We start from the raw sequence: 72,089 nt of genomic DNA, 5'->3' as shown, positions 1-72,089 counted from the left end.
ATTTATTTATATGTGTCTCCACAAATAGAAAGCTCCTGGTGAGTCAAGACCATACCGTATTAATCTTTATATCTATGACACTTAGCACTGGCATGAAGTCAGTTTTTAATAAATGTGTCTCAGACTGGAATGCTCTTCCCCTGGAGATGCACTCCTTCACTTCCTTCATGTTTCTGCTTTAAATATCATCAGAGAAGGCTTTCCTGTAAGTGGCATCACCTGCTTTACCACCTCAACATTATGCCGTACGTCATTTGATTTTTCTTCATAGCACTTCTCATGATCTGACATCTTTTTATTTTTTTATTTTGTATCTTTCTGGACTTAAACCTTGGTCTGTTTTTTTCATGTCCGCATTCCTAATGCCTAGGATAGTACCAGGTATATAACATAATAAATATTGGCCGAATAAATGAATTGCTGAAGCAGTGAAGGAATGGATGAATAAGTTTCTTTTTCCGTCATTGCCTCTTTTGGCAAATGGGAGTGATGCAGCTGTCCTCATCTGCTGATAGGACTAAATAAGAATGTGCATGGGTGGCACTTAATATAGTGCTGTGAGCTTGGTGATATTTGATCAATGTTTCTTTGATAAACCTGAATCTAACTGAATGTGAAAAGAAAATGGAAATTCATATGAGGGTACTGGGGGGCTAATGATAACTTTTGTGCCAGAGTTTTCCAGTACCACAAAGAGAATGCTAGGTATCATGATGCCATTTATTGAGTAGTAATTTTATAAACAGAATACTAATGAAACAAGAGTCACACGCCTTCTCTGAAATAGAGTGTATGTTTAATCAGAGACTGAGATAATGGTTTTTTATCCTACAGTTCATCCTCTTATAGGACAGTTTCATGAGACGACCTTAGGTATTTAGACACTAGCATCCGAGCTTGAATTCTGGCTCTGCCATTTAGTGAAAGTAGGTGATTTCAGAGAAGTCACTTACCCTCTTTTTGAGCCTTAGCTTCTTCATCGGTAGGAGAGCGTTGTTATAAATAGCCGTGTCTCAGATTTGATGTAAGAATTGCGTGTGCTCATTTTATACAACAGTGAGTGTTGCTGCTGCTCTTACTACTGCTATTACCATGATCGCCACCGCCACTGCTACCAACGCTACCATGACTACTGAGCAGCATCCACCAGGAATTTCCAAGCCGAGCTGTAAGGGAAAAATGTTACCCACTATTTATATCTCTCATAAACTTTTATCAGGTCTCAAAGTCCAAAGGGAAGCTGGAACCAAGACCAGTTGCAGTCACTGATCGTATATACTGACCGAACCTGGAGGCTGCTATTGCCAGCAGTAAGCCGCCCTTCAGGGCCTGTAACTCTGATCTCCATGCCCCCTTAGGACTCTGCTGCTTTCTCAGGGAGGTCCCAGCACAGTCTGACTGTCTTTTGGACCATGCCCCTTAGCGAGCAAGAAGGTTGTTGGCTTGCACATGTAGATCTACAGGTGTTGCTGGTTTATTAATGCTCCATTTCTGTTTCCCATGTATGTGTGTGTTTTTCAGAAGGTAAGCAAGCAACTTTGCGTAAATCAGTCTTTCCTATTGAGCCAAGACCATTTCAAGAAAAAGTTTGGAGGAGTGACCTCTGCACCACTTGGAAGGGGTCAGTAAGATGGTGGGACCCTGAACAGAAAGCAGAGTCCAAGGAACTATTCTTGAAAGTGGGTCATGGATTTTTAAGTGTATGTAAAGATTCCACAGCTAAGAACGTGTGTTTGTTTAATGCTCTGTGTTCCTGAGGACTTGAAAAGAGCTAACAGCTTCTCTTGGGAGCTTTCTCTTGCCCACCTCTGCTCCCTTTCTTTCACTCTTTCTTCACTTCTTTTTGGAGAGATCACAGCAAACGTGTGTGTGTGTGTGTGTGTGTGTGTGTGTGTGTGTGTGTGTGTTCTCAGTAAGCAATGGAAAGAAAAGATAGCCCCCTTAAAATATAATTACTGGGAACATATCTCCTTAAAAGAAGCTGAGATAACAGATTTCATTAAAACTGCACTTTAATGAAATTAAAGGGAACTCTGTCATTAAGATATGTTTGCAGAAGGTAAGTAGAAAGTGATTTTAATTATTGAATGTTTCTAAATATATCCACCCACTCCTCTCCAGCCAAGTCATACAGATATGGGATTCTAGGAGAAAGGATACAATATCGTTGAAGGGTGACATTCAAACTGACCATGGTTTGGTAAGGTCTCTGGTTCATTCACCAAAACAGAAGCAAAACTAGAATTTTCAACCTGCAGAATAAAGTGATATTTTGAAATATGATAACTGTGCTTATTTTCTGCTGAATTGGTCATGTTCCTTTTCGGGCACTAGTGAAGTTTCCATGTTTCCTCTCCTAGGATAAATTTGTTATAGCCTATATGCAGAAGTATAGGCTAGACAGTGTTCACATTTCAGGATTCATAATTGAATGCTGCAGTTGCAAGGCACAGATACACCTCCTTACAGTTCTGGAGATTTTGTTTTTTTTTGAGTATCCTGTTTTCCAGGAATTCAAGCCCTAGGGGGTAAGGAAATCTCATGGTGAAACCGCAGTGGCCAGAGTCATGGGCTAGTAGGTTAGAATGGCTGCAGGAGGTGCCCAGGCAGATGTGGGCAGGTTCAGAGAGTTCCCATGCCTTCGTGGTCTGGAGTGCAGAGCAGCATGTTGTTTGCAGTGGCGTGTAGCCTGCGGTGGTGCGATGCGATCCGAGAGCTTGGAGCTGCAACAGGATGATGGTCATGAGCACCAGATGGGAGCGTGTGTGTCTTAGCAGATGGGTGACCTGAGAGCATAATCTTGGCTTAAGAAACATCCCTTCAGAAAAGAGGTCCTCATCTCATGAGTGTGTGACAGTTGTAAGTGCTGTTTGGGAAATGATGGATAATGATTCAGTAAGTTGATTTAGGTAAGTTGAATACAGTAGAACCTGGAATGCTTGGCATGAGATTTTGACTTGGTACATTTGGCAACTAGGAATGATTGCAGTTTTCCTGGAAGAGGATTAGCATGGGAAAAAAAAATGCTTACATTGGAAGAATGCAAAAAATATCGTGCTCAGTTGTATCTGGCTCTTTGTGACCCCATGGACTATATAGCCCACCAGGCTTCTCTGTCCGTGGAATTCTCCAGGCAAGAATACTGGAGTGGGTTGCCATTCCCTCCTCCAGGGGATCTTCCTGACCCAGGGATCAAACTTTGGTCTCCTGTATTGTAGGCAGAGTCTCCAGGGAAGCCCACAGACATTTAGATTTTTAAGGAAAGGACTGGATCTTACACATTTTGAAACCCCTGGTGCCTAAAGTCTGGCACACAATTGCTGCTCAGTAGTAGATGCTTGTTGATGAGAAAAAGAGCAATGCTATCTCACGGATATCCATATGGATTCCTGAAGTTTAGGGTGATATGAGAAAGGGTTTTTTTTTTTTTTTCTGGTGAGAAATTATTACCCCATAAAATACAAACTGAGGGGAAATGTGCAACATCTCTATGGCTTCAACTTGTTCTAGCCTGAATGTCAGAGGTAATTTTGCTGACTTTTCAACTCTAAGATGTATGTGACTTACTTAACTCTATTATTCAGAGGAAGAGTGTTAAAAAATCCCTATAACTAGCCATGAACAGACACAGAGGAACATTAAATGCCTATTGCTAAGTGAGAGGAGCCAGTCTAATTATACTGTGTAGTTCCAACTATCTGACATTATGGAAAAGGCAAATCTATAGCAACAGTGGAAAATAAAAATCAAAGGTTGGGCTGGGAGAGCAGGAAGGTAATATATGTGGAGCACGGAGACTTTTTAGGACAACATTCTGTATGATACTGCAGCGGTGGATTCACGGTGGGTTCATGGTAGTGTACATTTGTCAAAACCCGGACAACTGTATAAACCCAAAGAATGAACTAATGTAAGCTGTGGACTTCATTTAATCATAACACATTCATTCATCAGTTGTAAATAATATGTTGCACTAATGCAAGGTAATAATAGGGGAAGATAATGGAGGAGAATATCTGTATTTTCTGATCATTTTTTTCCGTAAACCTGAAACTGCTCAAAAAATTCTTAACAGTTATTTTTTTTAAACTGTAAATCATCAAGACATAGAGGAATGAGGTATCTCTTAACTTGAGGGCCCTGTTTTCTTTCTAAAATGTTAGAACTGATGCATTGCTCTTTCTTTAGCTAATTAGAAAGGAACTAGGAGGAATTGAGAAGAGAACCATTATTCTCCTCTATCAGACAGAAATAAAAGTGAATTGTAACCATCAGTTCCTTTCTGCACACTCCAGGCTGGGAGATACAGGAGAAAAAAGATCCTTCTTTGACTTTTCTCCCGGGTAATTGATGGCTTATGTTCTTGGCAGTTAAAAGCAACAGACATGTGAGTGGGCATATGGAAATCAAAGGGCAGAATGTAGTTGAGTCCAGGCCTCATTCAACATTTTACAAAAGCAGGAAGTCCAGCATTCAGAGGAAATGGCAAATCCTGTTCCCGTTTTTGATCATGCCCCCTTCTCCCGCATTTCCCGGGGTTTGTCCTGGGGATGTGTGCCCCCTCATTTGGGGGCACACGTTGGTTCTTTTGGTGCCACCCTGGCCTGCTTTATAATGCCAAGTGATATTTCTAGTTTGTATTTCATTCTTATCCAGCTATTAGAGCGGACCTAGCCTTCTGTTGAATTTTTCTTGTAACTTTGTCGCAAATTGAGCAGATGGATTTGAATTCCTAATTTTCCTCAAAGATGTGCCAAGTACTTCTTCCTTTGTTCCTCATTTTCCCCTTGACCAGTTCCTTGTGGCTTGCATTTTTCCTCTTTAAAAGCATCTCACTGATGAGTCTTGTCTCTCTGTGTCCTTAGGCATCTCGTCGGTAGCGAAGTTCTCTAGAATCCACTCCCCTTTTGTTTTCATACATTATCCTGGTTTCACACACCTAGGATATGTAGGTGTACACACAGATATTACCACTGAAATAATTAAAAGTCACATTAAAATGATAAAATATTTATACTTCTTGAGATTGCTTATGAGAAAGAAAGACATATTTGTCTAGTGTTTTATTGAATACTATGACCAGTTAATTTGCAGAGTGTTTAAGATAAATTATCTCAGTTTAACCTCATTGAATCTGCTAATGGGAGAATCTAATAGTTCCATTTTACGGAATAAGGTAGTGCGACTACAGAACAGACTTGCTCAAGGTCAGTCACCCAGTAAGCAATAGAGCTGGAAGCAAATTCAAATTTATTTTATCCTGTAGTCTTCTTTTCTTATAATTGAAAGAGCATTGGCTTTGTCATATGAAGGCTTTAGGTTTCAATTTTTCCTTTTGGGGAACAGGGATGTTCTTTAAGTTGCTTACCTAAACCATTGTGTTTTTGTCTTATAAAATGAGTATGATGTTAATTTACTTTCAGTAGTGCTCTGAGAATTAGATAATGAAGGCAGGTTCCTTGCAAGAGGCCTGGTATGCAGTAATTTTTGGACTTCAAATTTTTTTATATTCAGGTTATTCTTTTTAATGATAATACTGTAATTTATCTTGGGGCAGAAAAGCAAACTGTACTAAGTTAAGGCATATAAATTACCATACGTTGCTAGATCTGTGTCCTTAAATTTTTGCCCATGTAGATCTCTCCTGACATCTACCATTCCAATGTCCAGCCCTGTGGCAGGAAGTTTATTTGGAGACCTGATGGTTTTGTTCCCTTTTCTTGGAGGCCATGTTTTTCTGGTCAGCAGCTTCCTATACAATTTAGTGCCAGCCTTTCTCCTTCCATTGGCACAACTGTCTGAAACCTTCCTGTCAGACTGATCTATTTTCCGTCCTCAGTGAGACTGTCTTTTGGATTAAAGGTCAGCCATCCACACCTGCACCCGCCTGTGCAAATAGCACTGTTACATTGACTCGTTGTGCCATCTCCCTTCTGCTTCTCCTACTACCAGTCAGATATTAAAGCCTTTCCTGGGCGGGCTGCTTCCCTGCCTCTGCCATCAGTTTAGGAGTTGAAGTGCAGACCCAAAATTATCAAAATAAAGAAAAGTAATAACGAACAACACAAGCAAGCAACCTGTGACCTTTCACTCTATAACATGGCATAGATGATATTTTTAATTCAACACATGTTAAAATTCCTTTTTTTGTTGTAGAGTTGCTTTTCTTTTTTATTTTCTTTAAAGAAAATCCATTTTCAACCTTGGAAAGTCTTTCTTGTTTCCAGGAAACAGAATCTAGATCAATCAGTAACAACTTAATGGTGTGTATGTGGAGGGGCTTGAAGCTGGTAGGTAGTTTCCTATATTTTGGTACTTTATTTGTATCAATTCAATATACATGGAACAAGTATCTGAATGTCTGTGATGTGCGGAGTGAAACTTGCATGGCACTGGGTATGAATTAGCCACATGGAAAAGCAACAGGGAGCTGTGGATGGGTGGGCATGAGAAAGGAAACATAAGGACGCTACACTTCAGCCCAGTGGGAGGCCAGCTTCTAGTCCTAATACAACCAGGACGTTTTAGTTCCCACTAAAGAGCCAGCAAGTGACAATCACCCCACTCCCAGCAACCTCTGTGCCCCAAGGAACACAGGGTAGCCTGGTAGAGAGTGCTTAGAGAGGGAGATGACACAGAAAGACATCTAGCAAATAGTATTGCTGGAGAGCAGTCTCCTTAGAGGTATTATGGGCTTGGGTTGCCGATTTAAAACCTGAACTTTGATCACTTGCAGAGATGGATTTGCAATGAGAACTCTGATACAATGAGGCAGTGTCCTCCTGCCCTCTGATAGGATGAGACCAGAGAAGGAGTGCAAAAGCCCATCAAGCATCCAGACTGGACCAGCCACATGTCTTTCTCAGGTTTGCTTGGCTCGGGGTTCACCAATGGACTTAGATGTATAGAAATTGAATGTTGTTGTATATTAACTATGTTTAAACATCATGAACAAATGAAAGCACTCCTCTGGGTTTTGTGATCGATGGCCGTTTAGGCAAAGATGTGGTCCAGCCTGCGCATTGCAGTCAAGGGCCCACAAAGGGCGAAACCAGACTCCAGCCACTGTTTATGGATTGCGCTTTATCCGGGCGGGCTTCTGTTTCCTGCACCATCTGACACAACAGCCCAGTAAAGAATATGAAAGACCAAATCCCTGCCGTGGAAGAGCTCACAGTGTAGGGGGAGCCATGATACATTAAAATGAAACAAATACACGGAATTATTTATATTTGATTATCAAAGTAATGCATGTTCATGGTAAAAGCAAGAACAATATTAAAATAGCAAAGCAGATTCTGATTTCAAATTACAGTCCACTATCCTGCCACTCGACACTCCCCACTTCAGCCTCACTACCAGAGACAGCCTCTCCTAACTGCTTCAGTTTTTAGATCTTCTGGTAGTTAGGATCACAGCACTAAAACCCATATATTGATAAACAATCCTATATTATCTATTCTTCCCCATGGCAATAGGATTTAGCACACCTCCTCCCTTCCTCTTTTCCTAATTCATAATTGTATTACTGTGTTTGTATTTTATACAGATTATTTTTATAGCTCTTATTTTTCTATTCCATCATTTTTTGATGGAATCATCTTTTGTTTCATTCTTTCAAGCCTCCTTCATCCGTTGCCTAACCCCATTGTCAGAGCCTGAACTTTTACAGTGTAAAGGCTGATAAATTTTACTTTGTGTTCCGTAAGGAGACTTGAGTCCCCGAGCTTTGTATGTAAGTTATTTAAATAACAAGGTAAAATTCTTCATAGTGAAGTGCAATGGCATAGTCTCTTATTATTCTAGTTACTTGACCAATTCTGAGACCTGAGAAATCAGTCAAGGTAAAATAGTGGAGAACGATTCGTGAAGGCATTCGGACATATTCTGAGTCTTGAAAAAATGTGGAAGATAGGCAGAGAGAGGTGGAAGGTGTGGAGAGGAAAGAGAACAGGACCTGCACAGAGTCAGCATACTCAGGTGATGGGCAAGTGACAGGGCTATATGGAGAAGATGATTTCTTTTGGTGGATAAAGTTGGAAAGGTAATTTAGAACCAGATGGTTGGCGATGAGCCTCAGGCTGTCTGCTTCCCCAAAGTTGTAGCCTACACTTTCCCTGCCTCCACTTCCTGCTCACTCTCTCTCTGCAACCTCTTTCAATCTGGTGCAAGCCCACACAGCTCTGTTAAAATTGCTCTCAAAGACCACCAGAAACTCATCTAATAGTTCAGTCTTAACCCACATCCTCCTTTATGTCTTTGTGGGATTTGATGCAATTGGCTGGTCCTTCTCAGCCCCTCCGTCCTGTGACGCTGCATTCTTCATGTTTTTCTCCTGCGCCTCTTCCTGTTCTTCTGTGGTCTCTTTCAGTGTGTGTTCTTTGCGGGTCTGCTGGGTTTCTGCACTTGACCCTGTCTCTCTCCATCGGCTGTTCTGTTCACTTTTATCTTCCGTGTGCTTTGGTTCCCTGGTCTCCAGCTTTGATTTGCTTCCCATGTTCCAGATTACTTCAGGTCACCACTAGTCTACTGAGCGTCTCAATCTGAATGATCGTTCAGCACGTGCATTACACTGTTCCCTTCTACACCAGTGCCTCTTCCTGGTTGGTTGTTTTTTTCCCCCTTTTATCTTCCTTATTTCTGTCATTATCCTTTAAGTTAGCTGGATTCAAACCCTCACGAGAGCTCTAGATTTCAGCCCCTGACCAACTGGTCAGTGACTGGGTTCTGTCAGTGCTTGACCTCTGCGTTTCCCTAGCATTTCACCCCATCTTTGTATTCCCTGTGATATAACCCTAGCAGGGCCCCTGCTGGGTCACAGCTGTGTTGAGGCAAATGTCTCCTCAGTGGTTTCTGGTCCATCGCCGTTTCAGTCAGCCCTTCACAATAAACCCAGCTAGGATAGGTTAGATCGTTTTATCCCTTGCTCAGAACTTTCAGTGTTTCCACTAATCAGCAGAATAAAGGTCTCATGCTTTTTTTTTTTTTTTTAATCTAGATTGGCCATTTAAGATCATCCATGTCAACCTTTCCATCACTGTCTTCCACTCTTTGCTGTCATGAAACCAACCCATGCTCGAGCAATATTAGGTTCCTCAGTTTTCCCGCAACCTACCTTTCTTCACTCCACTGCCTGAATTCCTGATCTGAATGCTTGACATCTTTCACACAAAACTCAATTCAGTTGCTGCCTATGTCACAAGCCTTTCCTGTGTATCACCACTCTCCCTGCCATCCCACCTCCCTTCCATTGGGATGAAATGATTGCTTCTATTTCTTTCATAGGAGATAGAGCATTTTTCTTTTTTACTACTCAAGTCTTATCCAGAATAAGACAGTATCTTTATATGGACTGTAGCCCTCCAGGCTGCTCTGTCCATGGGATTCTCCAGGCAAGAATACTGGAGTGGGTTTCCATTTCTTTCTCCAGGGGATCTTCCCGATCCAGGGATCAAACCCATGTCTCTTGCATCTCCTGCATTGGCAGGCAGGTTCTTTACCGCCAGTGCCACCTGGGAAGCCCACTTTTATATCACCTCCACCCTTTTCTTGTTTCTGATAGGAGTTTGTTATCTGAGATAATTAGAAAATGAGTGTTTTAATGAGAAAGACATGCCTTTTGAGGATCGAATATCTAGTCAGAGCATGGTTCATGTTGACCATTTTATCTTAAGTAAGTCACTAAACTTCTTACAGTTCTGTACAATGGAGGTAATATTTGTTTCTTCAATTCCTCTGGGAACCAATGAGTTAACATCTATGGAAAGTCTACCATTCTATATTTCTTTTCCCTTTAAAAGAGTTAATAGTTACAATTTTTCCTGAAATACTTTCCACCAGCCTGTAAGATGGTGGTCCATTTTACTATAAGATGGACATTACTCACCAATTCTGTTCTACAGAGAGGAGAACTATGAGAAAAGGACAACAGACAACTATCGATTATCTAAATAGATATTCTCTCTCTTAAAAGGATTAATATCCCCAAAGAAGGATTTGTCCTGAAATTTTTGTCAAGCACACTGTAGTACTTAGAATCATTGAGCCAGGCCCAGAAATTCTCCAATTGCCTCAGAGTCTCTTTCAAACCAGGTGGATTCTTGACAACCAGGAAGCTGAGACAGGGCTTTTCAGGCCTCTCCCCATGGACAGAGGAGCCTGGTGGGCCACAGTCCTTGGCGTTGCAAAGAATCAGACATGACTGACTGAGCACTTAGACTGTAGCCCTCCAGGCTCTTCTGTCCATGGGGACTCTCCAGGCAAGAATACACCCTCCTCCAGAGGATCTTTCTAACCCAGGGATCAAACTGAGGTCTCCCTCATTGCAGGCAGATTTTTTTTACCATCTGAGCCACCATAGGGTCACACAGAGTCAGACATCACTGTGACTGGCAAGGTGTGCCTCTAATCACCAGAGGACACTCTACAGAGGCAGTGAACCATAGCAATGGAAAGACATGGAGGAGACAATGGAGCCCTGGGTTTGAATCTCTAATTTTTTACTTTAACCAAGTTGTCCATCATTTTAGAACATGAAACACGGATAATACCCGCTTTGCATAATTGTTAGGCTGAAATGAGGTCAGTGAAGGAGAGACCAAGTTCTAGGACAGACATAATGTTGTTTCTCTGTGAGGTCTCTCTTTCTATTCTGCTCCACCTACCCTTCCCCCTCAACACTGAGTCTGCTCTCTTGATCTGGGTCATGAGAGGCTTCCTGCAAGGTGACTGTTGATCAGAGCAGGACGGTATCCCTTGACCTGTTTCAGGGTCCCCCAGATCTCTAGGGGTTGTCACTCTAAATATAGCTTTTGGATGAACAAGGAAATGCAGCCAGTCAGCAGCAGCTCCTGGTGGCTTCACAAAAGCAGTTGTTGGCAGGGAGCCCACAGTAGGAGAGCATGGAGACAGGAATAGTACTCAAGGCTAGTTCAGGGCTCTTTCCGCCAGTTTCTGCTGCCGCTGCACATGTGGGCAAAATTGGGGAATAACTCTCCTTTTTTCTGCAGCATAGTCACAGTCTCTAAGCAGGAGCTGAATTTCGGGTCCTCTTAGAAAAATCGTTTTCCTTTGCTCAATAAAGTGGCACATTAAACCCATCTTATGTACAATTCCTTTGTTTACCATTCCCGAATTAGAAATATCGATTGCAGGCTTTTCAACTTGATTACCAGGTTGACCTCCTGTATCCAGTCAAGTGGATTTTGTATAAATCACCACCACTGAACTGAGACTTTAGACCTCTTGAAAAAGCACAGATTCTGCTTTAGCAGACACTTGCTCAGTTATTCTTCTGGTTACTTTTAGGCATGGTTACTGCCTTGCCATGCTTTCCCCAACTACTTAGCTCTATTGTAACTGATTGCATAGATGTAAGGTATCATGTTAGGTATCATCTTAGACCTAAAGTATCTTCCCTGAGTTGGGAAGATCCCCTGGAGAAGGGAATGGGAGCCCACTCCAGTATTCTTGCCTGGAGAATCCCATGGACAGAGGATCCTGGTGGGCTACGATCCATAGGGTCTCAAAAAAGTCAGACGGGACTGAACAACTAACATCAAGATACCATATTCCATTGCATCTGTTTCAGTTCTTAATTCACTAGTCTCCCCTAAACAGAAAAGGGGAAGTATCTGTTCCCTCGCCGACTGGCTGGTGGCAGTTGATGTAGGTCGTTGACTTTCTGTGTCCAGGTTATCCTCCAAATAGCCTTGTAAGGCAGGCGTTATAACTCTGTTTCACAGAAGAGGAAACTGAAGTTTAGAGAGACTGTTTTACTTGACCAAGGTCATCCAGCAATAAATCAAAGGCTTCTTTATCGCACAGTATCAGTCATTTTACCAATTAAAAATATAAAATATATTTTACCTAATTGTCAAAGCACTTCCCTTGTGACTCAGCTGGTAAAAAAATCTGCCTGCAATGAGGGAGACCTGGGTTTGATCCCTGGGTTGAGAAGATCCCCTGGAGAAGGGAAAGGCTACCCACTCCAGTGTTCTGGCCTGGAGGATTCCATAGACTGTATAGTCCATGGGGTCGCAAAGAGTTGGACACAACTGAGCGGCCTTCACTTTCATACTGTACTTAATTGTTACTTCTTAGTAGGATCAGTCAATCACATTGATTCAGTGCCTGCTACTCCAAAGGGTGCTATAGTCCCTGACCAGGCTCAGTCCTGAATTTACTTCAAGAAAGGCTTTTATTACCCCATTTAGGCTAATGTACTGACACTTCCCTCCACCCTGTAATTTCCCCCCTCACCACCTGTACTTTAGCATCTCCACACTGCACTGTAATTGTCTGTTGGTCAGACCAGCCCCTTAGATTGTGAGCGACCTAATGGAGGAGTGGAAATGAGTCCTGTTCATCTGTCTGTCCTAACAGAGGGCACAAGACCTATGATACAGTAGCTGCTCAGCAAAAGTTTATTGGAGGAAAACCAAGTGCTCAGAGAGCCAGTCAGGTTTTAGGGTGAATAAATTTCAGATTATTTAAGTACAGTTGGGCCAACAGGAATTTAGCCCAAAGTATGAGGAAAGAGAAATGTCTCCTTGAATTTTTTGAAACTATAATGAAACCACAGATGCCCATATGGAAAAGCTTGTTTAATTTTTTTTTAAGTAGAGTTTTATGGAAATATGTGAATGCAAAGTTCACATTACATCATTCTCTATCTGACACCTTCTCCAAGGGAATGTTGGTATGTTCTACCAATCAGTAAGCATTGAATGCTAGACAATCTCTGGGAGATACTGGGGAGTGTGGGATTGCCCATCCTCCTCAAGATGTGTGCTAGGATGTTGTCTTAGTCTGTTTAGTCTGTAACAAAATACTGTAGACCAGTTGGTTTACAAACAACAGGAAGTTCTTGCTCACAGATGTGGAGGCTGAAAGTCCAAGATCAGGATGCCAGCATGACAGGTGCAGAGCCACTTCTGGGTTGCAGATTCCACCTTCTCTGTATGCCCCCATGTGGTGGAAGGGGCTCAGGATTTCTCTGGGCCTCTTTTATAAAGGCACTAATCCCATTAATGGGGGCCTCACCCCTTATGACCTAATCACCTCCCAAAGGACCCACTTCCTGATTCTATCACCATGGGGGTTAGGATTTCAATATGTGAATTTGAGAAGGAAACATTCAGACCACAGTTGATGTATTTTTCCAAGCACTATCTCAAAATGACTGAAACTGTTACCATCGGTCAGAAAGGGACCACAACAAAAGATGGCAGCTGCTGTGGGATTGGGTTTGAAGTACCAACATAAATCTGGCCAGATCCTGAAAAGAAACTCATACCAAGGTTTAGCTCAGCCGTTTGTCATTTGAGTGTCTGCATCCTGACTGTCACCTTGGATTAAGAAATACACATGGAAGCCTCAGGAAATTGAATATCAAGAAGGCATTTGTGATGCTGGACTGTGATTTCATTCTCCTTATCATTTTTGCCAGGTGCCTACTATAGTACTGTGGAAGCAGAAATAAACACATCCATTGTTTGGCATAGGATCTTGACATATATCTATTTGCAGAGGCTTGGGCTTAGAATGCTCTGTTATCACTGGGGGTTTCAGGGTTTGCAGTGGGTGTCCTGTTAGAGTTTCAGGGTTTGCAGTGGGTGTCCTGTTAGGGTTTCAGGGTTTTCAGTGTGCGATCTATTAGGGTAAAGTGTTTAGGATCAAGGTCAGCTGCTTGCCAGTAGGTCACAGGAAGAGCCTCTCATTTTTAATAAAGCCCTTAAAGTAGAGTCTACCATGGTTTGTGCATAGAAAATGTGCTCCTTGGACCTTCAGTATTTATTGCCGTCAGAGTCATGTTCTGTCTCTTTGTTCTCCATACAGATACAGATTGATTAGAGGGGAAGACTGATTTAGGAAGGAGTCTGACCACCTTATGTACTTCTACTTTCTGGCTTCATAGCTGGGGTGAGAGTGAAGACCCACACAGTGTCAATCTGACCTTTATTCTACAGTGAAGAACAGTCAGAAATTGAGCTGTTGTTTCTCCGCATGTGCTGGTTTATGGTAGTCGTTTTGCCGTGCCTTCTTTTCTCGTTGCTCTCTATTCTTTCCCTTCCTCTTCTTTTCCCTGTCTTTCCTTGGTTTCCCTTCTTCCTACTCTCCCCTTTCCTTTTCAAGAGAATATATTTGAATTGGTCCAGAAAGCTTCCCTAAGGAAATGAGCATTGAGAATTTAGAATAGCAAGATGCAGGAAGAAGACACAGGTTCTATGTTGCTTGCCTCTCAACTTTTGAGTTTCAATTTTTATTACTTGTAAAATGGGGATATGATAACTTTTGTGAACTCAGTTACAAAAGTTAGAGATCTGGAAAGTGCCTGCCATTATTAATAATTAGCATCAAGGAGCTCAAATAAATTGTTGATGAAAAACTTGGAAATTTACAAGGTTTTTTTTTTTACTAAACACTACTAAAATACTGCTAGTCATTTTACCAAACTCTTAAGGCAGTTGAGTACCACACAAGGCCTCCAATTCCATCTCAAGAATGTCTTCCGTATACTTTTGTAGCTGACAGGAACAGACCTTGCAAAGAGCATACTGTGTTCTGTGGTATGCAGGTAACGCAGACTGTAATCATCTATTTTCTCATATTATTCATTAAGTGTTTTAGATTTCTTGAATGTGATAAACCAGTCTTTTTGCTTTTAAATGAGTGTTTGGAAAGCACAATATTTAAATCCCCAATATTTGTGCATATGTGGGTGAATCTCTGCGTGAATGACAAATGTGAAAGTTACTGTGAAATATTAGCTGAATCTTAACCTGCAGTTAGTAACAAGCAATTGAGGGAGAACAAAGCCTTACCTGTTTGACAGGCTTTAGCCTTTGAAGGGTAAACATGCAATGAAAGTGCTGAGCATGATTATTCAGAATAAGAAAAACAAATTTCTCAAGCCTCATTTTCTTGATTACCAGCTTTCAGATGATGTGACTTTGACACAGGATATTTCTACTCGGTGCACATCTCAAAATATCTCGTACTAATATAGCCTTTCATTCAAACTTTTAAAAGATTTGATTCATCAGAAGGAAGTTTATTAGAAGAATATGGAGTTCAGAGACAGACAGACCTGAGTTTGAAATACAGCTACACCATCACTAACAATGTGATCTTATGGTGTAATAAAAAATAAATCTGTGGTCTTTGTCCACTTTTCCTAAGATAGCTACAGAACCCTTGGAATTTACTGTTTTGTATGCTACTGAGATGACCTGTAGGAGAAGGGAGGCCCTAGATGGTCATTAGTGGTTTAAAACTTTTATCCTCAACCCCTCAACTTCCTGGGAATGGAAAGGAGCTAGAGATTGGGTTAGGTTACCAATGGCCAGTCATTTAATTGATCAGTTTGACAAAAGTAATGAAACAGCCATGGGTGTATGCCAAGTCCCTTCACTTGTGTCTGACTCTTTGTGACCCAGTGGACTGTAGCTCACCAGGCTCCTCTGTCCATGGGATTCTCCATGCAGGAATACTTGAGTGGGTTGCCATCTCCTCCTTCAGGGGATCTTCTCCACCCAGGGATCGAACCCACATCTCTTGTATCTCCTGCATCGACAAGGGGGTTCTTTACCAATTGCACCACCTGGGAATCCGCCCAATGAAACCTCCATAAAAACCCCTAAGCAGTAGGGTTCAGGGAGCTTCCAGGTTGGTGAGCACTCTGATGTACTAGGAAGGCGGCCAGCCTGCAGACTGCATAGAAGTTCCTCACCACCGTCCCACCTCCTCGTACCTTGTCCAAGCATCTCTTCCATGTGTCTGTCCCTGAGTGGTATCCTTTAAGTATAGCATTTTCCTGAATTCTGTGAGTCCTTCTAGGGAATAATCAGACTTGACAGTGAGGTAATGGGAACCCTAACCTGTCACTGACCAGCCAGAAGTGTGGGTAGCCTCAGGGCCCCATTTATAGGTGGCATCTGAAGTGGAGGCAGTCTTGTAGAACTGAGCACTTAACCTGTGGGGTCTGCACTAACTCTGAGCATTTTTTATTGGAATTGAATTGATTGTTGGGTACCTAGCTGGTATTGGAGAACTGATGTGGAAAAATGCCTTGTGTTTGGTATCAGAAAAAGCAACACAGATCTTAAGGATTTTTTTTTTTAAACTACAATGACTTTGTTTTGGAATCTCTGAAAAGGAGAAAAGGCATTATAAAACCTCTAAGTGTGGCTAGGAGAAATGAAGGGGATGATGTATATAAATCTCATAGCACTGTGTTTGTTATTTAGTAATTGTACATAAATGTTAACACCCTTCCTTCATTTTTCCACCTCCTGGTTGTTGCGAGAGTGTTGGACATGTTGAGAGAGTGTTTAGAATGTGGTGGAGAACATGGCAAATAATGGCTTATGATGGCTCTAAATTACTGAGTGGAGATATGTAAAGGAAAATTGTGAGAACTTTACATGAAATGGAGAAAGAGGTCAACAGCAGATTGACCCAAATATTAATGGCTTGATAACCTAAATGGAAAGTTCTCATTGCATATTATTCCAATCTTTTGAGCTTTTTTTTTTCTTCTAGTGACTTGGATGCAATTATGAAGGGCTTGCTTGGAAAGTATATCACGAGAGAGAACATGTGTGTGTGTGATAAGTGAGGATATCAAATAATTCTTCTTAGGCCCAGAGCTGTGGACCAAAATCAAAAGGGCAGAGTTTTGCTGCTAAAAGGTTGTTGTAGATTCCTACTTGGGGTGGTCAGATCCCACCCACAGTATTGTCTCGTTGCAGGAGCTGAACCCAGGACAGTGTGCCCAGAAAAGGGCAGTGAGGTTGAAGAAGGGGTGGAGATGGGGGGCTGTGGAAGCTATGCCAGCTAAAGAAGAATCCTAGAGCCTGAATTGTTTGACTAAGAGAACAGGTATCTTGTTGATTTATATAAAGGGCTGTCATGTGCTTGGAAATACTGAAGGCAGGAGGAGAAGGGGATGACAGAGGACAAGATGGTTAGATGGCATCACCAGCTCAATGGACATGGGTTTGAGCAAGCTCCGGGATGGTGAGGGACAGGGAAGCCTGGCGTGCTGCAGTCCATGGGGTCACAAAGAGTCAGACATGACTGAGTGACTAAACAACAAGTGTGCAAGGAGTGTGTGTTAATTGCTCAGTCATGTCCAACTCTTGGATATCCAGTGGAATGTAGCCTGCCAGGCTCCTCTGTCCATGGAATTCTTCAGGCATGAATACTGAAGTGCGTAGCCAATCCCTTCTCCAGGGGATCGTCCCTACCCAGGGATTGAACTAAGTCTCTCACTTTGCAGGCAGATTCTTTACCATCTGAGCCACCACGGAAGCCCTTGTGCAAGGAAAACCAAGCTAATTCTGACCACTCTAGAAAACAGTGTTAAAGCAGTGTTAAATGAGTTTATAATATTCAGAGGTAAAACCCAGTTTTAACTAGGAAAGACTTTTCTGATAATTCAAGGAATTCGAAAGTTGAATGGGCCACCTCACAGACTAGAAAGCTCCTCATTGCTGAAAATTTCCAGCAGAAGCTGCATGATGCAATGAAAAGGAGGCTGGAAAGGGTCTCCTCCAAATCCCACTCTGAATCCTCCGGATTTTTTAAAATATTAAACTATGTTAAGAACAAACAAGACAAGACATTCATAATTCAGCTAACTTTGGCAAATCCAACTTGTTGGAGTTCTGTCCTGTATTAGACCCACTCCCAAAGAGAGAATTCCATGGACAGAGGAGCCTGGTGGGCTGCAGTTCACGGAGTCACAAAGAGTTGGATACAACTGAGCACAAGTACAGACAATATACATAAATATATGGAGATACATATACACTGCTAAGTCGCTCGAGTTGTATCTGACTCTGTGTGACCCCATAGGCGGCACCCCACCAGGCTCCTCCATCCATGGGATTTTCCAGGCAGGAGTACTGGAGTGGGTTGCCATTGCCTTCTCCGAGATACATATATACATAATCTTTTCTTGGATTCTTTTCCCTTATAGGTTATTACAAAATATTGAGTGTAGATTCCTGTGCTATACAATAGGTTCTTGTTGGTTGTCTAGTTCATGTACTAGTGTAGATACTAGTTGGTTATCTAGTTCATATATACTAGTGTATACTGAGCGACCAACACCAAGAGAGGATGTCCTGACACATGATTGCTTAAGTTCATCACTCAAGGCATGTACATTCTCCTTTGAACTATTCATACCACCAGTTCACCAAATCACTGTCATTGAAAGCACTTGTCAACACGTGATCACCCCCTCCACAAAGAACTTTGCAGTGAAATGAATATGCTTTTATTATCTTACACTGTTTTCAGTGGGTGTTTATTTAGACTTTAAACATTTGGGAAGGATATTTGTTGAGGCAGACACTGCTAGTTGTCTCTCCGGTGTTCATTTCTTCCTTCTTCCTTGTTAACAGAATCCATAGTTGTTTTTTTTCCCCCAGCTCCAGGAAAGAGAATCACTTTCACAGGCCTTCTTGCAACTAGGGGCATCAGGTGATATCTGATAATGAGACTTAACTGGAAGTCACCTTAGGGACTTTTCAAGGTTCATTCTTGCTTTCAACATGGCTTCATGATTGGAATTAATACAGCTATCTTGAAGGCTAAGAGAATTTTAGAGACATCAAACTTGACATTGCTTTGCCACTGAACAAACTCCAACAACTGCATTGCTCTGGACTTCTTGCTATATAAAAATAAAAAACACCTATTTGTTTGTTTAAATCATCACTTCTGTGTTTTCTGCTACTTGCAATGAAAGTTGTCTTAATTGATCATTTGACCATGGCCTTTATGCAACTAAGACAGCTTTGACCAAGTGCTCTGTGAAGTGCTAGTCACTGGAGACAAAGGTGTATGACATGTGGGCCCTTGACGGATCTCAGCCTCAGTCTTTAGGTCTTAAGAACCTTGGACAGCAGTCTAATGGGGAAAGTTCATGCCCTGTGTCTTATTCCATTGTCCTGTGGGCTAGAACTGTGAGATGGATCCACTCATCTGTGGGTTTGGGTTTAGAGGGCAGATGGGTTTGGAGGGCAGTTAGGTCTGGAAGAGTGGCCTGGGAGAGCTTACCACATGAACTCTGCTCTTCCTGTACTGCTCTGAGGTTGTGGGGCTGAGATTTTGGTGGCATCTGTACTTGGTGATTTAGCTGTAGAGAGAGAAGAGGTGTTGGTAGTGTTAACATCAATTTAATGAGATAAATAGCATTAATTTTCTGAGTACTTTATTTTGCTTTATTTATTTAAAAGGTACATTACCACTGTAAGCTGTGAATAAAATATTTAAAGATTTCTATTTAAAAACCACGTGAATATATTTTGTAAAATATGTTTTTGAAGCAACAATTTAATCCCAAATACCTTTCTGATTGTATATTAATATTTTCAGGGAAGATGATACATTCTTTACAAAAATTATATATAACCTATATGCTTAGATAACCTCTGTAAAAAAATAGCAATTTTAAGAGAAATCCAAAAACGAAATACACCAAGGAATCATCTAATACCCCTGAATTTTGAAATTTTGTGTGATCAAGAGCTACTTTCTACTTTTCTGACTTTATTCTAATTTTATTGTAATTAGTGTTATTTTTATACTCTAAAAAGAATGAGTGTAAGGAATTATGTACCGAGTCATGACAAATGAATTGACATAGAAACAGCAGAAGCATTTTAATGTGTTTATATAAATAGTTCTGTATAATTATCATTAAGCCTCATAAGCAGATACTGCTAAAAAGAACAGTTCTGTTTACTCAAATCAAAGTTGAATTTTATTACAATATATACCACAATAAATTAAATCACATTCCAAAGAGAATGAGATAATGGTGACAGGAAAGCCATTACTTTAGTCCATCTATGTATTAGGTATCTGTGCATTAGTACCTATCTATTTATTAAGCAAGGAGTGTTACATGTCCGCAGCTTTGCTATCAGTAATCTGAAAGTGCTGACAGTCTGTTTCTGGGACCTTGAAAAGGAAGAGGAGACTATATTCTCACTTATCCTTTTTATGTAACCGACTTCAGAATCTTCTGTTACTGAATGAGTCTTTTCCCTAAATTTGATTCCCAAATTAAATTCTTGACTCCTTAAAGCCACTATAAGATGATCATGCAATTAAGTGTTTTAGAGTTTGAAGTCCAAACTTTTAATTGGAAGAGATTTAAAAAAAAATAGAGGTTTAGTGATTTTAAAAAGTATTTCAGTTTTTGAACACTATTTAGACGCTTACCTGAGGTACTCAGATGATTGAGGGATGGGTCCCATGTTAGCAGAATTTAGTGCTGGGGAGTGGCTCTAGTGGAGGAGAAACAAGCAAATTTGGTTCATGGGCAACCAAGAGAGGAAAAGGGTCTCATGTTAAGACTAAAAATACCCACAGATGGCAACTGTGGCAAGGAGTCATTGGTGACCTTCACTTGAGTGAGTAAGTAGATTTGATTGAGTAGATTTGTTAGAAGGGCAGAAGCAAAAATCAGCTTTGGAGAAGCAGAGAGGTGAGAAGGGACCAGCATTAAATTTGGGAATCTTCTCCTTCAAGGGTGAACGAGGTGCTGGGACCAGAAATCAAGTCTCCTGACTCCCAGGTTATTACTTATTCTCCTAAAGCATGTTGAAAGTTTATTGAATGCAGAATCCCATCAAGGTTAGAATTTAGTAATATGATTTTGTATTCCTCAGAAAGAGTAGTATGTTCAGTCTTTATAACCCCTTGCGAGAGTTCACGGACCCATTCCCTAATGGTGCCGAGCTCCACTGCAGCAGCGTGGGGGCTCAGCAGAAACAGGGAGTCGAGTTTTATGTACTCTTTAGGAGTTATGTGCATGGTCCTCTCCTTCCACTCCAAGTACTGTTTCGTTTTCTCTAAAAATAAACCACAGACCTCTTCTCTGCCCCCGCCAGCGCATACACTTGTCATTGCATGGCAGTTGCCACTCTCTCTCTTGAACTTTGAAAAGTTTAGCTTATTGGTCAGAGTTAGGCCAGTGAAGCTAATCACTTCCAACAAGCCGTGACCTTCTATTTCTATCAAATGGTCCATCCTCTCTTAAGCCCAAATTCCCTGATTACCATTCCTTACCTCTGGTTCTTCCAAATACTAAGACTCCTATGGATTTTTTCCATTTTGCATTCAAAACCATTCCTTGCTTTGTTAACAATTACTTATATCTTCAACCTTGTTTTTTTTTTAAGATTTTTTAGAATGTGGACCATTAGTTTATGCTGGTTGTGTGGGCTTTCTCCAGGAGCTGCTCCTCCTCGAGGTGCACAGGCTTCTCACTGCAGTGACCTCTGTTGTGGAGCATGGCCCCTGGGGTGCACGGGCTTCAGTAGCTGTGGCACACGGGCTAAGCTGCTGCTTCACCTGTGGGATCTTCCCAGACCAGGGATCGAACCTGTGTCTCCTGCATTGGCAGGCAGATTCTATTTTTTAATATTTATGTATTTGGCTGCATCAGGTCTCATTTGCTACACATGGGATCTTCGTTGGGGTGCAAAGGCTCAGTAATTGTGGCCCAGGGGGACTTAGTTGCCCCACAGCACATGAGATCTTAGTTCACCAGGCAGGGATCAAACCTTCTTCTGCTGCACTGGAAGGCAGATTTTTAACCACTGGACAATCAGGGAAGTCCCAGCAGGCAGATTCTTTACTGTTGAGCCACCAGGGAAGCCCCTACCCTCAACCTTTCATCAAAATGCTATTCAGCCAGAATTTAAAATCTTCATCTTCCTCAGGATAGTTTCTGCCAAGTTGTTCTGCCATGGAGGTGGATTTTCCCATCTACCGCCAATTTCATGCACCAGGAAGGAGGGTGGCCACTCCCCTGATTTCCAAAACCTTTCTCAGCGACCCCCCCAATTTCCCTCATTTAAAACATCTCCTCCTTTGAGGATCCAGTGTCCTAGTTCTATCCCTTTGACCCTTTTCCTTCACTGTTGTCCACCAGCATGCCTCTCTCTTTCATTGAAACTTTGAGATTGAATTATAAGAGATTTTGCCCTCCGTTTGAACTCCAGCATCCTTGCCTGGAACATTCCATGGACGTAGAAGCCTGACGGGCTACAGTCCACGGGGTCGTGCAGAGTCGGACACGACTGAGTGTGCACAGTACTACTACCCTTAGTTCCGGCTTCCAGGTGGTGCTAGTGGTAAAGAACCTGCCAGGCAATGCAGTAGATATAAGAGACACGGGTTCGATCCCTGGGTCAGAAGCACGCCCTGGAGGAGGAAATGGCAACCCACTCCAGTATTCTTGCCTGGGAAACCCCACGGACCGAGGAGCCTGGCGGGTTACAGTCCGAAGGATGGCAAAGAGTCAGATATGACTGAAGCGACTTAGCACTGAGCTGTCAGAGTATTGTTCTATCCCCAACGGCTGAAGAAGCCTCAACTGTGACAGCCCACGCTTCTGCTGCCCAGACAGGCATTTCCATTCCCATTTTGAGCAGGACTGTGAGGAGGAAGCCAGATCTGGCTGAGCCCCGTGTGCCTTCCACGGTGTGTGATCTGCCAGATGGCAGATCCCAGGTCACTTTCTTTCTGAAGCAGCCCTGGGACTCCAGGGAGGCAGGAGACTTTTCAGAGAACTCCAGTGCTATTGAGGTGGGCGCTTCAACTCCAGGACCACAATGAGAAAAAGAAACTTTGTTTCAGGCTGTCCCCAGGGCTCTGGTGGACCACTGTATAGTATGACAGCAGGTTTTGAAAAGAGCAAGAATATTCCGGCTAATCAGGGAATAGTTGTTTAGCAAGTTGAAAACAAATCTTTTCAGTAATAAATGAAATGATTAATAAAGAAAAGCCAACGAGTTCCAGGCGGCTCTGATAAAAAAACACAAGTATGTTACAGTTTTTGGTGAAAGGAACTTGAAATAGTTTTCTCCTATAATTTCAGCTGCTTACGAGTCGGCCTTTTCTCTCTCAGCTCAGCATTATCTGTGTTGTGTTGATTAGATTTGACCTGTGAAGGAGGATCTTTGCTTTTCATTTCTGCCAGCTGCAGGAGTTTCTTGCTGGGCATGGCTTTTGCTTCATCCCTTTTAACGGTTGACCAGAAAGATAAGTGTTGGAGGTGAAAAAGGGAAGCATCTTATTTAGAAACCAGAATAATTGTGAGAGTCCAGTGAATGGAGAGGCCGGAATAAAGGTCTGCCTTGAATGGTCACTACCTTGGCTTTTGTTATCCAGTGACTGGACTGAGTGAGGGGGGAGCAAAGAAAGAGATACCTTTTGTCTCCTGATTATTGAATTTTTCTCTCAGGCACAGACAGCAGTTCCAAAGAGAAAACAGCTCTTTAAAATGTCCTAGGCAGATAACTAAAAATCTAGAACTCCCAAGTTCTAATTTTAGTTTCATTAACCTCCTAAATGTTATAGCCAGAAAGAGACCTCTACGTGCATGCTCAGTCACTTCAGTCTTGTCTGACTCTTTGCTGTCCTATGGACTGTAGCCTGCCCAGCTCCTCTGACCATGGGATTTCCCTGCCAAGAATACTGGAGTGGGTTGCCATGTCTTCCTCCATGGGATCTTTCCAACCCAGGAATTGAACCTGTGTCTCCTGCATTGCAGGTGGATTCTTTACCACTGAGCCACCAGGGAAACCCAGAAAGATACCTAGGGGTACTCACAAAGCTGAACATCTCCATTTTACAGATGAGCAAACTGAGGCCCTGGGAGAATATACTGACTTGTTCAAGGCAGTGCAGCTATGCTGTTTTTTCATCAATACCATCTTTGTATCATTCTCCTTCCAAAAACAAACTCAAATTCTCTAAGATTCATCCACTTAAATGGTAAAATTCTTTTATCTCTATCAAAACACCTAAAACTTTTATAGACTAATTTTTTCCAAGAGATCAGGGCACTTTATAGTCCTTTTCTCTCATTTCACAACATGCTAAATCAGGGACACAGGCTCCTAGGGACATTTAATACTCAGAAAGTGCAGAAGGTGTGGTATGACTTGTTCAAAATAAAAAGGAATTGAGAACATGAGCTGGAGATGACTTAGGAACTCTATATTTAATAGAAAAGGTGACTTTCTGGAGGAGACCCAGCTAAGAAGAGGCCTTAAATGTGGGAAATCAATATTATTAATCAGACTGTGTGTAGGTTTTCAGAGATGATGACTAAGTTGAGTCCATGAAACATAGAACCAGTGTATTTTCTTACTCTAACACTTCTTCTTCCAGGTCTAATCATGGCTACACCACACCACATGTCTTTCTGCTTTTAAATGATTTCCTCACTGTTTGTACTTCATTCTTCGGTTTGCCATCTTGTGTTACATAAAGCAACCCAATCAACCTACAAATAAATAAAGGCTGATCTCTGATTCTCATCTCTTTTGCTCTAATGTCCCTACTTTCTTCTGTCTTCAGCTGAACAAGAAACAGCATCTCCATAAATCATCTGGTCTTTCCCTGGACTGGGCCAGACAGACAGAATGTGAGGTGTCTTCTCAGAGATAGACCATTTGTTCTGTTGTACTTATCTTCACTATTCCTTGATGAACTGTATTTGTTAAATCTTTCGGTTTTGCTCTGTATCTTAGTATTTGACCCTAAAAGCCAATATTCTGCTGCTTTTGTTTCTTCTTGATGATTTCCCTTTGGTCTGAATGGAAAATGTCACAGAATTAAAAACAATGGGGATTAGAGCAAAATATCAGTTGTAGGAACTGGAAGATTTATAATCTTAGGTAGAAAGTCATAGGAAAACCTTGCTGCAGAAAAAACAAACAAACCAACCCCAGAATAATCCCAGGAAAGTCATACAGTTATTTGAGATCTGTGAGACTGTAGCAGTATATATAGACAAGACACTTGAAGAGAAGGCTGTTGACCAGAAGACCTGAGTGACGGCTAATCCTTCATTTTTGACTTTAATTTTAATTCCCTCTGGCGTACATGACACCGTGGTAAAATGCTGGTAGTGGTTTTTGTTGAGGGAGCAGTTTTGGCTTCTCCCTACTTCATCCTTACATGAAAAGGTTATTTTTCTACCACTAGAGGCGAGAATACGTAGATGGTATTCTCTGTTTTATTTTCAGTAGTCTATCTGTGATCTTTCCAAGTGAGTCATGAAAAATATTAACATTATGGGGTGGGGGAATTTTCTTCTTTCCATTTTTAAAGAGTTTTTTAAGTAGCAATGGCTCCCAGTTCTATAGTGTGACTTTGGGCAGATAATTACTATAAAATACTGCAGACCTTTTTTTTTTTTCCCTGTAGAGTGATTGATTTTAACCTTTCTCCCCTGCCAAACCTCTGTTCCGTGCATGACATTTCAACCCCCACCACTTCCTATGTTCTCTTTTGCCGAAGAAAATTGCATTTTCTATTTCTGGATAAAGCATGGTTGTTTGTGTCAGTCAATTTAACACAATACACCACTTCTTATTTGTGCAGAGGAAGCACTAATAAGATTCCAGCAGGAGATGGGTCCCGAGCCCATGACCAAGCCTCCCATTGGGCCCGGAAGACAGAAGCCACAATAATCCATTACTGACAAGGCTACTTAGTGATGATGCAGCGCCTTCTTGTCTCGGAGACCTCCAGGTAGTATGAAGTTCCATTTCCTGCCTGTACCCTCATCCTGCAAATGATACCCGAGCAGGAAAGAAAGTGGTTATGTGGCTGAGTGCAAAGGACAGGTCTGAAGAGTCTGACCTTGTTCTTGATCCTTGCTCCATCTAACAGCTCTGAACACTTAATCTTATTACATACCCTTTCTGAGCCTCTGATTCCTTGTGGAAAATGGGGTAAAGGTACAGTTTCTGCGTTGCGGGATTTGTAGGAGAATGAAATAAGATACTCAACATGAGACTCTTAGCACAGGGCACACTCCACGGCAGGCACGTTAGAAGTAGCTGTTGTCATGAAAGCGCTCCTCTTAATAAGAATAGATTACATTTTGATGAAGTAAGCAGTTCTTACTCTGAGATGTCTGTTGGTTAAAATGGAGGTATAGCCCTCCCACCTTTGTGTTCCATAGAGTATATCAGCTGTGGGAAAGGTTTATAAATTATCTGATTTCACTGCTGTGCTAAGTCGATTCAGTCATGTCCAACTCTTTGTGACGCTATGGACTGTAGCCTGCCAGGCTTCTCTGTCCCTGAGTTTCACTGCTGCTTATACTTTAACTCATTAAACTATTTAATGAAGGCCTGTTGGATGCAATGAACTGTTCTGGATGTGTGAATCTAGAAGAAAACACAAAGAAGAAAAAGGCAAAGTGATGGTGACAAAAGAATACAGATTCTGGTGTGGACGAATGTAGCGTCCAATTCTCACTGCTGTCTGTGAGTACTCTGTGACTGGGGTGTGTTATTTAGCTTCTCTGAGCCTAGTTTGTGAATCTCCAAAATTTAGATAATAATACATACCTCACAAGGCTGTGATAATAGATAGAAGGCAGTTGTAATATGGGATTATGTTCAGAATATTCACTAACCAGAATGGGAAGGGCATTGACTAATCAGAAAGAACCAGCTGTAGAAAACCAGTCAGCTAGACCATAGCAATGTATCCATGGAATCCAAGCCCTTCTAGAAGCTGTGCTAAAAGCCCAGGGCCTAGCATATTCCTAGTAGGAAAGAGCCCAGGTTTTAGTTTGGGGTTTGGCAGTTATACTGCTTGTATTTTTAGTTTTCTGTATATTATGGTATTTTAACATCTTAAAACGCTTTCTGGCTAGAGGGAGACTGGCCCTTCAGCAACTAGCCAGTTCTTAGAGATTGCAAAGGGCTCAGGCGAGAGCTTGCCTTTGATAAATTAGACTTACCAAGGCAGACCATACCTCCTCCATCCAACCTGGACACCCCAGGATGCAATGTCCTTCTACCCTCATCATCCCAGAGCCTCCTATCAGATAACTAGGGACCATGTTATAACTTAAAGCTGAAGAGACTGTTCAAAGTAGCCAATCCTAAAATGTTTACCCTGCCTTACCTTTTCTGAAAGTGATTGTATTAGTCACTCAGTCATGTCCGACTCTTTGTGACCCCATGGACTGTAACCCACCAGGCTCCTCTCTCCATGGAATTCTCCAGGCAAGCATACTGGAGTGGGTTGCCATTTCTTACTTCAGGGGATCTTCCTGACCCAGGTCTTCCATATTGCAGGCAAATTCTTTTACCGACTGCCTTTTCTGAGGAAACCTCCAATTAAGACTCTGTCCTAGACTTTCCTTCCTCCTGTCTTCTGCCTCCCAACAGAAACCCAGCACTGCCACCTGAGACCCTGCATGGTACACAGGGCTTCCTGTTCCTGGGACTCGTTAAGTATATTCAGCTTAGTTTTCGTGAGCCTCTCCTGACTGACCATCACATAAAAAGCAAAGAACAGGAATGGACTTGACAAACGATTGTCATATGGTTTGAAATATGCTGTAATGAAAGTACAGAAATGAACCAAGAAAGCACAGGTAGGGAACCCCTGAACCTAACTGGGGGAATCAGAAATGATGAAGCAAAGGAAAGCTGAGCACTGAAGGTTGAGGAGGAGGGTGTGTCAGGCCTGAGATAACCACACAGAGAGAAAAGCATACCCCACAGCATGAGTGTACACATGGCCAACGTGTTTCAGGAGGAATGGGATATGGTGGGCTGGGAGGGGGGCGGTTCGGGGCTGGGCAAGGGATAAAACTGGAAACATAGGTAGGGGCTAGATCTCAAAGGCTCTCTGAAGCCACTCTGCTGCTGTGTGAGAAGCCATTGCAGGGAGGAGATGTGAACTGGAGGATGTGATGGAGGTGGGCTGTGTCGGCCAGTGGGGAGATACGAGGGCTTGAATTGCAGAGGGCATCCTCCAGGCAAGGAGGGCTCAGACTGCTGAGATGGGTGACACATGGACTAGATGGAACCAAGTCAGTGATTGGGTGTGGTGGGAGGGAAGAAAGCAGCTGAAAACATCTGAGCTTTAGCTTACGTGATGGATGCACGTAGCAGCTGTCCCCAGCCTTTTCGGCGCCAGGGACTGGTTTCTCAGAAAACAATTTTTCCATGGACCAGGGTGGGGGGAGATGATTCAAGCGTGTTACATTTATTGTGTACTTTATTTCTATTATTCTTATTATTACGTTAGCTCCACTTCAGATCATTAGGCATTAGATTCCAGAGGTTGGGGACCCCTGCAGATAGGGGGTCCCAGAAAAGAGAACAGTTTTGGGATGAAGCGCTTCCCTCCTGTTTGTGTAACAGCATCATTCCCCTGCCTGTCGGGTCAAGTGAGGCTTTTTTTTTTTTTTTTTTGTCTCACAGCTGTAAATATTTCATGCCAGTGGCCGTGTTTCTGTTTTATTTTGGGAATGGCACTTTAGCTGGTGTTTCAGTTTAAACGACTCAGGAACTGACGGGCCATTTTTGTCTTCCGGGGAATGTTTGGTGCCGAAGATGGTAGACAGTTGGGTGTGGGTGAGGACAGATAGCGCCTGAGGTCTTGCAGCTTAGAAGTAACATCTTGTCGTTTGAGGATAACACTGCCAAAGGTGTGTGGGTGTATCTTTGAAGAAACAAAACAAGAAAAGCATGACCGGCAATCTGATCTGTGCTAGGTGTCTATAAAAATCATTCTTTTATTTATTGCCTTGCGTCTTACGGAGCTGCCTTACTGGCCTCCCAGATGGCCCCTTTGTTCAAGTAAACCACCCCACTGCTCTCATGGGCTGGGGGGTCAACTTGTCAGTCAGTGGGGTTGTGGGGAGGGGTTTGGAGCCACTCTCCTAGTGGTGGTGGTGGTTCAATCACTTAGTTGTGTCCAACTCTTGTCATCCTGTGAACTGTAGCCTGCCAGGCTCCTCTGTCCATGGAATTCTCAGGGCAAAAATACTGGAGTGGATTGCCATTTCCTTTTCTGGGGGATCTTCCTGACCCAGGGATCAAAACCATGTGTCCTGTATTACATGTGAATTCTTTACTACTGAGCCACCTGGGAAGCCCCCTACTGTCCTGCGATACCGATTCATTTAAAATTGGGCTTTTTTTGGCTTCCTCTCTTCTCCATCTTTGGCAGCACTTAGTAACCATCCCCTCCCAGGGCTGAGGAATGTGCAGAAATCCCCTGGTTCATGTTTCCCAGCAGAATCATTTCAGAATAGAGGGGCTGCGCACAGGCCAGGCTATGCTGTCCCCTGACTGCTCTGAATGTTGAAACAATTACACTGAGAAGATGGATTTATAAGAGGGTTCCTTTCTAATTATAATAGGAGCCTATCCAACTCTTTGAGGAGGTTTGCTGTGGTGTCTGGGGAATTTTCTTGACAACACACTTTTCCATCATTTAAAGTTTCCATTTTTCAAAACACCTAGGATCCAGGCCATCATATCATTTCCTACTGCTACAGTGACTGTGTTGGGCGCATTTATTGAGCCCCACCATGTGTCAGACCCTGTGCCAAGCACTTCACATAGATCATCTGAACTCAGCTTCCCAGCAGCTCCATGAGGCAACACTGTGATCACCTCCAGCCCTCACATGAGGACCCGGGGGCTCAAAGAGGTAAAGACACTTTGTTCAGGGTCACTCAGCTTGAAGAGGTCAGCTCAGGAGGCCAACCCAGATACTCCTAACTGTAGAGTTGGCACTCTCAGCTGTCATGTTCTGCAGCTTGGCAAGGTAAATAACACACGTTATCAATTTTAAAGAAGATGAACCTGAGGCTTAGAAAGCCTTAGATTCCAGAATCCAGGTATCTCTGACTTTAAAGTCATATTGTCACTGGTCATCAATTAGCCCTGCTTATACCCTATGAACAAAGCAAAACTTTATATGATCTGTTTTATCACACACTGGGCCTGAGTCCTGGGGTCTTCAGCATGAGCTGATGAAAGTGCTGTTGGTTTGTGATATGGTGATGCTTCTGGTCTTACATCTGATTGCACCATTCTTTCTCATCCTGTGGTAGAACATTTGTTGTTGTTGTTCAGTCACTAAGTCTCATCCAACTCTTTGCAACCCCATGGATTGCAGCATGCTGAGCTTCCCTGCCCTTCACTATCTCCCAGAGTTTGCTCAAACTCATATCCATTGAGTTGGTGTTGTCCAACCATCACATCCTCTGTCGTTCCCTTCTCCTCCTGCCCTCAATCTTTCCCAGCATCACGATTTTTTCCAATGAGTCATCTCATAAAATGAGAATGTTCAAATCACATCTTATTAACTGTTAAATGCCAAAGTCAGTTTGGGCCACATTACTGATTGCTCTGTATCAAGAGAGGTGCTATTAAGGCCAGTATATGGAAAGATTGCTACCTCTTTCTGTGGAGTTTACAACCTTCAGAGAACCACAGGATAGCTATTTATTTTTGTATTTATGCAAATTATATATATACATACAGAATGTTAAAACATAAAAACAGCATATGGTTTAGAAGAATTTCCCTAAGTGCTTGAGGCATCTCTGGATACAGAAATGACATGGCCACTAATAACACAGATTCCTCAGTGAACAGAGATCACACCCGCAGCCACTCTCAGAATCTGTGAGATGAGGGGCTCTTTAGGAAAGGGTACCATTCTACATTCACAGCCCGGCTTTCCAGTTCCACTCATGGTGATAATTTGCCATTTTTAAAGAAGGCTGGGGCTTCCCAGGTGGCTCAATGGTGAAGAATCCACCTGCCAATGCAGGAGACGCAGGAGATGCAGGTCTGACCCCTGCGTCAGGAAGATCCCCTGAAGGAGGAAACAGCAGCCCACTCCAGTATTCTTGCCTGGAGAATCCCATGGACTGAAGAGCCTGGCAGGCTGCAGTCCAGAGGTTCGCAGAGAGTCAGACTGAACAACTGAGCACGCACTGAGAAAATTGATCTGGTGGATAAGCAGAGAAACTGAAAGTGACAGATAGGAGAGAACAAAACTTGCTTAACGGATCCAGCCTGTCCTTGTGAGTTGAAACTAGCCTAAAATACTGACCTGTATCATCCAGAAAATTTGACGAATTTAGCAGAACTTGAGGCTTAAGCTTGCAAATCAGAAATGTTTAGAGGACTGCATAGAACCAGCTCCTAATGAGTCTAATCATCTCTCTTGCTAATCAAGCAGGAACAGATAAAAAATAAAAAGTTAAAGAAAACCAAAGAGGGAGGAAAAATGAGAGGTAGAATGAACTGAGAGCTACCAGATTCTGTCTACCTGCCAGGGTTGTGATTTAATACCATCTTGGTAACAGCCAAGGGGAAAAGACTTTTTTTTTTAACTTTTTATTCTGTATTGGGTTGTAGCTGATTAACAATGTTGTGATAGTTTCAAGTGAACAGTCGTACATATGCATGTATCCATTGTCCCCCAAACTCCCCTCCCAGACAGGCTGCCACATAACACTGACCAGAGCTCCACATGTTAGGTCCTTGTTGATTATCCACTTTAAATATAGCAGCATCACTCAGTCGTGTCCAACTCTTTGCGACCCCTTGGACTGTAGCCTGCTAGGCTCCTCTGTCCATGGAATTCTCCAGGCAAGAATGCTAGAATGGGTTGCCATGCCCTTCTCCAGGGGATCTTCCTGACCCAGGGATCGAACCTGGGTCTCCCACATTGCAGACAGATTTTTTACCATTTGAGCCACCTGGGAAGCTAATACACACATGTCCATCCCAAATTCCCCCCATATTCCTTTCTCCTATCCTTCCCCCAGGCAACCATAGGGTTGTTCTCCAAGTCTATGAGGAGAGACTATTCTTAATTTCATGTCATAGATGGGGAAACTGAGGTTTTAGGGTTGAAGGGATTTGCCCAGGGTCGTGCAGCTAGGACGTGGTACTAAGAGTCTGTATCCGACTCTTTTTAACGCAAGGAAAAGCTTGTTCTTTTCCAACCCTAAGTGGAAAGCTTTCTTGAGAGACTCCACAGCACTGCCAAATGGCCTTTGCAGTCTCTGGGTACATCTTGCATTGATGCTTGGCAGAAACCGTGGAAACCAAAGGTGAGCAGTGTGGCCAGAGCTCAGCTGGTGGCTCTGCTTCTCCCTCCTCACTGCTGCTGGGCAAGAAGCACAGTCACCGCTTCACACATTAGGCTTCGTTGGTTCTTTGCACCACAATGCAGCCCCAGTGCCTATCGTGCACAAGGCAATTGATTTTCCCAATATTCTCTCGTTTTGGGCATGGACTGAATGCAACCAGGGAGACTAAGCCAGGATTGTATCAAGGACTTCTGCCTGGGTCTGTGCAGAGCGATGTGCGGTTGCCATAGCAGCAATCAATCTGCTGAATAACTGGTAACATAAACTGATTCAAAGGCAAAGACTGATTTGGGTCAGGAAATCGCACTCTATAAAAAAAAACAACTTCTCTGTGACTTCTAAGGATTTTTTAGCCTTCATGGTTGGCCCTAGAAATGCAGGTGAGTGAATGCTCAGAGGCAAGAGGAGTGTGTGTGCCTCAGGAGATGAGACATGTGTGGTTTCCAGGCAGTTAGAACCGGTAATTCCATGGCACATGCTGTACACTTGCTCTTCTGCTGCATAGTAATTCCCAGGGGCTTAAGATCAGGAACCAGTCAGAAATCATGGTGTCCAGTTACTGAGTTCTCCCCATGTCCTGGGATGCCTCTCACTGCACTACAGGCTTTTGGTCAAGAATCTTGCAAAATGGGATTTACCAGCATGTGTCTACAGTTGTGGACACTGACAGTTGCGGACACTGATGCCCAGACTCGAGGCACCAGCTACCGGTGGGTTCAGAATTCAATCTGAGATCTGCTTAATGTTGTTACTACGCCCTGCCCATCCTGCCACACAGCTTCTCTTCCTTGAACTTCCTAAAAAAGGAAAGGACATTTCTTCTTGGCCACTCCCATAGCAAGATTGCCCTGTTCTGATTATGCATGGTACATTGTAAAATGTTTGCTAATTATTTTTTACCCCACAGGAAAACTAAGTCTTGGAGCAAGAGGACTTGACATTCCCAGAGTTAGTGCCGCTCAGTTTGGGCGATTCAAGTTGTCATTGCTAAAAAGGAAAAAAAGCTATTTTTAAATTTTATTGTGGATTTTAGAACAATACAGGGGCTTCCCTCATAGCTCAGTTGTTAAACAGTATGCCTGCAATGCAGGAGACCTCAGTTCGATTCCTGGGTTGGGAAGCTCCTCTGGACAAGGGATCGGCTACCCACTCCAGTATTCTTGGGCTTCCCTTGTGGCTCAGCTGGTAAAGAATCTTCCTGCAATGCAGGAGACCTGGGTTCAATCCCTGGGTTTGGAAGATCCCCTGGAGAAGGGAAAGGCTACCCACTCCAGTCTTCTGGTCTGTAGAATTCAGTGGATTCTATCGTCCATGGAGTAACAAAGAGTCGGACATGACTGAGCGACTTTCATTGTTGTTCGTTGTTAGAACAATACCAAGTATTCTGCTGTCTCCATTGTAATCTAGCCAAGCTCTTAAGTAAACCTGGACTATGAGAAAGCATTTCTGAACCATAGTAAGAGGTTCAGTTCAGTTGCTCAGTTGTGTCCAACTGTGCGACCCCATGAACTGCAACACACCAGGCCTCCCTGTCCATCACCAACCCCCGGAGCCTGCTCAAACTCATGTCCATTGCGTTGGTGATGCCATCCAACCATCTCATCCTCTGTCGTCCCCTTCTCCCGCCTTCAATCTTTTCCAGCATGGCATGTTATAAAGCAGAAAACACTGACTTAATGTCTATGTTGAGTTATGGGCTTTTCCACTTTCTAGCAGTGTGATCTTGGGCATTGTACTTCTATTACTTAGGCCTAGACTCCACTCTGTAAAAAGAGGATGATGTTGGCCGTGGTGGTTGTTATGACGATGGTGATACCACCACCTGACTCTCAGTTGCCTGGAATGCTCTTCAGAGTGAGATGAAAGTAAAAATTGTCACACAGCTTGAGAAGTAAAGATGTCTGCAGATTCCTTTGTATCAGGACATATATTCCCTCATCCCTGAATTGTAATTTTCATTCTTTTGCTTAGTGGCTCTGAGTGAAGTGTTTGTAGGATGAATGAAGTCTAGGAAAGCACTTCACAGAGTGCCCATCACATGGTTATGGTTTCATATAAATTAGTTTCTTATTTAAACAGAGCTTAACAATTATTGGGGGCTTCCTGGTGGCTCAGATGGTAAAGCGTCTGTCTGCAGTATGAGAGACCTGGGTTCTATCCCTTAGTTGGGAAGATCTCCTGGAGAAGGAAATGGCAACCCACTCCAATACTCTTGCCTGGAAAATCCCATGGACAGAGGAGCCTAGTAGGCTACAGCCCATGGGGTCGCAGAGTTGGACACGACTGAGCAACTTAACTTTTACTTTCACTTTAACAATTATTAGATCATTCTTCATCTTTAGATCTAGTTTGTAGGCACTGGTTAGGTTTGGTAGTCCAGAGGAATTTGAGCCCTGGGAGCCCAGAGGAAGGAGATTAAGACCTGCCTTTGCGTTTTCTGTTCCCTTATTTCTGACTCTGTGACTGAATGTCAGGAGTCGAGGCGAGCGCTGTGAACTGCTATCCCGTCTGGAAGTCTCACCTTTCCTGAGTCCGCAGCCACAAAGCTGGGTCAAGTACCCTGGAAGTGAACTTTGTGCGGCGTGCGGTTTGACTCTGCCGTGCCAGCTGGAATGCACCTTTAGGAGCTCATAGGCGAGTTCATCTGGGGGATCTGACTGTTTGGCAGCCTCTCAGCTGAATGACAACTTCTGGTGGAAAGGCAGCCTTCACGCCAGCTCTTTTCACATGGACTGTCAGTGGGTTATGAGCATCGTACCGGCAGGGCTGGGCTGCATTTTCAGCTTGTGACCTGGAGGTGAAAGTTCTGCCCCTTCCTTCTCATCATTCTTCCCCATGAGGTGGTGGTTTTACATTGACCTCTAGCCCCTCGACTGGTTTTCTGTGCAGGGCACTGCTATAATTTGCGGCTTCAAAATAAGTGCTCCATTTTTTTTTTTTTTTTTTGGCTGTGTGTGGACATTGCTTTTTTTTTTTTTTTTTGTAAACCTGGAATATAAGCGGAACCTGTGCCTGCTATCTGAATATCTCTAATTAGACTGACTTGCACAGATCTTCCAATTGACTTTCATAGATTGAATCCAAGTCTGCCACTGTGGCGGAGGGGAAATGAGATGTCCTGGCCTCCCAAGTTATCTTCAGTGCTTTTGTCTGAAAAGCAGACAGATTTCCCAAATTCAAGATCCAGCGGTAGGTAGGCAAGAGTTGCTGAGAGCCTGGAGGCAGGATGTAATCATCACTCAGGTAAATTATCTCTGCCGTGAGAAAATGGAGCCGTCAATGAAGCGTGAGTCTCCTTCCCGGGGAGGTCATGTATGTTACAGTGCCCCGCCAGCCTGCCTCTCTGATGATGGTTAGAGTCGAGGCTGCCACTCAGGCCTTCCTATCTTTTTTCCATTTTGGTTCCTTTTTCTCTTATAGTCTGCTGAGCTTTGTTTTACTTCAGCTTCTCTGTATTCTACCAATTAAGCCCCAAACTGGCAGCTAAGACAAAATAGAAATGAAAGGAAGGGGGCGGTGAGAAAATGGACAAAGGCAAATGAGAATAAAGATGGAAATTACTCCTGTCTTCCTTCCCACGCCGTTTCTCTCCTGGCGGCTGCATTGAGCAAAGGAGCTTTGCCTGGTAAGGAACCAGTAACTTACCAGGGTTGAGTCCCAGGCAGTCTGGATTAAAACTGCGGCAGGCAACATCTATGATTTGAGCATATCTTCCCACCTTCCCTTTGCTGCTCCCGAACACACCTGGGCTCCTCCACCTGAAACAGTACTGAGCAACACTATAACACTGATCAAGGCTTATTCTCTCCCTGTGCGTGTTTCCTATGGAGGCCAGGTTTCAGCCTTAGCTTGAAAGGATGATTGTGAATTTTGGAGGCAGATAAGGGGAGAAGGGCACGCCTTAGGAGGGGAGATTGTGCATAAAGGCATAGAGGTGGGATTTGTGAGGGATGGCCATGCAGTGCGGGATGCTTCAAACAGAGGATGGATCGTGGTTGAAGATGGAGTTGAGGTAGGTGAGAATGACACCAGGGAGAGTGAGGTACCAGTTTTAGAGGTTTGGGGCTTTATTCTGTAGACTCATCAGTATCTAGTGAAACCATTTAGGTCCTCTGCTGCTGACTCATTCGTGGCCTATAGGATTGTAGTCTACTCTGGAGTACCCTGTTTCCTTTCTCGCTCTAGGAGGTCTCCCTTAAGGTTGGCCCACTGCTGTAAAAACAGCCCCCAAGCTCAGTCACTCTGTGCATTTGCTCCCTCCCATTGAGTCTAACGCAGGTCAGGGCAGACGTGTGTGGAGGGTTGCGAGGACTATGCTCCTTGCAGTCATTCCTGGCCCCAGACTCCCCTAGGAATTCCACTCACATGGCAATGGCCAGAACTCAGTTTCAAGTTCTGCACTTGATCCAGGGGGAGCCGGAAATGTGAGGAGGGAAGGTGTGTGCCAGGATAAAAGCAGATGAAGTTTGAGGAACACCTGGCTGGAGTGTGCATATATGACTATAGTAATCTAAGACATTCACCTTTAAGAGAGGCGTCACCCAACCACAAGTTGGGCTTTCTGGTTCTGGGACGTCGTGTGATCACAACTATTTATTCCTTTGTGAAATTTAACTAATTCAGTTTGGGCTTATGGTTGGGCTTATTTGCCTAGATTTTCTATATCTGCTCCTTATGCAGAGTTTGTTTTTTCATCTTTGTCCCTTCTCTATTTAGCAAAGCTCTTACAGAGTGAAAGTGTTTCTACCTTCTTCTTTCACTCTTTTGTAAAAGTGAGGATTGTGAAGCAACCTTCAAATTGCACATGCAACATGCAATAGTCTGTCAAAATAGTTTCCTCTATTACTTTAGTGGAATCTTAAATAGAAGATAAATCAGAAGCCCATGAAAGGCTGAAAAGAAGGAAGATACTGTGTTCAGATTGCATTTATAATAGAAGGAACTGGAGAAATTATTTCAATTTGATTGTGTTTATAAACGTGACTTTGTTGTGCCTTTTATCCTGATCTTCATATGTAACATTTGCTGTTTTTTCCCTGTGCCCAACGAACAGACAAGTCTGTCAAATAAGTCACATATTTTGTTTTGTTCTGTCACCCCCACACCTCTTTATTTAATCTATACAATCAGGAATGTGTTATGGAGAACATAATTAACACTGCCCATGGACCAGCAATGAGATTGCATCTCTGTGTGTGTGTGGAAAAACAAAGAGACGCTTCTGGGAAAGGAAATAGATTTTAGTTTCAAATTACACAGGGACTGTTACAAACCCAAAGGACAGGAGTTGTTAAAATATGAAATGTATTTCTCTTTTCATCTCTTCCATCTTCCCTCTCTCCTCTCCCCTGCTCATCAGTTTAGGAGAATCACAGTGAGACACAAGATGCTGGGCAGCTCCTTTGGCCACCAGAATTGTTGTTGTTTAGTCGGTAAGTTGTGCCTGCCTCTTTTGCAACCCCATGCACTGTAGCCCTCCAGGCTCCTCTGTCCATGGGATTTCTCAGGCTAGAATACTAGAGTGGGTTGCCATTTCTTTCTCCAGGAGATATTCCCGACCCTAGGATAGAACCCATGTCTCCTGCATTGGTGGGTAGGTTCTTTACCACTGAGCCACCAGGGAAGCCCTTGCCACCAGGATAACTTTCCTTAAACGCAGGGCATTAAACTCCTGTTCATCCTTCAGATATCAACTCAGATGACACTGCCTGGGGGAGGGCTTCCCTGACCAATGAGGCTAGGCTTGGAACTCCTGTGCCCTATTTCCTTAGCCCCCACGTTCTCCATACAATATGGAACATGCTTCGTTGGCTCATGGCACTCTTTTATTTTTTATTTTTATATTATATCAGAGTATAGTTGATTGATAATGCTGTGTTAGTTTCAAGTGTGCAGCAGAGTGATTCAGTTATACATTTACATATATATATCTTTTCTCTTTGAGGTCGTTACAGAGTATTGAGCTGAGTTCCCTACTGTATAGCACGGGGAACTCTGTTCATATACTCTTAAAATTGTTCTCCAGTGAATGGTCTGTTGTCATTGATCCATCCTGTACTTAGTGCGGTGCCTAGTACTTGGTTGACACTCACGTTTTAAGGAATGAGTGAATAAATGTATAGTGTAAATAGGAGAGGTTCTAGAAACAGGTACAGCCGCAGTTCTACTTTGACTCTGCTGGTTCCTAGCTTCAGGTTGGTGGGTGATTTATTCAGTCTCTACATGACCCAGTCACCAGAGCTACAGAATAAAAATGGTAGGTCCTAAGTGCATGGTGGCTCTGAGGATTAACGGAGACGATGGACATGCAGCCCCGTGAGAATTTCTATCACAGGCGTGTGACTCAAATGTCGTTCTGTAGTCTGTGGACAACAGTGGAGAATTTGGAGCGGGAAGGTGACAGGATGAAAGTGGTGCTTTGTGAAAGTTGGATCTGATGGCCTGATGCAGTGGAGCTGAGGAAGAGGGTAAAGAAACTTCTGCAGGGTTCTTAACGTGAGGGAAAGAGGCCTGATCTTGTTTATAGTTACAGTCTGAGACGCTACCTCTGGATGGACTGGGTCACTTTGTCCAACTATGTAAGTGGCGTATGAATGTGACATCCAGTGAGCCCCCCTTACTGAGCTATTGGCTGATTTGCCAGCAGATGCTGGCTTGGGTTAGTCAGGCTCAACCAAATGGGGAACAGGGACTCATTTAGACCTTCTTGAAAAATGAGTTTATTTTAAGGATATTTTGCAAATTAAACAGGAAGATTGTAAGGCTCCAAGACAGTTACTCTGTGCCTCTGGACTCTGCCCACTTCAAATGCCATGGTGGGCTGGCTTCTGTCTATTTACTATTTTATTTCTTATCTATTTTCTTTATTTCTTGTCTATTTACTCTTTTATTTCTTGCTAGTGACTTGTCAAACTTCTCTAGTCCAAATTGCACAGGGTGGTTGTCTGTCTTACTTCCCATCAACCACATTTAGAATGTGTTTTATGCTAGACCAGCTCATTGGTCTTCAGCTAGGCTGGAAATGAGCATCCTTTGGGATTTTTCTTTTCCTTCACAAAGAAAGCCACTGGGATAAACTAGAAAGGGACACCGAGGGTAGAAGATAGCATGACCACTATGCCCAGGACAGAGCAGTTGAGAAGGCCTCACGACATCCCTGATGTGACTGGAAAAACTGGTCCTAACTGTTGACATAAACATGGCCTGGTGTGACGGCAGGGGCCCAGTGGCCTAAGCAAGGAAAGGAACGGGGCTTCAGGAACATCTCACAGGAGATAAGAGATCATCAGAGTATTCTGTAAAAAACGCGTCTAGTAATTCAAAAAATAATTACTGGTGCTTTCTTTGTGCCAAACACGGTAGTAGGTACTGAAGACACAGTGGTGGACACGACGGAGTGCCTGCCCTGTTGCAGCCTATGCTGTAATGCTGGAAGGCAATGAAAAGATGAGCAAATACATATGTGTGACTTCATATCAGGTGGAGATAAGCCTAGGACGACAAACACCGTAGCATAAGGGGCCACTGAATGAGGTTGATCCCCAGTCCCATTTACTCTTCCACAGAGACACAAAGACTATATTTCCCAACTTTTTCTTGAAGTTCAGCTGTGACCATTTGACTGAGTTCTGGCCACTGAAATGTGGGGGAAAGTGATGTATGCCACTTCCAGGCCTGGCCCCTGAAGATGCCCCACTTGCAGGCCTGTGGGTTCTTCTCCACTTTGGCTGGCCTGAATGGAGACAACTCCCAGGACAACCATGGGCATCCTGTGTTAAAAATAGTGGAGCCACACATCCATCACTGCATGGAGGAAAGCGATCCTTCTAGGAGTGCCTGCATCTTATGGTTAGGCCGATGAGACACCAGCTGTCATGTTGTTAAACCCAGTGATTCTCAGAGTAGGGTCCTTTGACCAACAGCATCAGCATTCCTTGGGATAGTGTTATAAATGCAAATTCTTGGGCCCTACCCTAGACATACTGGATCAGAAGCTTAGAGGGGTGAGCCCTGCTATCTGGGTTTTATCTATTACATCAGCTGGTATTATTTTTAATTAATACAGAGAGTAATTTGAGTGGTGGGGGTGAGGTTAGCAACTTGAAATGGCATGGTCATGGAAAGCTGTTCTGGGGTGTGCCATTTTAATTGAGGGAAGGAGGGAGCCACCTGAAGATATAGGCAGATCATTTTAAGCGATGGAAAGCAAAATTGCAGAACTTAAGGGAACAAGTCTGGTTGCATAAAAAGGAGATCAGTGTGGTCAGAGTAGAACGATGGTAAAGAAAGAGCGGGAGAGATCAGAGTGGAAAGCCAAGGCTGATCACACAGGGCCTGAGATGGCAGGGCTGGGGCTTCTTCAGTGACCCTTTCTAAGTGCAATGTGACTTACATGATTTTTTTGTTAATGTTTTTACTGTGGTAAAATATTGTTATAGTCGCTAAGTTGTGTCCAACTCTTCGGGACCCCAGGGATTGTAGCACTCCAGGCCTCTCTGCCCCTCACTATCTCCTGGAGTTTGCCCAAGTTCATGTCCATTGAGTCAGTGATGCTATCCAACCACCTCATCCTCTGCAGCCTCTGGTTAAGTATATAACATGAAACTCATCATTCTAACCATTTTTAAATGTACAATTTAATGACATGAAGTACATTCGATGTGTTGTGCGTCCATCACCACTATACATTTCCAGAAACTTTTTATCATCCCAAAGAGAAACTTTGTATCCATTAGACAGTAAGTCCCCATTCCCCTCTTCTTCCTAGCCCCTAGAAACTTCTATTATATTTTCTCTCACTCTGAGTATTCTCGGTACTTCATATAAGTAGAATCATAATATTTGCTCTTTTTTGACTGGCTTATTTCACTTAGCATTAATGTTTTCAAGGTTCATCCATGACTTACCTGATGGTTCAGATGGTCAACAATCTGCCTGCAATGCAGGAGACCTGGGTTCTATCCCTGGGTTGGGAAGATCCCCTGGAGGAGGGCATGGCAATCCACTCCAGTATTCTTGCCTGGAGAATCCTATGGACAGAGGAGCCTGGCAGGCTACAGTCCATGGGGTCACACAGAGTCAGACACAACTGAGTGACTAAGCACAGCAGGTTATATGTGTGTCAGTATCTTCTCCCTCTTTAATGCTGAAGAATGTTTCATTGCATTTTCTCTTTATTCACTCATCTGGTGATGGAAATTGGGTCGTTTCCCCGCTTTGGCTATTGTGAATAATGCGGTTATGAACATGGGTACACAGGTAGGTCTGTGAGTCTGGACTTCTCATTTTTCTGGGCCAGCAGACTCCTGGTGCTCTGGTGCTGTGTCCATCCTGAGGATGAGGTGGTGTGTAGGATCTGAGCCAGTTGTGGCACTCACTTGGGTGAGGGAGGAGACAAGTGAAGATCAGTCGTGATCTCTTGGAGTGACAGGGCATGCTCATGTAAAGTACCTAGACGATCACCAGGTGGGGTCAGGGAAGGCCTCCTTCCTGGAGGAGATGGTGCTAAAGTCAGTCTGAAAGAAAAAAAAATAGAAATTAGGTGAAGAGGAGAGAGAAGGGCATTCTAGGGAGACAGTGGGGCACCAAAGCAAAATAGGGGTGTGTGTGTGTGTGTGTGTGTTCCTCTGCAGAAGCCCCTGTCAGCCCAGAAGGATGAAGCACTGATGGGAGAGAGGGTAAGAGATGAGGCTGAAGAGATAAGCAAGGGCCTGGATGCATAGAACCTGGCCAGAGATGTTAAGGAGGTTGACACAAATCCGTTAGGATATCAGTGCTCCTTCTTGACTGCTTTGAGAATCACTCAACAGCTTTCAAAACAAACAAACTAACAAACAAACACCAATGCTGAGCCTGAATTCTAGCCGCCCCCCCCGCCATAGATTCTGGCTTATTTGGTCTGTGTTGGAGCCAGGACACTAGCATTCCTGAAATTTCCCCAGGTATTTCTAGTGTGTAGCCAGCATTGAGAAATACAGCCTCTGGCCATGGGGAAGCTCTTAGAAGGCTTTAAGCAAGAGAGGAGAAAAATAAGATTCTTTCTTCACCATGTATTTCAATGGAAAGTGAAGTTTATGGCTGATGAGCCTTTTGGGGAAAGAGGTCCTTTCCTGTTCTCTGAGGCTTAGTTTGTTCCACTCTGAAATGAAGACATGACTTCCATCCCTCAAAGGCTGCTGTAAGGAGTAGATGGGGAGTAGACAGTGACAGAAAGAAACCCCAGGCAGGAGCCCCTTTATACAAACAGCTTTCCATTGACAAGGCAGAATCTCCTAGAATCATGACCGAACCTGGGGCTGAATCCCCAGGGCCCAGCGCTAGCCAGGGGTCCAGAGCTTCTCTGGCCTTTGTGCTCTGCCAGCATCAAAAAGCTCTGCCTGCTTTCTTTAGCGGGAGACCTCCTGGTGCGCGGGATACAGTCAGAGTTGGTTTGAAGGCAGTGAGAAGCACAGGCTGATGCAGCTGTGTATGCGTGCTGACTTCATCTCGGGCTGCATGCTGTGGTATTTGCTTGTTTTTGTCTCAATCTGGAGGAAAACTCCTACCACGGAGCCCTTCACCTGCTCCCTACCCATCCCATCCCAGGAGGGAGGCTGGTGACTGGGTTCAAGCCGCAGATGGAGCAGCCAGATTCTGCTTTGGATCTTAGGGTGTGGCATGGCAGTCCTTGGTTTTCTGGGGTAGGGGAGGTGATCTTTTTTCTCTACCTTTACCGCTCCTAGAGAGCCTGAACCACGCCTGAGGTCATTTTGTGCTTTGAACATCTTGAGAGTAGAAAGTGTTAATTGCTCAGTCATGTCCAATTCTTTGTGACCCCAGAGTAGCCCTCAAGGTTTCTCTGTCCATGGGATTTCCCAGGCAAGGATATTGGAGTGGGTTGTCATCTCCTTCTCCAGGGAACGAAGCTGGGTCTCCTGCATTGCAGGCAGATTCATTACTGTCTGAGCCACTTTTACCACTCCTGGAGGGCCTGAACCATGCCTGTGGTTATTTTGTGATTTGAACAACTTGGGTGGACAGAAAATTGTGTGTTCAACTGACCGAGGATCAGTTAGGATTTGTTATGCTGAAAAGAGAAGAAGGGAGATGAAGATGACTTCAGTGACCTTGAGACCTGCAGAGAAATAGAGTGAGATGCGGTCTCTGTACTCATGCAAGTTAATATAATGACTTAGCCCTGTCCTGGAGAAGGCGATGGCACCCCACTCCAGTACTCTTGCCTAGAAAATCCCATGGACGGAGGAGCCTGGTAGACTGTAGTCCATGGGGTCACGAAGAGTTGGACACTTACTGAGTGACTTTACTTTCACTTTTCACTTTCATGCATTGGAGAAGGAAATGGCAACCAACTCCAGTGTTCTTGCCTGGAGAATCCCAGGGATGGGGGAGCCTGGTGGGCTGCCGTCGATGGGGTTGCACAGAGTCGGACACGACTGAAGCGACTTAGCAGGAGCAGCAGCAGCAGCAGCCCTGTCCTGTGTTTGTGACCATTATGTTGAAACTGCACCCAGAGTAGTGAAATTCAAAGCCTCTCCTGCCCACTGACAGTAAAGCCAAGGTTGATGTGAGAATGTCTGGGTGGGGCACCCCAAATCACCAGTGGAGTCAGAAGTATACATCTAAATCTTGCATAGCCTTTACAATGAGGTCATGTGTAAAATCTGAATCATTGCAAAGCTCAGCCCTCTTCCATTCATCTTAATAATTGAGTGCATACCTGCTCACTCAGTCATGTCCAGCTCTTTTCGACCCCATGGACTGCAGCCCACCAGGCTCTTCTATCCATAGGATTTCCCAGGCAAGAATTCTGGAGTGGGTTGCCATTTCCTCCTCCAGGGGATCTTTCCAACCCAGGGATCGAACCCACATCTCCTGTGTCTCTGACATTGCAGGCTTCTTTACCACTGAGCCATGAGGGAAGCCCAGATAATTGAGCAGTTGAGGGTAATTTTGGGGGAACCTAGATCCAAAGGCCTAAATGTTAGAGGACAGCCCTTCTGTTCTTTCCAGTTAGGAAACTTCATCTCGTTAGCAGGATTTATTTTGAGATTTTGTACTATCCTTTCCCAGTGTAACTGATTCACCCTTATTTTAAAATAGCATCATGGGGTTAATAGTGCATTCCAGGCAAGTGTTGCAGCCTGGGGCTATCTGTGGGTTTGTCCTGGAGCTGTGGCCTGGCAGGGGGCCCTGTGATTCCTCACCTCTGTAACAGGGCCTGGCCATCCATGCATGCTCAGATGATGGGCCATCTGTGCCCTGCCTGGCACCAACTCACAGAGCACCTCACTTGACAAATGAAAGGTGAGGAAGCCTTAGGCTCTCTTGCTTCTTAAGAAGAGTGTGGGAATCAGTCCATTTAGAGTCAGGCCAGCATGAAGAACTAAGAGAAAGAACTCTACTGCAAATATACTAGAGGTGTTTTTTTCTGTTACTTCATTGAACCCTCACTAACGTTGTAAGGTGGATATTTTTATCCTTGTTTTATATATGGAGATATCAAAATTCCAAATAACTGATAAACCTATCCCAGCTTGCACAGCTGGACTGGCGGCACCCCAGATTCAAAGCCAGGCCTGATGTGCTGGGCTCCATACCTGGGTTTTTCAAAATGTCAACTGCTGACATTGATGGATGATAGTTCTTTGTTGTTTGGGGCTGCCCTGTGCTTGTAGAAGTTCTAGCAGTGTTCTTGGTTTTTATTCTAGATGATAATTCCCCCCTCCCCCCCAAAAAAACCCGCTTGAAATAACCAAAAATGCCCCCTGATAGACAAAACCCTTCCAGTCCCAGCTGAGATCCACTATCTTACAATAATACATGTGTTCGTGCATGCTAAATCGCTTCAGTTGTGTCTGACTCTTTGCAATGCTATGGACTGCAGCCTGCTGGGCTCCTCTGTCCGTGGGATTCTCCAGGCAAAAATACTGGAGTGGGTTCGCTTGCCCTCCCGACCCTGGGATGGAACCCGAGTCTCTTATATCTCCTCCTTTGGCAGTCAGGTTCTTTACCACTAGTGCCGCCTTGAAAGCCCACAATAAAACTTAAGTTTTCTCAGTTCTCAGAACAACCCCGTATACCGGGTCTATCATCATTTCCCTTTTGAAGATAAATGTACAGAACCTAGAAAAACTCTGAGTTGATCCATGTCATACAGCTTGTAAATCAATTGGGAATACATAGCATCTCTGTCTTGTTTTTTCTTTCCAGGTTTCTAAGGTGGTGGATCCTGTATTAAGACTCAGTGTAATGCTAAAGTCCTTTTTTCCTTGCCACTTTACCAGGAATCTGAAAAATGTAGTGTTTGTGAGAATAACCTGGACGAGCTTGTTAAAATTCATATTCCTGATAGATAGATTGGAATCCAGTAGACCTGTGGGGGTGCAGGGTTGTGTATTATAACACACTCTCACAGGGCTTGGGGGTGCCATGGTTCAGGGAACCTTCTTTAAGAAGCACTGAATTACTTGGCTGTGTCTGAAGTGACCCCAAGATAAAAATTGAGGAGAAAGAATGGAGATGGCAAGTGGAAGTGGAAGGAGTTTGAAATGAGACCTGATGAGCAGCTCCTTGTAGAGTTCTGTTTAATTACCATAACGGGTGCTAAACGTGTAGTGTACCGAGGGACCCCTTGGGATGATACGTCCTATACATTCAAATCTCTATCCATCCCCAGCTAAGGTTGCCTGGGCTGCCTAATTTGGAAGCTTAGTGCATCCTGAAATTCTAAAAATGGTTACATTTAAACAAAAACAGCTGTGTCAATTCCCAATTTCCGCTCCATTCAATTCACAGCCTCCCCTCTTCTCTTAGAGGTGCTGGGAGGGACACAAATGCGTGTGTGCGCACACACACACACACACACACTCACGCAGCTGCCTCTCTCTCACTCTCACTGGAGTTCATTTCTCCATGGAGAGGGAATGTTTCTAGTTTTCCAAAAAGGAATCACAAACACGAGAAGCTACAAGAGCGCAGACTACAATAAAATGCTGCAATATGCTTTCAAGCTGGAGCAACTCAAAAGCTGGGAAGAGAAAGCGGCAGTATGATGCCTATTTTTATCTTCAACTATAATCTACCCACTTGTAGTTTCATAGCTGTCAGGAGGCAGAAAAGGACACGTAATCAGCCTAACGTTCTCTGCTCGCATCCTCCACCCGTGTGACACGGATGTGGGTGTGTGTGCACACTTATTTTAAAACAGCTGTCAGAGGATTTGACTGAACTCACACCTAAAGCCAGACTCTTTTTTTTTTTTTTTAGAACCCATCCTTTTATCCATTATTTCTTGGCAACCGGTCAGGAGGTGAAACATGATAAAAACCGAATTTCTAAACATCTAGAAATAATGGTTACCATGGGATGGTTGGAAGGAACAGCTGCTAACCTCCTGGACACTAGTCACTGATCCAGTGACTGCCTGTCCTCTTTAGAGTGGGGACAGAAATGGGCTGGTGCGAACTGCACTGCCCTGGGATCAGGAGGCCTGAGCATCTGGCCTCATTCTGTTGTATACAAGCTCTGTGTCCTCTCTAGTTTCAGTGCATGTGAATACCAAGCGTTGCCACATGGCCGAGGCTAAGGAGATGCTACCTATTAGTACTAGTATTTCTGTTATTGCTGCTTTACTTGTATTAATATTTTCGAGATCGTAGTAGCAGCAGCAGCAATAGTAGTAATGGGAGTTGTTTGGGGTTTGATTTTGAAATCTGTTTTGCATGCTCTATAGTCTTCCGTGGTTACTCTCAGGTATTGGTAGCAGAGAGTGTCACGTGAGTATTCCTCTCTGTGTTCCTGCAGTGTCCACAAAGGCAAGTCAGAAGAGCCACTTCCTTTATGATGTGATGGTAGAATTTGAAAAACTCTGTGATGCCCTCGTGTTTCCCCTTAACTTTCTGGCAGATAAGGGATTTAACATCTTCACAGAGAAGCTGAGTCCCTTGGAAGCTCCTGCTCTCAGAGGCTTCCTTTTAGCTGTTGCAGTGACATCTCAATAGATGGAGGAGCTGGGAGTAAGTTTGGTGCTGATTCTTCAGAAAGGCTTGAATTAGAGTCACACAGATCTCACTTGGCACACTGCCCTGCCTTTTATTAGCCACATGAACTTGTGCATGTTGCTGAACCTTTCAAGGACTCAGTTTCCTCATCTGTGAAATAATACCCTTCAGAGGTTTAAAGTGTAAAGACACTCTGTAAACTCCATGCCAGATAACCGTTAGTTGGCTTTCCTGATGGTTCAAGACAGCAGAGGGATGGTCCAGCCCTTTCTAAATCTGAAGTTTTAGGGAACCTATTCTCTCACTGGGTTCCAAACCATTTTCTGTACATGAGGTAACAGGGTTTTAGAGTGTAACTTTCCCTCTGTGCTCCGCTGTAGCCTGCATGTGGACCTCGAGCCACCTAATGCATAGTCAGTTCTTTGTGTGCAAGCTCATTATTAATAATGCAGCCACAGCTCCCACAGAAGAGCAGCTGTCTGGGAGGGGGCTCTAGCTGGCCGAGGGGGACACACAGGTAGTGCTGCTGCTCTGGAGCGTGTGCAGGGCGCCATATGCCTGCATGGAGTGTCCATGTGCTTCTCCTTATGACGCCTCGGGTCGAGAAAAAAAAGCCTGGACACAGCGAAAAGCTTTCACAGATTGGAAAGTGCACAGTTTGGGGGTGTTTAGCACTTCAGCACATGCTCTGTGACTGTGCGTTCAAGGCAGCATGTCAGGAGGAATTAGTCTGCAGTGGCCACATATGTCAGCCAGCCGTTGGGAGCATTTGCCTGATACCCAGGCTAGGGATGTGGAAGCAAAGGCTGCTTACCTGTAAGTCCCCTCAAGGTTAGCACATCAGCAAGGTAGTCCAGCCTCTCGCGCTCCGGGCAGATATTGGTGAGGAGCAGCATGAGTGTGCTTGAGGAGGAAGTAGCCAGGCAGTGTGAAGAGAAAGCGGAATCTCGCGTCATTTGCTCTGAGTCAGGCAAACAGAGATGTCCCCTGCACATACTATCACACTCCTGATGATAGCCCTGCCAGGTAGGTGGGCAGTATTAGTATCTGAATTTGCAGATGGGATGATCAAAGCTTAAAGAGGCCTTGTGGCTTGAAAAATCAAAATCAGAGGCTCGTCATCCAAAATCTCTTAGAATCTGAAGTGTACCAACGCTCCTTCGATTCCATAGGGCATGTGCTTAAACAAAAATGTTATGGTTGACATTATGATGTCATTTAAGAAAAAGAGAATAAGAATGATAGGGAAGTTCCCAGAGCATATTTTTCTTGTAATTTTCACTTTCAGAAGAGATTCTTAGCATGTATCTCTTACTGAATATAGCACAAGATTGATAAATTACCAAAAGTGGAAGTTATGGAGTTCCAGCTGAGCTATTTCAAATCCTAAGAGATGATGCTGTTAAAGGGCTGCACTCAACATGCCAGCAAATTTGGAAAACTCAGCAGTGATCACAGGACTGGAAAAGGTCAGTTTTCATTCTAATCCTCAAGAAAGGCAATGTCAAAGATGTTTAAACTACCATACAGTTGCCCTCATTTCACATGCTAGCACGGTAATGCTCAGAATCCTTCACGCTAGGTTTCAGCAGTATTTGAACCAAGAACTTCCAGATATAGAGCTGGATTTTGAAAAGGCAGAGGAACCAGAGGTCAAATTGCCAGCATCCATTGGATCATAGAAAAAACTGAAGGAGATTGTGTTAAATTCTCAAGCTTCATTCATTTTTAAAATGATAGAAGATATAATAAAGATATACTCACTACAAGGGTGAGCATTTTTAAAGCAAGCAGTAACAGGAAATGTAGCCCCTATTAAAACAACAGTGCTTTAAAAACAGTGGCTTTTCTTTCCTCAACAGGCATACCAGCACTTACCTATGTGACTGTCGTCTTCAAAGAGGAACCCCTGGCAGGCCCTGTTCCACAAGCAGTGTCCCTGTTCACACTTTATTGGATTCCTGTTGAGAGTTTCCTTCATTCTCGTAAAGAGAGTCACTAACAGTGAGTTACTGCCACTTGCCAGGTGGGTTTGACAAGCGGTCGAGGGCATGGTTAGGATTTTGTTGTCAAAGTCTAGGCAGGAGATGAGCTGAGGTCAAGAGCAGCCATGGCAGAGGTGAGAGCAGACGTGAGAGAGAATTGAAAGCACGCAGTGACTGACCTGACGAGAGAGGGGAGGGGAGAAGCGTTTCCAGCTTGGGAAATTGTGTTGATGGTGCTACCACAGCTTCCTAACTAGGTGTGGGAGGAATAGGCACGATTTTCTTGAGAGGTGGGAGTGGGCAGGATGCGTGCTCCCTTTAAGACCTAAGGCATGCTGCGCTGGCATTTGAAGTTAGGAGGGCGTTCAGAACAGCTGTCCAAGAGCTGGGAGCTGGTGGTAGATGAGTGATCCGAGGAGCCAAGTGTGATGGTTAATTTTATGTGTTAATCTGACTGGGCTAAGGCATGCCCAGTCAGCTGGTAAAGCATTATTTCTGGGTTCGTCCTATGAAGGAGTTCCTGGGGGAAACTCCCTCGGCCTCCGGACTCTGACTTATACCAGCAGCCTGTCCACTCCCCTCCCGTTCCCCCATACAGCTTCTCAGGACTTTGGCCTCACACCGGGTGTTACGTCATCAGCAGCCCTGGTTCTAAAGTCTTCAGACTTGGACTGAATTTTACCACTGTGTCTCCTCAGTCTTCATCCTGCAGATGGCAGAGCTTGGGACTTCTCGGCCTCCACGGTTACGTGAGCCAATTCCTACGGGAAATCTCTCTCTTCTCTATTTATGTGTATATGTGCTTCGTTGCTCAGTCGTGTCTGACTCTTTGTGACCCCATGTACTGTAGCCAGGCTCCTCTGTCTCCAGGCAAGATTCTCCAGGCAAGAATACTGGAGTGGGTTGCCATGCCCTCCTCCAAGGGAATCTTCCCAACCCAGGGATTGAACCCAGGTCTTCTGCATTGCAGGTGGATTCCTTACCATCTGAGCCACGAGGGAAGCCCAAGAATACTGGAGTGGGGTAACTTATCCTTTCTCCAGGAGAACTTCCCAACCCAGGGATCGACCCAAGTCTCCTGCATTGCAGGTGGATTCTTTACCAGCTGAGCTGCCAGGGAAGCCCATATGTGTATATACATACACATATAGAGAGAGTGATACACATACATATGTGTATTAATATATTTATATATAAGCATTTGCATTTTATATATATCTCTTTGGTTCTATGTATAGAGATAGAGCTAAATACACTCAAACATATATATGTGTATGTTTATACGTGTGTGCATATGTTTATATATTTCTGTATATCTCCTTTGGTTCTGCTGTCCCTCTGGAGTGTCCTAACTAATACACCATGAAAGGAGAGTGAATGGATGGGAGAGTCAGAAATGAAGAGGAAGAAACACTGAAGCTTAGTAATGTTTAAAGGGCATGTGAGGAATGGGAGGGCTATTAATAAGTCTTGAATTGCCTCCCTGCGGTTTCAAGCATATCCTTGAAGACAGCCGGATTTAAGATGACTAAACCTTTGTCAGAAGAGGGAGACAAGCAGGATCACGGTACTTAGATCAGTCATCTCATCCAGGCGTGGCCATACTAAAACTGTCAAAGAAGACCTGCTGATGCTAAGTGAAAATCGGATGCCAGCAGGCTCGTGTGCGTGCACGCACATGCGTGTACATGCACACACAGAGCACCCCTCAGCCACACAGTCAGCTGGTCTGGGCCACATAGTCTGGACTCTGCTTTGAAGGGTAAATTTGGAAGAGAAAACTTTAAGCAAATATTTAACTCTGCTTTGCCTACTGAGGAGATCTCCGTTCTCTGGGATTCTGTGTTGTCAGCGAGTTCCAGAATAGTCTTAGAGCGTGAAAGGAAGTAACAGCGTGGTGCAGAACAGAGCAAGAAAAGGTTTTGCATCAGCACCCCCCGCGCCTCCCTCACGTTAGGTTTGGTGGCACCCAGGTGGCAGTTCAGGGAATTCTCCCTGATGCTCACATGTTGCTCCCTTCCTTGGCTGTCTGTGTCCTGTGCCACACTGTGTGGACTGAGTGTGATAATCAGGGATCAGGGCTGTGACCTGGAGGAGCTCGTTCAAGGGAAGACAGAGGCAGGAATCGATTAGACTTGGATTCCTGAGCGCTGTGGGCACTTAGCCCAGTGACATCATTCTCCGGGCCTTAGTTTCCTCCATGTAAAGGAAGGACTTAGTGTGATGCCATGTCTGTCTCCAGGCTTCCCAGGTGGCACTAGTAGTAAAGAACTCAGCTGCCAATGCAGGAGACATAAGAGACCCAAGTTTGATCCCTGGATTGGGAAGATCCCCTGGAGGAGGGCATGGCAGCCCACTCCAGTATTCTTGCCTGGAGAATCCCGTGAACAGAGAAGCCTGGAGGGCTACAGTGGGGGCAACAGGGGGTCTCAAAGAGTCAGACAGGACTGAAGTGACTGAGCATGCATATTTGTCCCCATTGAGACCATCATAGAGTAAGTATCTGTAAGACTTCATAGCATGTATTCACATAGACTCTCACCACAGTGAACACACAGACCTATTCAGTTGTATGTTTCACAAATAACCCATTGTCAGTTATCTGAGATTCCCTAAACAAGGTCAGGGTAAGCCCTAAATTCCTTTAATAGCTGAACCACAGGCTTTTTACCTCTAGCTGATTCCCTCCCCAAACTTCCCTGTGACCCATCAGGATTGCCACCTTTCTACAGAGGACTTCTCCTTGCTTATTTGCCACCTCTTTCCAGGAGGATAGAAATCTACTGCAGCCTTGAAGGCTGCTTGCCAGAAATGTGGACGTCTGATCAAGTAATGAGATTCATGCTGAAACGCTGGAAGTCCCAAAGAGATTGACCAGGCCTCAAAGCCCTGCCTTCCAGGGACTTGCTTGATTCCCTGAAGACCCGAGTGTGAGCCTCCATGGCTCCTCTCTGATGACCTGACCCTACTAATCATCTAGCATCATTTTCTACCTCTGCCCCCTTGTCGCCGGTGAAATTAAGGTTCTCTCTTCATCACAAAAGAATTCGGAGATGAAGCAGAAAGATTAAGAAAGTAAAGTGAGAGTTTATTTAAGCAAGAATACAGTCTCAGAGGGCTTCCCTGCTGGCTCAATCAATAAAGAAGCTGCCTGCAATTCAGGTGACCTAGGTTTATTCCTGGGTTAGCAATATCCCCTGGAGAAGGAAATGTTTGCAAATCAGACATGATTTAGCAACTAAACCATCAGCACACTTTCCAAGGGAGAGTGGGCAGGCAGGTGAGAAGCTTCCCTGGGTCCATTTGGCAAGCCGGTTATGAAGAAAGGTACAAATATTATTCATTTAGTCGTGTCCAACTGTCTACGACCCCATGGACTATAGCCCACCAGACTCGTCTGTCCTTGGGGATTCTCCCGGCAAGCATACTGGAGTGGATTGCCATGCCCTCCTCCAGGGAATCTTCCTAACCCAGGGATCAAACCCAGGCCTCCTGCACTGAAGGTGGGTTCTTTGCTGTCTGAGGCACCAGGGAAGCTCAAGAATACTGGAGAGGGTAGCCTATGCCTTCTTCAGGGGATCTTCCCAAACCAGAAATTGAATCAGGGTCTCCTGCATTGCAGGTGGATTCTTTACCAGCTGAGCTACCGGAAAGCCCACTTATGAGGAGCATACAGATGAAGGAGTGGAATATTCACTGGGGAAAGGGGCATTTGGGCATCATATTCTGTAATTTTTCACCCCAGTTCCAATTTCCCAAAGGGAGGAGGGATTTTTGTTCTTACTTAACTTAGATCAGAAGTGTCATGGCATCAGTTCATCATGGGTACTTCTTATCCACAAGGTTATTTTTATTGTAATGAGAGCATAATGAGCAACAGGTTACATTCAGAAGCAAGAGGTTCTCACCTTTCTTTGTCTGCTACCCAAAACTTTATCACCCAGTATGTGTGGTTTCCTATCAGTCTGGAGGTTCCTGCTTTTCTTCATCTGCCTATGGACCCGCTCTGTTTACAAGATGCATGATTTCCTGCCATCTGGCCCCTCCTTGCATTTCTCTGCTTGGTACATAGCTACCTGCCTGCTCTGACACCCTCAGTGCACCCTGCCTCACCCACACACAGTCCACCCTGGCCCCTCGCTGTTCCTTGACTGTGCTCACACCACAGTTCAGTTCAGTTCAGTTCAGTTGCTCAGTTGTGTTCAATTCTTTGTGACCCCATGAATTGCAGCACGCCAGGCCTCCCTGTCCTTCACCAACTCCCAGAGTTCACTCAGACTCATGCCCATCGAGTCAGTGATGCCATCCAGCCATCTCATCCTCTGTCTTTCCCTTCTCCTCCTGCCCCCAATCCCTCCCAGCATCAGAGTCTTTTCCAATGAGTCACCTCTTCACATGAGGTGGCCAAAGTACTGGAGTTTCAGCTTTAGCATCATTCCTTCCAAAGAAATCCCAGGGCTGATCTCCTTCAGAATGGACTGGTTGGATTTCCTTGCAGTCCAAGGGACTCTTAAGAGTCTTCTCCAACACCACAGTTCAAAAGCATCAATTCTTTGGCGCTCAGCTTTCTTCACAGTCCAACTCTCACATCCATACATGACCATTGGAAAAACCATAGCCTTGAGTAGATGGACCTTTGTTGGCAAAGTAATGTCTCTGCTTTTCAATATGCTATCTAGGTTGGTCATAACTTTCCTTCCAAGGAGTAAGCGTCTTTTAATTTCATGGCTGCAGTCACCATCTGCAGTGATTTTGGAGCCCAAAAAAATAAAGTCTGACACTGTTTCCACTGTGTGGCTCTCACCACAAGGCCTGGAGAAATATTGACTCTTGTCTGGTATCACATAGTCTCTTCCTCATTTCTTTTAGGTCGCTGGTTAAGTGTCACTTCCCTAGAAAAGTCTTTGCTGAACATCCCATATGAAATACCAACTGAAACCTCTTTTTTTCCATGCCCAGCTTTATTTTTCTTCATGGTGCACCTGACATTGTTATATTTATGTACTTGCTATCTCTGCATACTGAATGTCAGCTCCAGGGGAACAGGGATTTTATTCATTGCTTTATCCCCAGCACCTAGAGTAGTGCCTGACACAGGGCAGATTTGTTTCAAATGAGTGAAAGAATAAATGATCAAGTAGTCAAGGAGGCATGTATGACTTCAGGAGTTCTCTCTTTAGTTGATACATACTTTCATTCATGTCATCTCTGAGAAAGATCCTCATTTTCATGGAGTTTATGTTCTAGTGATAAAGACAGATGGTTTGTACATACTTTAATTTCAGATGTTGGTAAGTGCTCTGAAGAAAATAAAGGCAAGAGGCAGACAAGAGAGTGGCTGGGCTGGGGTGATGGAAATTCTTTTACATGGAGTATTTGGAGAAGTCAGTCTGTTTCAAAAGACGTGGGCAAGTGAAGAATTGAGAAAAGAGCAGGTGTCAGGTCTCTGAAGCTGGAGTAAGTTTAGTGCATCTGAGCTACACTGAGAAATCCAGAGTGGCTGGAGCTTAGAGAATAGGAAAGGAGCCTGGAGTGGCGGGTCGAAGTCTAATCACTTATTTCTTGCAGTTCCATGGTATGGAACTTAGATTTCATTGGAAGACTATGGAAACATCCTCCATGGAACCCGGCCAGCAGGGTCCCGGTGGCTCAGGTTTCAGTATCCACTGTGTGTACTTGGCCTATAACTCCACTGAACTTGACCTTGGCTGTTGGGTCTGAGTCACAGAGTCCAGAGTCTGTTCCCTGGAGAATTTCCTTTCTGAGGGTATGTGATATCTTTTTCTATCATCTGGTTTTGCTTATAGCAGGACAGTTCATTACATAAGTTTCAAAATAAATATACTTAACATTGGGAAGAGTCAAGGTCCCATTCCCATATTTTCTAGAGGACTTCCTTACCCCCCTGCATGTGTTTTTACATTCTTAGGAGAGGGCTTGCTGGTGGTAAAGAACCCACCTGCCAATGCAGGAGATGGAACAGATGTAGGTTTGATCCCTGGGTCGGGAAGATCCCCTGGAGGAGGGCATGGCAACCCACTCCAGTATTCTTGCCTGGAGAATCCCATGGACAGAGGAGCCTGAGGGGCTACAGTCCACAGGGTCTCACAGAGTTGGATGCAACTGAAGCGACTTAGCATATGGCACACAGGAGAGGGCTCCACTTCATTTCTCCCTTAAAACCAAGAGTTAAGTCAAGGAAGCTAATGATAGATCAAAGTCTAAACTCCAGGCCATGCCCTTGCGCTGCATGCCTGAGTACATCTTCTCTGTCTCTCTCTCCCTCTCTTAGTTCTCAGTGTCTATGCTTATTCTGCTTTTCTGGTCGAAGACTCTTTTCTAACTTCCCTCATTGTGGGTTTCTTATGTAGGGTTGGTGACATTTGTCTGCTAGTTCAGAAGATTTCCATGATTTGGAGCCACTTATAAGAGCTTTTTAGCATGGGACTTGTAGAGATGTGCAGTTCATGGCATCTTATTAGGCCTGGAAAAATCTGTAAAGATTCCCACCTTTCAATGTTACTTCTTTAGGAACGGTTTATTGGGGTAATTGGGTGACAAGATACTACCATTGTTTTGCCTGTAAAATATTTTTTAGGCCAGCACTTTAATACTCTTTCAGGTGGTTGGCCCAAATCCATTGCATTATAACAAACGGCCCAGGGGAACACTGAGCTGGAGTGGCATGGGGTTAGTCCAGGATAGTGGGAATCCTTTCAAAATTTGCAGGGGGAAAATACCCTGTCATTTTAAAGAAGATCATTTTCTCTCAAATTTATCCCAAAAGTTATTCTTAAACTTTGATGCCTGCTCCCACTTGTCTGGTAGCAAGCACTAGCAGACGACCAAAGAAATGAACAAGCAGCAAATGAATATTAATGGAAAAATTCTGAGACAGTTGATAATGCTTGGTTTGACAGCTTGTTTCTTTGTGGACATGCGGGTTCCCAGTTCTACATATAGAATTTTTCTCCTAGGAAAATTATTGGTACTTCGCCTGATGGAGTTCACGCTGGTGATATTTTAAGGCGTTCAGCAGAGTGTGGCATTTTGCAAAGAGCATCATTTCTTCCAGATTCTTCTTTTCATAATTTGGGAACCATTGAGTTTTAAGGGTCAGCTGAAGTCTCTCTCTTAGAAAGTCTGCAAATAAGTTTCTCTCAGCTACCAGAACCTTAGAATGTTTCTGACTAGTTCTTATTTGTTTTTTAATTTTTACAATGTTTTGTTGGTTTCTTCCATACAACACATATCAGCCATAATTATATATATATCCCCTCCCTCTTGAGCCTCCCTCCCTTCCCCCAACCCACCCCTCTGGGTCATCGCAGACCTCCAGACTGGGCTCCCTGTGTTATGCAGCAGCTTCTCACCGACGGTCCATTCTGCATATGATAATGTATACATGTTGATGCAACTTTTTCCATCCGTCCTACTCACTGTGTCCCCACTGTGTCCACAAGTCCTTGCTCTACATCTGCATCTCCATTCCTTCCCTGCAAATCGGTTCATCAGTACTATTTTCCTAGATTCCACATGTATATGTGTGTGTGTTAATAGACTGTATTTGTTTTTCTCTTTCTGACTGACTTCACTTTGTTTAACAGGCTCTACATTCATCCACCTCACTAGAACTGACTCCAATTTGTTCTTTTTAATGGCTGAGTAATATTCCATTGTATATATATATACCACAGCTTCTTTATCTATTCATCTGTCAATGGGTATCTAGGTTACTCTCATGTCCTGGCTATTGTAAACAGAGTTACTATGAACACCAAAGTACATGTGTCTTTTAGAATTGTCGTTTTCTTAGGGTATATGCCTAGTAGTGGGGTTGCTGGGTCATATGGTAGATTTATTCCTAGTTTTTTCAGGAATCTCCATACTGTTTTCCATAATGGCTGTATCCGTTTACACTCCCACCAACAGTGTAGGAGGGTTCCCTTTTCTCCACACCCTCTCCAGCATTTATTGTTTGTAGATTTATTGATCATGGCCATTCTGACTGGTGTGAGATGATACTTTATTGTAATTTTGATTTGCATTTCTCTAAAAATATTTTGGCCACCTCATGAGAAGAGTTGACTCATTGGAGAAGACCCTGATGCTGGGAGGGATTGGGGGCAGGAGGAGAAGGGGGCGGAAGAGGATGAGATGGCTGGATGGCATTACTGACTTGATGGACATGAGTTTGAGTAGACTCTGGGAGTTGGTGATGGACAGGGAGGCCTGGTGTGCTGTGATTCATGGGGTCGCAAAGAGTCAGACACGACTGAGTGACTGAACTGAACTGAATAATTCGTTATGTTGAACATTTTTTTGGGGGGGCGGGGGGTGCCATCTGTATGTCTGACCAGTTTTAAAAGGCTGTGTGAAGATGTGACCACTTAGGGTATTCAGGGTGGAAGTTTCAAGTTCTTGTACTAATTTATTCAGCAAATATGACCTACTGTGTTGTGCTGAGTTATTTTTGTTGTCAGCTCGAAATCAACATCCTTCCGCATCTAAGGTCTTACAGAGGAGAAGCTGGGAGTCATATTTCCCAGGATCTCCTTCCCTAAGTGATTCCTAGTTAGAGTCTGCCAGTGAGAGCCACTCACATGAGATTTAGAAAGTGGATAGAAAAACAAAAGGCCATTACACTCCAGAGGCAGTTCAGGCAGATGTGTGGACAGCTGGCAGACTCAAGGCTTGCAGAATCTTCTGGCAAGCACCTGTGAATTACCTGCTTTGTGCTCTAGGCAGTGGGGATGATTAGTGTGGCTGTGTCTGAGTCCTTGATTCCCTGTCACCAGCCTAGACCATTGTGTCTTCTAGGGAGCTTCTTCTCGGTTCTTGGCGCTTGCAGCAGCTTCTTGGGAAGCTGTTGTTTTCCTGCAGCAGGTGGAGGTCTTCATTGCTGGCTTCTGTATTCTTTGCTGCCCTGGCCCTGAGGCCGAATCTGGCCTCTATACCCTGACACCAAATTAAATCTCAGGGACAGAGTTTTGGGTGAAGTTGAAAAGAATAGCTACCAGGGCTTCCCTGGTGGCTCAGATGGTAAAGAATCTGCCTGCAATGCAGGAGACTGGGGTTTGATCCCTGGGTTGGGAAGATCCCCTGGGAAAGAGATAGGCTACCCACTCCAGTATTGCCTGGAGAAGAATCCTATGGACAGAGGAGCCTAGCGGACTACAGTCTACAGGGTCCCAAAGAGTTGGACACTACTGAACAAATAACCGGAGAAGGCAATGGCACCCCGCTCCAGTACTTTTGCCTAGAAAATCCCATGGACGGAGGAGCCTGGTAGGCTGCAGTCCATGGGGTCGCTAGAGTCAGACATGACTGAGCGACTTCACTTTCACTTTTCACTTTCATGCATTGGAGAAGGAAATGGCAACCCACTCCAGTGTTCTTGCCTGGAGAATCCCAGGGACGGGGGAGCCTGGTGGGCTGCCGTCTATGGGGTCGCACAGAGTTGGACACGACTGAAGCGACTTAGCAGCAGCAGCAGCACATACACACACAGAAAAGAATAGCGTTGTTGCTTTGCCAGACAAAGGGGACCCAGCAGGCTAATGACCAGAAAACAAATGTCCCATCTTGGAAAGGGTAGTGAGAAGTTTTATACTAATGGTTCAAAGAAGATGTGGTCAGCTCATGGACATTCTTTTGATTAGTTGGTGGTGAGGTAAGTGGGAGTCAGCATCATCAACCTTCCGGTTTCAACCTGTCCAGGATCTCCGTGCTTGTGGGCAGCACCTGGTGGGGGAGCTTCAATATCTGTGGAACAGCTCACAGTTATTGTTATATCCCTTGAGGGGGAACTGTCCCTGAGGCTACACTATTGTTTCTTTTGACTGTTCCTCCACATCCCCTCCCTTCCCTAATTAGCAACTATTTGAACCTGCTCTTGGACCCTAGGGAAGGACTTGGAGGCTAAATGAAGCCTATTTCCTGTAATCAAGAAGTGGGGGAACACAGAAGCCCTTCTGTGGCCTGGAGCTCCGCAGGGTCCTGCTTGGTATGAGCCTGTTCAGTGACAGTGCAAGCCTCCGAATCTCTGGATTCAAACCCTTGTTGGAAGTTTAGATGCTGGGGTATGGGCTTGGTTCTGTTAGCTAGTTTGACTACAGCTTCCATGGTCCCATAGCATGTCATCAGATGGGTCCAATTTCCTCCTTTAATGTGCTCCTTGGTGGCCTGGTGGTTAGGATTTGGCATCTTATTCTTCAGCCAGCCCAGTAATCCCCCTTGATAGCACCATCTTTCTGAAAGACAGTATCTCTCTATCACGTAAATGTCAAAGGACTTTAGAAGACACTAATCTGCTCAGATTTGACATCCTTGGCCTCATCAAACCTTCCTTGAACCTGTTAACATTTTCAGCATTACCAACGCTAAGGAAATAATTCCACTTGTCTTTTTTTATTTTTCCTTATAACTCAAATTTAATGTAAGACTTGGCTGGTGTCACCCTAACAGTTCTTTCAAGACTCACCAGATTAAACATATGAGGCATGGCAAAATCAAGCTTTTCCTGGGAATATCCCCTCGCCCAAGATCTGTGTCAGTTATTGGGCTTAAACTTGATTGGGGAAGGGTGCTGAAAGCAGAGATGGTATTCCTACTTCTTTCATGTTAGCTCAACACGCACTTGACTGTATAAAAATATTTTCGTCTTAGCTGTTTAACAGAGCAAAAGCAGCAGAGAAGTTCAAACAAAACATTTTAAAACAGATATGGAAATAGAATGTTATGTAGCTTGAGTGTTTAATAGATACAGGTGCAGAGAGCAAGCTGGGTCAGTTTCCACCGTTGATTAGTCTTGCTGAATGGACCAAAATCTCTTTAGATTAGAGAAATTAAATCAGCATCAGAATGGGCCTGGATACTGGCATTTGACTCTGTGACTAACCACCTCCCTTGTCTGATCAATATACTCTTGTTGAGTGTTAAAATGTTCAGTCCAGTCACGTTATTGGGAACATCTCCAGGGCTGATATCACACTGCTGTACCACCTTCATGGCCCTACCAGTTTCTAAAATATTGAAATACTTTCTTACTTGTGGGTGCAGTCACTGTCCTGAGCTCTCCCATTGCACCCCACCATCCTGCCACATTTCTCCATAATTCAGCAGTCTGTAGTTTCATGATGTCTGCCACAGCATGGGAGCTTCCAGGATCTCATTGTTTGACACCTGTTTCCTATTGCAATTGAAGAGCTGAAATCTCAGACAATGATCTAATTTTCTTCGCACTGTCTCCTACTCCCACTAATGAACAGCCTATCAATAACATATGTTTCATGAAATCATATCTACTGCTGGTTGAAAACAACCAGAGACAGACTCCACAAGAGGTTTTTAATAGCCTGGTTAGTTACTACCTGGATCAGGGAATAAAACCTCAAATAAGAGTCCCTTAGATTTTTTAGTGTTGCAGAGAGTGAAACTGTAGAGGTGGGTCATCTCTCTGGTTCTGTTACCAGACCCCAACAGGGCATGCAGAGCAGTCAGCATGGGCCAGGGATAAAGATGACCCTCAAAACTTCAGGCCACAGAGAGGAAAGGAAGGGACATACTTGGTCCTCAAAGTCTTCTGGGTGCTCAGATGATTTATCCCCAAGGTGGACTTCCAGTGTGCAGGGAGAAGACGTTGGCTTTGTTGTGATGGACCTGCTCTAAGTACTGATCTGGCCACTTTAGTTTCTGTGACTGTGGGCACTTTAGTCCCATTGGATCTGCATGGACTCATTGGTAAGGTGTGTACGCAAAACACATAACACTCAATTTATAACTGAAACAAAAACTGCAAAACAAGCAACTTGCTCTTCAGTTTTTTTCTTCTAGGCAATGTGAAGAGAGGACTGGGAAGACGATCCTGACATGAGGTGCTTTTTATGTTGTATTGCCTGTTTCTGTGATGGCCTTTGTAATGTATGGGCATATTGACTCAGGGCCTTCACATGTTGAAAAGGTCATGTCCCAGGAGAAAGGAAATGAGACCCAATGTTTTGCCTTGTCACTTCTAGAAAGAGATGGTCGGGGAGAGAATGGACCTCCTGTTCCTATCCTGCAGCCTGCTAATCCTGAGAAATGACCTCCTTGGAAATTGTTCTAGGCTTCCCTGGTTTCCTCAATGCAGCTGAATACTCAACAGTGCCACAGGGACACGTACTAAGGCTAGTGCAAGTTTACCAAGTTGCCACCTGAGCAAGCTCTTCCTTGAATATTGACTCCTATCCCCATCCCCCAGGGTGTATTGTATGGACTGTGGGAACCAGCAATGGTAGACAATGCCCTTTTAACAGTAAAGGCTGCGTCATAGGTTATTCTCAGTACCTCTTGAGCAATGAAGTTCATTTTCTATGTTTTAATCTTTGGTGTGCTTAGTTGCTTCGGTTATCTCTGACTCTCTGCAACCCTATGGACAGTAGCCCCCAGGCTCCTCTGTCCATGGGATTCTCCAGGCACGAATACTGGAGTAGATTGCCATGCCCTCCTCTAGGGGATCTTCCTGACCCAGAGATCTAACCCACTTTCCTGTGGCTTGTGCATTGCAGGTGGATTCTTTACCACTGAGACACCAGGGAAGCCTCTTTAATCTTTGAAGTATATGATTATTATCTTTAAAGTGAATGTGACAAATAGGAGTAACCTCACATACCAGCACAGATTGCTTGATAGAGAAGCTGCTGCTTTATTGTGCTTTATCAGGATTCTAAGGCTACAATCCATGCCTTGATTGATTAGCAATGTCTGTAATGGATATGGGAAGGGATGATGGCAGTGTGCCCATAATGCATTTGCCAATCCTATTTTACAGTCTTTTTTATTCTTGTGCAGACAATAACCTTTTTTAAGGTACAAAATAGCAGACTGAATGGTTTAGAGGAGCTTTTCTTAGAAAAGTGATAAAACATAAACTAAAGAGATACTCATCCCTACCTAAGGAGAGTGTTTTATGATTTCAAATTGGAGGATTCATTGTTATGTGTGCAAGATGGATTTTCTTGGTGCTTATGTCTACATGCAATGAAAAGGAAAATTTGTGTGTTTAAATGTGCATAATCAATGTCCTAGCTTTTACCTCTGTCTGCTAAAGTTAAGGTTTATACACTTCAAGTTTTCAATCAAGTTTTCACTTTCCTTGGGGGGTGTTTGCAACAGTACTCTCTCCCATAGTGGGACACATCCATTTCTCCTTTTTCTCTCCTTACCCTCATCTATGCTGATGTCTGGGAAGCCACTTGATGGTGTCGTGCTGCTCCAGGTACCCATGGAAAAAGTTTGATGTCAGTGCCAAGGATGCCATCTACAGATGCTCTGAAACCATAAATCTCTGCGGGCTTGTGGCAGTTGCTATTCAGTGGGGAGATGGACACATTTTGCATTCTGGGCACCAAGGCAGCAGCATTTCATGTGGTGAATATACAACTTCTGCACTGCAGCCCTTGTCTGCAGAGGGCTCACATGGCAGACTAGGTGGGGTCCAGAAGCTGCACTAAGCTCCCATTCCATCTCCCCGAGGTGTATCCCTGGTGCTTCTTGCAACACAGCTTCTACAGATTGCCAGTTGGGGGGCCGGTCTCCTTGGGACTTTAGCAAGAGTCCAGTCTCCTTGGACACCTGAGTTCTTAGATAGTTTGGGCCATGAATATTCCAGTGATTTCAGGTGTTCTCTCTAATTCCTGACTGCTATTTTACTTAGAAGTAAAATGTAGTTTTTACTACAGGACTACCTGAAGTAGTTGGTATTTGGAGGAAATATGTGACACTTAGACATACTCTTATTTCATATTTCAGTATATTCCCTTTTGTTAATTTCTCTCATTTTTAAATTTCATTTATTCATTCAGTATTTACTGCACTGCTTGGTTGTACCAGGGAATTAATATTAAATCCTGAACTGATGAATATGAATACTACAAGCCTGGTCTTCACAGCCTTCACAATTTTAGGAAGAAGGGAAGACATATGAAACAGAAATTCTGTTGGTGAGTGCAAAATGAAACATTGAAGCATTTAAGCCTAGAGAATAGTACTGGGGAGGAAAAGATTAATCCCAGGCAGATGAGGGGGAATAGATGGTATTTCTGACTTTATTTTTGCCACTCAACCCCAGACAGCAGTCTTCTGGGCTTATGTTGACTTTGTCCAGCTCATACAGACAACATTAGCAAAGCACCAGGCTGCCAGTATGGTTTAAAAACTAAAACAAATTTAACACCCTGAGCTGCAGGAAATCTGAATTGAGAACTGCTAGGGAGAGCTGCCTTGGCATAAGCTGTGTGGCATCTTTCAATGGAGTAGGTTTTGAGGCCAAGATTTATGTTCAACAGCTAATACGTTAGAGACAACAGTTATATATACAGAGGCTCCTGTTTGTCCTTCACAGATGCAATTAAGAGTTGCATCTGTAACCCAGGCTTTATTTATTTACTTTTTTAGCCGCTGACATTACTATGAAAGGAGAGCATCAGGTCAAACCAAAGTAGGAGGTCGTTCTACTCACCCCATCACAGGACTGAAATAAAAGGAAGGAAGACTGTGCAAGTCATTCACCACATCGCCCCTAACTGTAGGGGTTGGTTAGCTGTAAATGTCAATAGTCCTAACAAGGACTGTGGAGTAATTTGTTAAATAACCGAGTGAGCATGCCACTCGGAAGCCCGCCGGATGAGAGCGCGGCATCAATTAGAGACAAAGGGAACCGCTCGCTTTTCTCTGCATCAAGTGGGCCCTCGGAGGCTCGGAACTAGCTAGTCCAGAAAAAGCGAGAGGAAGCAGAAGGAAGGAATAGGGGAAGGAGGCAGCAACTCGGCCTCCTTGAAATGTGAGGGGCGATAAAGAAAGAGCGCCCTTGCTCACATTGAGAAAACATGACCAGAGTGGAGCCTGGAAAGAAAGCCCCGCAGTCCCCAGGGACCCGGGCAGAAAGCCTCTGCCAACAGACTGAGTGACCAGCCTCACCATCTGCTTCCACACGTCGCTCCCCAACAATAGGGACTTGTGCGGACCTTCTGCCCCTCCCCTCCCCCACCGTGAGCACTCATTTAAATGAGGCTGGGTAGGGGGCGGGGAGCCGCTGCTGGCGCTGTGATCGTTCGCACCCTGGGAGCCCGCCCAGCATCCCCAACAGAAGGCCCTGGGGTGAGAGGTTAGACTCTCAGCTGCCCGGAGAGATGATTACCGAGCTGCTCCCAAACGAAGCTGCTTCACCGCTGGTGCTTGGGCATGTGTGGGGGTAATTGTGCTTGAATACTTAATGCTTGATTGACTTGGCTGTTTTGTGTTTGACCATATTTTGAAATGCGATCTCACTGTTGGGGTGGCAATTAGCATCAAGCCCACAGGGTTGGAAAGAGTGAAACGGAGTTGCTTCTGTGGTGATGTCTGCTTCTTTCCTGGAATCAGCGCAGAAAACTGAGTGTTCTACTGGGGCTCATTTGCCTGTATTTGGATCATCTGGAATTTTGATCCTAAAGAGGAAATCTTTTAATCCTGAACTTCAGTGTCGCTGCCAACTTTGATCTTTACATCTTTGGTTACAGCTGAGTTTTACATCCATTCCAAGGGACCTTTGTTCCCTGTGCCGCCATGGGAGAAGAGAATAGGAGAGGAGAGGTCATGGCTGAGAACAAGAAAAATTCACGCCAAGTAGGAGAAAGGCTAGGGCTGAATGTGCGTGGTAAGTTAGTTATGACACAGAATCCAGAATTTCAAGATGATGGTTAGCTGAGTAGATCTGGTGCCCTGTCTGGTTCAGTTCCTTGAGGATATGTCTTAATTATCTTTGTATCTCTAGCACCTTGCACAAGGCTTTTAGTAGGTATTTAGTATTTATATTTCTGGAACATGTATATTAAAGCCAGCACAACTTCTAGGAAAAAAGAGACGGGCAATCAGCTAATGTTTAAAAATCTTTTTAATTTCATTTTCAAATGGTGAACTTACGCATCCCTCAGGCTGTGTCTCACATTATTGGAATAAAGTGTTCCAGTTAAAAATTACCAGAGGCTGGCAATGGATCTCACAGATTCAAGGTCACTTTGGGGATATTTGAAATTGCTGACTCCCTATAATAAAGGATGGGCCAGGTTTCTGTTCATTTAATCAAATTAAAAGTAGCACAAGCAGGTACTGATTTATTTGAAAAGAAGTAATCTGCCTGCAATGCTGGAGACACGGGAGATGCAAGTTTGATCCCTGGGTCAGAAAGATCCCCTGGAGGAGGAAATGGTAACTTATTCCAGTATTCTTGCCTGAAGAATCCCATGGACGCAGGAGCCTGGTGGGCTACAATCCAATGGGTTGCAAAGCGTTGGACACAACTGAGCACCTGAGGACACAGACACAAGAGGGAAGTTAACTATGGATTAGCCACATGACTTCGTGTGTATCACTAATTCCATAAATGAAGGCATCACAATCCATTGTTAAATTTTATAAGAAAAATGAGAACAAGAACTGATGAAGTAAGATTACGAAACCTAAGTGATGGTTCTTATAAAACAATTCCAGAAGTACAGAAAAGTGTGGTGGATGTCTAAGACCAAATATTAATAATAGGTGTGCAGTCGAAATTTCTGAGAAGTCAATCTTAGCAAAATGAAAGGGTTTGATGACTTTGGCTCAATGGTGTCCACAAATCTGCGATACACAGACTCAATTTATTTGTAAATTGAACATTAATGTTCCTTCGGAGAAGGCAATGGCAACCCACTCCAGTACTCTTGCCTGGAGACTCCCAGGGACAGAGGAGCCTGTTGGGCTGCCGTCTATGGGGTCGCACAGAGTCGGACACGACTGACGCGACTTAGCAGCAGCAGCAATGTCCCTTGGTCAAGGCACAACTCCTATGTTGTTCTTGTTCTCAGTTAAAAATGAAGAATAATTCTTGGATTTGCATTTTTTTCTGTTCTTATTAAAGACTTTTTCCTGTCCTGGATGTTAACTCTCTTAAAATTATTTATACTTCTTTTGTCTTTGTTTCCTCATCTGGAGAATGGGAATTTTAATAGTATCTACTTTATAAAATTATTGTAAGGATTAAATTATATCATATGTGTAAGATATTTATAATTGTGCCTGGCACTTAGTTTTTTGCTCATATATATTTCCATTGACAATATTTGCAGTTATTAATTTGAGAATCTTCTTTGTTGAGGATATAGTCTCATTCATACTCCTTTTCTGTTTAAGTATATGTGACTCTGTTTAAGAAGACTGTAGACTTCTGCAAAAGACTTCTGCAAACTTATTATAGTAAATACTTTTGTAAGGTCACATAATGAAGTATAATAATTTTCAGTCACTGCCCTAAATTTGAAATTCTAATTATATAATTATCATAAATTTTTAGCAGCTGGGGAGTCTGAGTTAAGTATTAAACAAGGCTAAGTATTTTAGTGCATTACATAAGGCAGAGTAGAGTAGTGAATAAGCAAGTGAGCTTGAATCTGGCTATTCTGGTTATTAACCTCTTTGAAACTTGAGATTTTTATCTTTTAATAAAGTAATAATATCTATCTCACAAAATTGAAGAAAAGATGAAATAAGATAATATATGTAAAGGACTTAGTACAATGCTTGGCCTATATAGAGAGGACCCAATAATTGAATAAGTGATAATTATTATAGTAATTCTTATTATAGCTATGATTACCATTTTCTGTTACAAAAGTTAGAAGATGGGCCTTTTACTCCTCACAGGGAAACTCATGGAGGACAGTTTGATGTCTCAGAGGGTATACTGTGGTCTGTTGCAAAGAAACCAGAGGGCATGGACTGAAGTTCTCAAAATGCATGGCAGGCTTCCAGGTCCCTCTTGGGAGGCTCTACAACACTGAGATTGACTTTGCTGCTATAGGAACCAAGAATTACCTCCTCCTTCGTTGCTCTCTCTCTGCTCCCCACAGCTGTTGTCATAATAGAGGTATCATTGTCTTTCTTCCCTATATGTGCAACAACTTTATTTGCATTATTTTTAATCACTATTAAAAATGTGATCTGTAATCTAGATGTTACCCAGTTTACAGCTGTATAAAAATCACTAGCTGGTGGGTAGCAGAACCAAGGATTCAACCTGGGTCTTTCTGGCCACTGAACCTGCCCTTTTTCCATTGTCCTCTGGCCTCGTTTACCACTTTAGCACTATCTCCAACTCTAATCTTAACAAAGGTCTCTAAAAACATTTATAAAGAAATATCCTTGAGGATAATTTTTTTCTCAACTTGAGATGTGTTTTTCTTCCTCCCCTAGAGAGTACAAAATTATGAGAATCCACACATATGCATACTTGTGAAACTGTAGTGCGAGTCACTACTCTTGAGTGATATTACATGTAGTTTGGCTGCAAGAAAATTAAACCCTGTCAAGAAATAGTTCCCAAGACCAGTAACTTCTGTGGGGAAAGAAAGGAAGAAAGAAAGTGAAGTTGCCCAGTTGTGTCTGACTTTTTGAGACCCCATGGATTGTAGCCTATGAGACTCCTCTGGCCATGGAATTTTCTAGTCAAGAGTACTGGAGTGGGTTGCCATTTCCTTTGTGGGGAGGGGATGTATAAAAACAGATGCCCAAAAAACGAGTGAAGAAGAAAAAAGCCTCCCAACCCCAGAGAATAAATAAGTATAGTATATATAATATTTAGTTCAGTGTTCTGAAAAGGTTGAGACATACTCAAGGTCAGTCATACAGTAAATTAGTAATGGAATCATATCCAGCCTTTGGACATTCATTCCAGTACTTTTTCCTGATTCTACTTTTTCCTCTGCAGCTTCTCAGGTATCGGGAGAGAAAAACTTTTTAATGAAAATGAATGGTGGAGGAAAAAGTGTTTAAGACACTCCAGGAATAGTGTTGACTGTAGAGGGAGGGTCTGTAAGTTTTGAGCCCTTTTGAGGTTGCCCACATGCTTGAATCCATGTATCGTGCATACGTATTGTGCATACACAGCATCTTTCGCTCCAGGCCTCCTCTCAGTCCTGAGCGTATGTCTATGGACGTGTTGCAAGGACCATTCGTTCCAAAGAAAGACCTGCAGGGGCAACTTGCGACGGAGCAAAATGTGTCTCTGTCAACATCCCCCTTTCCCTCTCATGCCCTCTAACTCCTTTTGATATACGTACGAGCCCTCTTACAGCCCTCCAAATCCTTTTTGTATGTTTTATTACCAAACATTTGTCCTGATGTGTTAACCTTTATACAATTCTGCAAAAAATTATCTGCTGATAGTAATCACTTATATTTGTGTAACTCATTATATTAAGTACCATCATATGCACTGTTTTATTTTTCTTGTTAACTGCCAAGTGGAACAGACAGGTAGGTTATCCACATTTTACAAACAGTAATAATACAGGGCTGCTGCTGCTGAGTCGCTTCAGTCGTGTCCGACTCTGTGTGACCCCATAGACGGCAGCCCACCAGGCTCCCCCGTCCCTGGGATTCTCCAGGCAAGAACACTGGAGTGGGTTGCCATTGCCTTCTCCAATGCAGGAAAGTGAAAAGTGAAAGTGAAGTTGCTCAGTCGTGTCCAACTCTTCAAGACCCCATGGACTGCACCCTACCAGGCTCCTCCGTCCATGGGATTTTCCAGGCAAGAGTACTGGAGTGGAGTGCCATCACCTTCTTCGAATACAGGGCTGGAGGGGTTAAAAGACTTGCCCAAAGTCACACTGGGCAGTGAGCAGTGGTGTCAGATGGACCTGGTGTTTTCTGAGTCCTAATGGCATTCATCACAGAGCTACATTTCCTCACTGTTTCACGTTGAGAGAAGATATACCTGATGATGGAAAGGTGTTTAATGCAGAAAGACTCTGACTGTGTAATTTCAGGTTTTATGGCAGCAATTAGCTAAAGATATACTTTGGTGGCACCTCTTGATTTATACCATGAAAGCCAAAATCTTAAGGAAGATCATCAGAAGCATTTCTCCCTCTGAAGTCTTATCCCATGGTAAGCATTTGACAAATACTTTTTTTCAGAAAAAAAGGAAGTACACTTTTATGTGTCAGAGGTAAACAAAAGTCAGTACCAAGCCAAAATACTCAGGATTTCTTTTATTTACTATGTTCTAGAGCTACTAGAGGAGAAGGCAATGGCACCCCACTCCAGTACTCTTGCCTGGAAAATCCCATGGACAGAGAAGCCTGGTAGGCTGCAGTCCATGGGGTCACTAGGAGTCGGACAGGACTGATCGACTTCACTTTCACTTTTTACTTTCATGCATTGGAGAAGGAAATGGCAACCCACTCCAGTGTTCTTGCCTGGAGAATCCCAGGGATGGGGAGCCTGGTGGGCTGCCATCTATGGGGTTGCACAGAGTCAGACATGACTGAAGCAACTTAGCAGCAGCAGCAGCAGCAGCAGAGCTACTGGGCTTCCCTAGTAGCTCAGCTGGTAAAGAATCTGCCTGTAATGCAGGAGACCCTGGTTTGATTCCGGGGTTGGGACAATCCCCTGGAGAAGGGATAGGCTACCCACTGCAGTATTCTTTGGCTTCCCTGGTGGCTCAGACGGTAAAGAATCCACCCGCAATGTGGGAGACCTGGGTTTGATCCCTGAGTGAGGGCATGGCAACTTACTCCAGTATCCTTGCCTGGAGAATCCCCATGGACACAGGAACCTGGCAGGCTACAGTCCATGGGGTTTCAAAGAGTTGGACATGCCGGAGGAACTAAGCACAGCACAGAGTATTTTAATTAGAGGTTTTTAAGTTTTGAGAGAGATGTTAAGCAAATAAATACAAGGCATGAAATTTATAGGAAATTGGTGAGTAGCTAACATGACAATGGAATTCATTACTGGGCATATGTTGTGCATTTACTGTTTCAAAAACTGAGGAATTTCCCAGGTGAAATCTAAAACTGGCCCCTATACACTGAGGGCAAGGGGAGAGAAGAGAAAGGCATATTAGTCCAGAATGGTAGGTGGAGGTTTAATAAGCAAGGAAACTTACACATGAGGCTTGTCTTGGGCAGTCACAAGACAGGGCGATCTTGTCCACCTGCCAGAATCTTAAAAGTTTACATGCAGGCTTTAACTGCTTCAGTCACTATGCAGTTCAAATGGTCTTAAGAACACCTCACTCTCTCTAGACTATGTCCTTGAAACTCCTAGTGTGGGAATGGTGGGCAGAGTGTACATTCCGAGGATGGGAGGTTGTAAGGAGCCTCCAATTTCCCACATCTAACTTGCTGTTCAACTGGTGGTCATATCCCCTTGATGAACTCCTACAACAGCATCACGTTGGCTATGGGTTCTTTAGAAGATTCAGTTGCATAATAATGTCTTAGGTTCTTTAGAAAATGAAGACCAGAACTATAAATACTTTCAACTGGATACAGTATTCTTATGGTTCAGTTCAGTTCAGTTCAGTCGCTCAGTCGTGTTCAACTCTTCGTGACCCCATGAATTGCAGCACGCCAGGCCTCCCTGTCCATCGCCAACTCCCGGAGTTCACTCAGACTCATGTCCATCGAGTCAGTGATGCCATCCAGCCATCTCATCCTCTGTCGTCCCCTTCTCCTCCTGCCCCCAATCCCTCCCAGCATCAGAGTCTTTTCCAATGAGTCAACTCTTCGCATGAGGTGGCCAAAGTATTGGAGTTTCAGCTTTAGCATCATTCCTTCCAAAGAAATCCCAGGGCTGATCTTCAGAATGGACTGGTTGGATCGCCTCGCAGTCCAAGGGACTCTCAAGAGTCTTCTCCAGCACCACAGTTCAAAAGCATCAATTCTTCGGCGCTCAGCCTTCTTCACAGTCCAACTCTCACATCCATACATGACCACAGGAAAAACCATAGCCTTGACTAGACGGACCTTTGTTGGCAAAGTAATGTCTCTGCTTTTGAATATGCTATCTAGGTTGGTCATAACTTTCCTTCCAAGGAGTAAGCGTCTTTTAATTTCATGGCTGCAGTCACTTAAGGAGCAAAGAACTTGTGTATCTCTGGAAGAAAAGGTGCCAGTTATATAAACTTAGTAACTTAAGAGATGATGTGGTTGATAATAACTGGTTTTTTATTTGTCCAAAGGGAATTTGTAATTTCTATGGAAGCATTTTTATAAATGGTTGCTTTAAAATCCTGGTAGATAATTCCAGTATCTGATTAATTTCCACTGTTGGTGACTAGAGTTTTCAGTTCAGTTCAGTCACTCAGTTGTGTCCGACTCTGCAACCCCATGGACTGCAGTACGCCAGGCCTCCCTGTCTATCACCAACACCTGAAATCTACTCAAACTCATGTCCATTGAGTCGCTGATGCCATCCAACCATCTCATCCTCTGTCATCTCCTTCTCTTCCTGCCCTCAAGCTTTCCCAGCATCGGGGTCTTTTCAAATGAGTCAGTTCTTTGCATCAGGTGGCTAAAGTATGGGAGTTTCATCTTCAGCATCAGTCCTTCTAATGAATATTTAGGACTGATCTCCTTTAGGATGGACTGGTTGGATCTCCTTGCTGTCCAAGGGACTCTCAAGAGTCTTCTCTATGGTTCAAAAGCATCAGTTCTTTGGTGCTCAGCCTTCTTTATAGTCCAACTCTCACATCCATACATGACTACTGGAAAAACGATAGCTATGACTAGACGCACCTTTGTTGGCAAAGTAATGTCTCTGCTTTTTAATATGCTGTCTAGCTTGGTCATAACTTTTATTCCAAGGAGCAAGCGTCTTTTAATTTCATTGCTGCAGTCACCATCTGCAGTGATTTTGGAGCCCAAGAAAATAAAGTCTGACACTGTTTTCCCACCTATTTGCCATGAAGTGATCGGACCAGATACTATGATCTTTGTTTTCTGAATGTTGAGTTTGAAGCCAACTTTTTCACTCTCCTCTTTCACTTTCATTATATGTTCTTTCATTCTTCTTCACTTTCTGCCATAAGGGTGGTGTCATCTGCATATCTGAGGTTATTGATATTTCTCTCAGCAATCTTGATTCCAGCTTGTGCTTCATCCAGCTTAGCATTTCTCATGATATACTCAGGACATAAGTTAAACAATATACAGCCTTGACATACTCCTTTCCCTATTTGGAACCAGTCTGTTGTTCCATGTCCAGTTCTCACTGTTTCTTCCTGACCTGTGTACAGATTTCTCAGGAGGCAGATCAGATGGTCTGGGATTCCCATCTCTTGAA

This window comes from Bos mutus, chromosome 8 (genome assembly GCF_027580195.1).
Source record: "Bos mutus isolate GX-2022 chromosome 8, NWIPB_WYAK_1.1, whole genome shotgun sequence".
Taxonomy (NCBI): domain Eukaryota; kingdom Metazoa; phylum Chordata; class Mammalia; order Artiodactyla; family Bovidae; genus Bos; species Bos mutus.
Note: the sequence above shows the minus strand (reverse complement) of the source record.